At 45.3% G+C, this 70,957-nt stretch overlaps 2 protein-coding genes and 1 pseudogene across 2 annotated transcripts; 1 reads left to right on the forward strand and 2 right to left on the reverse strand.

Moving 5' to 3' along the window:
* Positions 1–8,396: 8,396 nt before the first annotated feature.
* Rmnd1 (required for meiotic nuclear division 1 homolog) lies at positions 8,397–33,023 on the reverse strand. Its single transcript, XM_051164186.1, has 11 exons — positions 32,517–33,023; positions 27,014–27,122; positions 23,565–23,640; positions 22,102–22,141; positions 20,016–20,116; positions 18,803–18,909; positions 17,100–17,164; positions 15,498–15,574; positions 14,229–14,349; positions 9,037–9,153; positions 8,397–8,767 (listed from the first exon to the last, which is right to left on the reverse strand). The coding sequence occupies exons 1-11, from the start codon at positions 33,021–33,023 to the stop codon at positions 8,735–8,737; spliced, it is 1,353 nt and encodes a 450-aa protein (XP_051020143.1). The 3' UTR covers positions 8,397–8,734.
* Positions 33,024–38,011: 4,988 nt separating this feature from the next.
* Positions 38,012–50,379, forward strand: Armt1 (acidic residue methyltransferase 1). Its single transcript, XM_051164396.1, has 5 exons — positions 38,012–38,151; positions 40,249–40,354; positions 44,303–44,547; positions 47,262–47,424; positions 49,580–50,379. The coding sequence occupies exons 1-5, from the start codon at positions 38,111–38,113 to the stop codon at positions 50,342–50,344; spliced, it is 1,320 nt and encodes a 439-aa protein (XP_051020353.1). The 5' UTR covers positions 38,012–38,110; the 3' UTR covers positions 50,345–50,379.
* Positions 50,380–61,609: 11,230 nt separating this feature from the next.
* LOC127205134 (NADH dehydrogenase [ubiquinone] 1 alpha subcomplex subunit 3-like) lies at positions 61,610–61,864 on the reverse strand (annotated as a pseudogene).
* Between the last annotated feature and the right edge of the window lie 9,093 nt (positions 61,865–70,957).

A 70,957-nucleotide genomic window follows, 5' to 3' on the forward strand; every position in this document is an offset into this window, starting at 1 on the left:
GTCAGTCTGTGAGTAATTAGTTGATTGAGTCAGTTTTTCTTTTCCTCTAAGGGCATCTAGTTTCTTAATCAACCTTAACTGTGTGAAAGAGGCTCAAAGAAGTTTAGTGATTACCTGGCCTAAGTAAGGCCTCATTCAGTCTTTATTAAAGAAATTACAATGAAGATTGGTTATCTAGTCTTCCAGTTTTCAGGCCTCTGATGTTACTTAGCTTTGTGTGATTGTGTATAATATAAATATATACAACTTGACATTTAAAGGACTTCTGCAGAGGTTTTTTTTTTTTTTTTTAAGTGTGTGTGTGTGTGTGTGTGTGTGTGTGTTTGCAAGAGTTTATGTGCATGGGTGTCTAGTACCTCTGTAGGCCAGAAGAGGGTGTTGGATTCCTTGGAATTGGAGGTCCAATCAGTTGTGACCCACCATGTGGGTACCAGAAATTTACACCATGGAGTCATCTCCAGTCCCTGTAGATTTTAAAGGATTTATTTTTAATTATGTATATATGTGTATGTGTTAGTTATTTTACTGTTGCTGTGATAAGATACCATGACCAGAACCAACTAAAGAAAGTTCATTTTGGCTTAGGGTTCCAGAGGTAGAGTTCATGATGGGGTGGGGGGAGGCTTGCCAGCAGGAGGTCAGAACAGGAAGTTGAGAGATGCATCCTAGCCACATACAGAAAGCAGAGAAAGCAAACTGGAGGTGGGGGAGTCTGAAAGCTCAGTGCTTATCCCCAGCCACATGCTTTATCTAGCAAGGCTCTTATACTAAAGGATTCAAAACTTTCCCAAATAGCACCACAGTGTGACCAACTGTTGAAGTACACGAGCCTCTGGGGACACACCACAGTATGTGTTAGGGTGTGCACATGTCCAGAAGAGGGGGAAGTATGAAGAAAGCTATCATTTTATGCTGTGAAGTCATTTATTGGTATTGAGGATTGAACCTAGGGCCTTTTGTGTATACTAACTAGACAAGTGTATGCTGCTGAGATAAGTCCCTGATCTTTTTATTTTTATTTTGAGATGGGATCTTGCTAAATTTCTTAGTCTCAGGTAGCTGGGATCACATGGTTTAGATTACCAGCCCAGCATTATGTGTGTGCTATGATGGAAACTTGTTTGTTCTCCGAGATGAAGTCTCTTCATGTAACTGGCTGTCTGCCTCTCTTGTGCAAGGGTGAAAGATGGGGTGGACCACATGCCCAGTTTTTATGTAGAAAAATTTTTTTGTTTTTGTTTGTTTGTTTTTCGAGACAGGGTTTCTCTGTGTAGCTTTGGTGGTCAGAATTTTTTTCTAAGACTGATTTTGGCTAGCATGTATGAGTGTGTCTCAGCAGCCTTCCTTCCCCAGTTCTCTTTGAGGTTTCTTTTTCTTTTTTCTTTTTGGTTGTCCCCCTCCCCACGCCCCCCTCCCCAGGGTTTCTGTGTAGCCTTGGCTGTCCTGGACTCACTTTGTAGACCAGGCTGGCCTCGAACTCACATAGATCTGCCTGCTTCTACCTCCTGAGTGCTGGGATTACAGGCGTGCGCCACTGTGCCTTGCTCTCTTAGGCTTTTCTAACAGCTGGGACACTAGGTTGTTTTGTACTTGTGCTGTTATATGACAAACTCTTTTAGAACATTTGGCTCTGTGCTACTGTGAACCATTTTTTTAGACATCAGATGGTTTCACTCAGTAACCTAGGCTGGCCTGGGACTTCTGTGAGGTCCTGTCTCTGCAGTGTTGGGATTACTGTTAGGGTCTGCCATCCTTTGCAATCTTTGTGGTTCCTGTTCCCACTTAATAAATAGTAGTCCCTCCTCCCTTCCAACATGATATGGTTCAGGTGACCTGAACACGCTTTGAAACTTGTCACAGATGTCCTTGAACTTTGAAACGTCTGATCCTGCTTCCATCTCCTGAGTGCTTGGATTACAGGTGTGGCTACCGCCACTCCCATTTTATACAGTGCTGGAAATTTAACACCTACCTGCCAGTGGCTAGACGTCTCCACCCCGTAAATGTTGGTTGCTTTGTTTTGTATTCTATTGTGTAGTCCTTAACCCCCACTGTTAAGTTTGAGTGAGCTTTTGTTAACCGCTGGTACTTAATTGCTTACAGTAAGTTTGTAGTTGAAGGGTTAAGGCTGGGAAGCCTAAGATGATTTTTTTCCTCACTAGAACTGAATAGAAAAGTGATTATTGTAGAAAACATCTAGGTATAGGTAGGAGGGGAAGGAGAGGGGTGGGAGGCTTTGTTCTTAAAGGTGCACTGGGGAGAGGCACAGTGAGACACGGAGCTGCTGTGCTAGACCAGATGACGTTGGTGTGGAAACCGACTCCTGAATCTTGGAGATGTGCAAAATGTAGTTTTAGTTGAGTGATATCTACCTTGAACTGTTTTCGTTTGTTGGTGCTAAGTTGCCATGCTAAGTGACTTCGTCCTCTGGAATGTGTGTTTCTGTGATTTCTCTAGCTGTGTGTGGTCCAATCTAGTAGCTAAGTCACACAGTCTGGTGCTGAGTGTTATAGCACAGACACTGCAGAGCATTTCTGTTGTAGCAGAATCCTCTTTGGGATGGTGCTACTGTGAAGTCCTGCTTGGTTTACTTGTTTCTGTGCTCTCTTGCTGAGCTAGGAACAGAACAAAGGCACTTCTCTGGGAGGGGTAGTGGCTGATATTTCTGAACAGGGGAGCCAGTGTTTTAAATTGTGGTTTAGGTTCTCTGGGCCGAGACGACTGAGGGGTAAAATGTTTGCTGTGCAAGCGTGAGGACCTGCGGATCCCCAGCACCTGCCTAGAAGTTGTAAGCTGCACTGCTGCTGGGTCATAAGCAGATCCTGCTGTTTCCAGGGCCAGCCAGCCTAACTTAGTAAAGCGACCATGACAGAAAAAATGTGAAGTGTTGGTCAGATGGCTCGGCATGTAAAGGTGCTTGCTGGGTAAGCCTGGTGAACTGAGTTCAGTTCCTGGAGCCCATGTAAAGGCAGAAGGAGATAACGGACCCTACAGAGTTGTCCTGTGGCCTTGATACCTACGCACACACAGATAAAAGGCAAACAGAATGGAGAATGGTGAAGATGACTCCCAGCCTCTGGCTTCAAGGGCACAGGCACAGGGAACAGGAAGGAAAAGGCTTTGCGGTTGCATCTGGTCTGGAATTGTTCTACATCTTATACGTCGTTTAATCTCCTAACCTTCAGTCTTGCAACAGGGGGATGAACTTATCAGGATTGTGTGGATTAGTACCATGTAGGGAGTGCTTATCTAGCACAGAACCTCAGGAAATGATGGTGTTCAAACAACTTCAAATCATACATTAAAATAAAGTTGATTTTTTTTTTTTTTCTTTTCATGTGCTGTTCTGCTAATTCTGAGGGGGGCAGGAGGGAGAGAGAAATAACTGCCAGGGTTACAGGACATGCCAATGCCTTCAGATGCCTGCATTTTCTTACAGATTTACCCTCTTTACACCCTAACTCTGGAACTCCCATCTCTTGGCTCTACCGAAGTTTAAAAATTTCCAGCATTTATGTAAATAAATTGTAGCCATTTCAGTGTGGCTACTTTAATTTAGCTAAGAAGGTTGAGATACATATCCACATTGGGGGAGGTGGCCTCAAGTACCTTAGGCTACTCTCAGACATACTGTATATCTTTAAGTTGAAAACAAAAGATTTTTGTTCTCTGTATATGAGTGTTTTCTTATATACATGCATGTAGGCGCTCACTCACTCCCAGTGTGTACTTGGCTGCTCAGCGGCCAAAGGCTGCTGCTGTGGTGCTGGGAACTGAACCTGGGTCCTCTGACAGAGCAGCCAATGTTCTTAGCCCTGATCCATCTCTCCCGCCTTGAGCTTCTGATGACCCTATTGCACTTTGCAAGTGCTGAGATTACAGATTTGTAAAGGCTTTGCCTGGTTTAAAATTAGTTTTATTTTCCTGGGCCAGAGATTGAACTTTGGGCCTTGTGGGAAAGCAGTGTTATCATTAAGCTACACCCTAGGCCACAAACTTTGATTAAGAATTTAGGTTTATTAATTTTAGGTGTATGAATGCTTTGCCTGCGTGTATGTATGTGTACCACTTGTGTGCCTATTGCCTTTTGGGGTCAGAAGAGCACTGGGTGTTTGGATCTATCTAACTTGGGTCCTCTGCAAAAGCAACAACTGCTTTTAGCTGCTGGGCTATCACACCAGCCCTATGTATTTGTTTTAAAGATTTATTTATTTATTTATTTTGGTTTCTGCAAAAGCAACAGATTCTTCTTCTTCTTTTTTTTTTTTTTTTTTTGGGAGACAGTGTTTCTCTGTGGCTCTGGCTGTCCTGGACTCACTTTGTAGACCATGCTGGCCTCGAACTCAGAGATCCGCCTGCCTCTGCCTCCTGAGTGCTGGGATTAAAGGCATGTGCCACCACGGCCTGCTCAACCCAGGATTTTTAAATGATGAAATTTACAATGAAAACTGCTACATGCTTTTATCAACCTAGCTGTTCGTCTTGTTTTCTGAGACAGTCTCCTATAGCATGGGCTGGCCTTTTTTTTTTTTTTTTAAGGTATAGGTAAAATTTATTACTGACACATGAGAAGTCCCAATTGTCGATGTGTCAGGGTCCCTCAGCACTCGGGAGGTGAAGGACCGCATGGGCTGGTCTTAAACTCATAAAGGTAGGAATGACTGGAGCTCCTGCCTTCAGCTCAGTGCCAAGATGGTAGGCATTGCCGCCACGGCTGTTTGCTGTGAAGGCAGGAGTTTTATGTGTGTTAGGCAAGCACTCTACATTGCTGTATCCATGGCCCCACAATCAAGACTGCTTTGAGAGGCAGGTGGACTGGGAGTTCAAGACCAGCCTGGTCTACAAATAGTCCAGGAGAGCCAAGGGTAACACAGAGACCCTTGTCTTTAAAAACAAAACCAAAAATTGGCATCTTTCCCTTTCCAAGCTGTTTAAAGAGTGAAATGGTGGCGTATGAGCTTGTCCCGTCAACTCCTAGTATCTCTTGCCTTCATTGCCAGGAAGCTTTGCAGAGCAGGCCTTCCACCTCGCAGCTTTCCCGGAGTGTCTTAGGGTTAGCAGTAACAGATGAGACTGTTTGACGCTGGTGCTCATGTAAGAGTAGGCGAGCGTGTGCTTAAACACTAGCCTCAGGAGGGGCGCGCGGGTGGCGGGGCACAGGCCTGGGGACCTAGCAGGAAGAGCAGCATCTGAGCTGTAGTCTGAGGTTCTGCTTCAGGACATTGGGGCAAAGCGAGCAGTCAGCAGTGTTGGCTGTGTGCGCGTGCACCTGGTCAAAGGACGGTACTGCAGAAAAGCAGTGCTTCAAATGGCAGGACAAATAGTTAAAATAATGTGGTTAAATGGTTTGTTTAAATGATAAGGCCTGACATGAGATTTTGTGTATAAGTAGTAATCTCTGCTGATTGCTGTGGCTGCCCAGAAAAACATACATACGTGAGATTCATGGGACCTCATGGTCAATGCAGAAAAGCGCTTTATTTTTGCGCTTGCCCTAAAGACCTCATCCATTTTAAATGACATAGTGTTTTTGATAATCCTGCAAGAACCATCTGTTATCATCAACCATGTTAAGACTCAGCATCAGTTAATTAAAAAGATTCAAAGGGGCTCTTTGGTCGCTAGCGCTGATCCCCAACATGGGCAAAAATATAAAAAAGTGTCCTGTGGGTTTAGAGATGTGGCTCAGTTGGCAGGCCTCAGCGTGCACAAACTACAGTGGCACATGTGGCTGTGTAGTTTGAAAACAGCTTATGATACACAATGCTTTATTGAAGAAGGGCAGAAGAGGGTCCTGAAATTGGTTTCTATTTAATCTCAGAATCGGAAAGTTTTTAAAAAGTGATTTTATGGGCTGGATGGCTCAGAGGTTAAGAGCACTGACTGCTCTTCCAGAGGTCCTGAGTTCAATTCTCATCATGCCTTCTTCTGGCCTGCAGGTGTACATGCAGACAGCACACTGGATACATAATAATACATCTTTTAAAAATGATGTATGCATATTAAGTATTTTGCCTGCCTGGTTCCTGCAGAGGCCAGAAGATGGCATAGGGTCTCTTGGAACTGGAATTCACACCCTTAGGTGCTCTTAACTGTTGGACCATTTTTCTGGGCCTAGAATGAGATTTCTATCCATGAATTATACTCACAGTCATAACTTCATGCATTATTACACTAACCTCCTAGCAGCTTTTAGAAATACTTTTCCTTCCTTTTTTTGAGACAAGGTGGCCTATACTGTTAAAATAGCTGGTCTTACACCTGGCTAAAATTACTTATACATTGTTTTTCTCAGTGCCAGCTGTTAAACCCACGGTTTTACAGATGCTAGGAAGTACACAACTACTGAGACCTTAAGAAACCCACTTTAGGGAGGTGGAAAGAAGATGGCTCAGAGGTTTAAGAGCACTGGCTGCTCTTCCAGAGGTCTGAGTTCAATTCCCAGCAACCACATGGTGGATCTCAGCATTCTATAATGAGATCTGATGCCCTCTTCTGGCCTACAGGCAGAACACTACACATACATATATACGTGATAAATAAATCTTAAAAGAAAACAAAACCCCGAAACCAAACCTACTTGGGGGATGAGAAGGCAAGAGTCCAGAGAGGTCTACTGACTTGCCCTAGTGGGTGGACACATCTGTTTGTGTCAAGCATTGAACTCTCATGAATGATAACAAATTTGATTCTGTCCTAGAGATGGCTTTATTTTTTGTTTTTGTTCCTGAGAGCTGCTGATACCAACGCAGTAATTATTTGCTTTTGTTTCTTGCTCTGTAAACCAGACCAGCCTCTGCCTCCCGAGTGCTGGGATTAAAGACATGCGCCACCACGCCTGGCTAGATTTTCTTTATGAGAATATATTAGACACAATAATGTGTTCTGCTGTGACAGTTTGAATAGCTAAAGAATTTGTTTTGCTTTATAACTAAACATTTTAAATGCTTAGTTGAAAATATAATTTTTAATCATACATGCTGATAATCTGTCAATATTCCCCTTATACTGCCACCTTTAAGCTATATATAACTGAGTATAATACCTTGATAAATTTGTGTTCACCATGATCCATTGAAATACAGAAAAACTATTGAAATTCTGCATTATGCTTTTCTTTTGCTACTGCTTTTGTATTACATTCTCTGCTTAAAACATTATACTAATAAATGTTTTTGAAACTCTTTTCAATTTCTGAGTGTTTTGTTTTTTAAACATGTATATGTGTTAAAATTTGTCAGCTTTCAGGCACCATAGCTTTTCTAGCCTATTAAAATTGTTACAGTCTTTCTGCTTAGGTGATAGTGCCTGTCATCCACTAGGATTCCAGTCAACTTTAGGAGCTGCATCTCTAGCAGGTAATTTAATGGCTTTGGTTCAAGGGGGCAGTCTCGCCAGGGTAACTATCCTGATGGCCCAATAGAGGGTGGCTGAGAAATGCTATGGTTTGTAACTTCATGGCAGGCCTGTGACAGGCTAATGATATCTCCATGCTCCCTGTTCCTTGGGAAACTTGGGTTCCCTTGGGTTTGGGCTGTCAGCTGGGGCACAGCTGCTGGAAAGACAGGCCAGGTACTCAGCAGTATTAGCAAACAGTGCATCAGCAAGGTTATACAGTTAACCAAGGTCCAAAAAACCCACTGTTTTAGTGCAGAGTGTTGGGTGAGTGCACACACATAGGAAAAGTGTGCTCTTGGCAGACTATTATAGAGTCAAGGGCGGGGGGGGGGGGGGGGGGGGGGGGGACAGAGAGAGCTATCCTTAAATAAGGTCATAGAAGTAAATAGCCTCATTTTTTTTTTTTTTTTTAATGTTTGTGGTGTGAATGGTGCATGAGTTATACATGTAATAAAGTGTGCTTGTAGGGAGAGTGACTTTCTTGATGTTACAGGACAAAGAGAGATGCAGTATGGTTAGGCCACTTAAAATAGGAATAGAAAGTGTATGTCAAAATAATGTCTTTTTAAAAAAATATTTATTTATTGTATATACAGGGATCTGGCTGCATGCATGCCTGCAGGCCAGAAGAGGGCATTAGATCACATTGTAGATGGTTGTGAGCCACCATATGGTTGCTGGGAACTGAACTCAGGATCTTTGGAAGAACAGCGGAATGGTCAGTGCTCTTAACCTCTGAGCCATCTCTCCAGCCCAAAATAATGTCTCTTAACACAAGTGTTTGTAAGGCTCTCAAGCCAGGGCCTTGCTTCCTAGGGTTAAGAGCAGTGTCCACAAAGTCTTGGCTTAATTAGTGTTATTGCTAAGATACTCTGTATGGTCAGGTTGTTTGATGCTCTTTAAACTGATGAAACCTTTCTTTTTTGAACTCTATGTTGACTTACAAACCATATTGATAATTGGCAACAGTATATTTAAGAGAAGAAAATGCAAAGATAATTGTGACAGCTTGTTTTATTCTGAGACAGAATCCTGCTGTGTTATAGTTGGCCTCAAACTTGGACAGGCCCCTGCCTCTGCTTTCCAAGTGGTGGGATTGGTGGGCACCAAAGTCTCAGCTGGGTTTCCTTATGTAGCCAAGACTAGGCTGGAACTCATGAACTTCTGCGGCAGTGTCCAGCTTTCTGGGATTACAGGTGTGTGGCCCATGCCCATGACAGTTGCTTGATTTAAAGGATTAAAGATTGATTGCATAATGAGTAACCCAGTAGTGAATACAGATTTTTGGGTTGCAGAACTTGAATTATCTCCTCCAGTGGTTCTTTCACTCTCAACATCAGAAAAAGACTCTTCCCAGCTCGAACATAACCTTAGGAAAATAAAGAAAGTTAATTTCATGGTGAAACAAATGAATTTCACTTCCTAAGAAAAAAGGGTTTTTACTTGGCTTTCAATCCCTGGTGGGTCTACATTGTGTCAAGCTGATAAAACTTAACCACAGCAACTAAGGAGATGACTTTTCCAAGGCTGCTGTTAATGAAGAGTCCCTGAGGAAGCACTGCCTTTCTCACAGGGCAAACTGCAGGTTGGAGGCACAGGCTGATGAGCACATTTGCAACCCACAGAGCTGCTGCTGACCTCGATGGTGATGAGGATGACTATCATCCACTCCAGGCGGAGCGCCCGCTTCTCATTCAGGTGATTCCGCATTAGGTCTGTTAGTTCCATGCAGTGTTGAAGTTTTTCATTCATGACCTGCAAGAAAACAACCTTAGTGTTTGTATTAAAACGAATGCAGATTATAGACATACCAGGTCATCAAACTCTTGCTGTTTAGTACTCAGAGACAATTAGCTGTTAGCAAGCAGTGTTTAGTGACTCTATCCAGAAACAGTTTGTAATGCAACTTTGTTTTATTGTGTATGTTTCTGAATATATGCGTGTGTTAAATGCCTGTGGGGGCCCGACGGCATCAACACCCCTTAGAGCTTGTGTTGAGCATTTGTGATCTGTGTGGGTGCTGGGATCTGTTACTTATTTTGTATATATGAGTGCTCTATATGCATGCACACTTGCAGGCCAGAGAGCACCAGATCACATTGTAGATGGTTTTGAGCCATCATGTGGTTGCTGGAAATTGAACTCAGGACCTCTGGAAGATCAGACAGTGCTCTTAACCACTAAGCCATCTCTCCAGTCCCAGTTGTGGCTTTTTTTTTTTTTTTTTAAAAGACAGGCTTCTCTGTAACCCCAGTTCTGGCTGTCCTGGACTCAACTGTGTAAACCAGGCTGCCTCCTTAGTGCAACACCACTGCCCGGCCGCACTGTAGCAGAAAGCCCTCTCTCCAGCACTCATTTATCCATTTTCAGACAGAGTCTCATGTATGCGAGGGTGGCCTCCTAGAGTGCTGATATTCCGTGAAACACCATACCTGTTTATACGCAGTGCTGGGAACTGAATTTGGGGCTTTGTGCTTGGTAGGCAAACACTAACATACCAGTTATATTTCCTGGCCTCTTTGTATTGCAGTTTCAAAGACTACTTTGCATACTAATCCAAGACTGATGGAAGTCTTAAAAATAGGATTCCCTAGTATTTAATTACAGTACATGTAGCCTGAAACTCACCACTAGGTGGCACCACTAATAGCTGAACTGGCTGTATTATGGGTTATGATGCCTTGAACAAGCTGGGTGTGTAAGTATGTTACAATAGTCCGATTTTAAAAGCTGGATGTGAGTGCAGCTATACACCTCCTCAGTACTGTATAAAATTAGGGTACATTACTGGTAGTGCAGGTTTGGCCAACACGAGCTGCAATTGAGGCGTGGACTGGAGCATCTTATAGCATGTCATACTCGGCACAAGACACTTGACGGCTTTACCGGTGAGGGCCAACACAGAACTGCTTGACGGGCATTCTGTAGTTTCTAATCTATGGGTGTCTAGGACTGCACTGTGTTCCCTCTTTTGTCCTGTTACTGACTTTTTAGTCTTCGCCTCTTTTTTTATTTTATTTTTTTAAAGATTTACTAGGAATTGAACTCACGACTTCTTGGAAGAGCAGTCAGTGCTCTTAACCTCTGAGGCATCTCTCCAGGCCATAGTCTTGGCTTTTGATATGTTCATCTGTAAGACAGCCCTCTATTTCACCTGTGACCACAGGACAGAAAGCATGTTCTCTCTTGGCTTTACTGCTTCAAAACCAATTTGTGCAATGTTATTAATTTTTTTTTTTTTTTGGAGACAGGGTCTTACGTAGCCCAGGTTAGCTTTAAACTTGCTTGGTCGTCAAGGCTGGCCTCAAACTGATCCTCCCTCCAGAGTGCTGGGATTACAGGAGTAAGCCACTTTGTGTTACCATAACCCTTACAATCTGAGAGTCTCGTGGGGACTGGAGCAGGCTCACCAATGAGTGCTTATTGCTCTTGCAGAGCACAACCTAAGCTGCTCCTCAGCTCTCCTAGGAGGCAGCTCACAATGGCCTGTAACTCCAGTTCCAGGGGTTCTGACACCCTCTTCTGGGCTCTGGACACCTCCACACGGGTATTGTAATAAAGCTAAGATAGGCATACATAAAAAGTAAACTTTAGTGGTGAGTACCATCAAAACCTAGGTCATGTAGCAAAGGCAGCCAGACCTCTGAGGTCAAGACCAACATGGTCTAATAGCAAGTTCTAGGCCAGCTAGAGCCACATAGATCTGCCTTTAAAAGAAAGTCTCCTGGTGATTAAAACTTAAATTTTCTTACTAAGCCAAGCATTTGTCTCAGGCTAAAGCAGTTTCAAAATCAGGAGAATATGTTTCTTTTAAAAACTGACGCCTGTTTTAATGTACAAATACAGTAGCAGATGTCCTGGAGTTTTCCCACTAGTGAATAACTGGCTTAAGGGCTGTCTAAGCACTACGGAGGGGGGATGTACATGAATGTACAGCTAAAAGTTGCCAAGTGAAAGTGAGAATGGGAGGTTAAGACAGGTGCTTGTGCAGTAGGCTACCATACAGACACAGTCCTGAGCTCGTGGCTGTCTCCCACAGGCCTGTTGTAGGAGGAGACGCTTAACTCTTGGTGGCAGTCACATCACATCTCATCTTGACACTCATAACAACACTCAAAGCCTGCACACTGAGAGACAGCCCAAAGAAGGCAGCTGGAATACTTGAACACAGCTGCACCTACATTTCCACACTGTCCGTTGCAGTGTGTTGCCCCACCTGCAAAGCAGACTCCCTAGTCTTAGGGAATTACTGTTACACCCTTCCTTTTGAGACAAGGTGTGTGGCACTGTAGCTGAGGGTGACCTTGAACCCCTGGTCTCCTGTTTTCACAAGTGCTGGGACTATGGGCGTGTACTACCACTCCCAGTGTAGACTGTTGGAGGTGGACCACAGGGCTCTGCCATGGATACTAGGAAGCTCTGCACCAACTGAGCTACACCTCCAGCATCTGAGTAGTTTGTCTTCCTAGAGCTTAACCTTCAGATTTGCTTATGCATATAATGTGTACCATGGGGGTATCTGGGGGATACTGATGGCTGTGTGCCACCATGTGGGGGCTAAATCCTTAATTGGTAGTGTGAGGGTAACGTAGGTCAATGTTTACAAAGTAGGCTGCTAGAACTCCACTTTCTCAAAACCATTCTGATAGGCAGATTTCTAAGATCCCATCTAAATGGTCCCTCGGAGTATAGGAGGGCCTTCTGACCTGAGAACACTGCAAAAGTGAGCTGCTCATGCCTGTAAGTAAGCTGTAAAACACTGCCTCATGTCTCGTTCGCCCTAGTACTCTTTGCTGACACCCATTCTCTCTTACCATGCATACAATAGTTGATGCTTTGAGCAGAAATTTCTGTGGTGAGGAATGGAGACCTTAGTCAAACAGCCTTGAGGGACTGAATCTAGCAAAGTGGACAGGAAGTGGATCTTTCCCTGCGATTCTCAGACTTGCCTGCAGCCTTTGAGGGGCCCTGAGCTGGGAGACAGAGCTGCTAGTTTTAGTTTAGCAGATGGCAGCACCGGAGAGGCCTCCTTTGCACAGAGCTTTAGTCTCCCTCACATCCTCACCATCAGCCTGTGACCTAGCCAGCCAGGAAAGCCGTACTTCTTTCATCTGTCCAGACAACCTGGGTTAACAAATGTCTCAGACATCTGCCATATTAAAGTACATTGACTGGGGAGGAGGAGGAGGAGACGGAACGACTCCTCCAGTACCAGTCTGAGCAAGCTAACAGTGACATGGTTTGGGATAGTCATCTTTTCCTGACATGTGGTAGGTATTTCTACCTTCTGCATTAGGAGACACAGAGGAACACCAAGATGAATGACAGCTGTGGGTACCTTTGATGGGGTTATTATGCAAAGGACAAGTGCCTGGGTTGGAGAAAAGGATATAGTCACAGCATTGTGAGTTGTGCACAGAGGGATTTTGAAATGTCATTTGCTTGATGGGACATGAGATGACTGAGAAGTGATTGGAAGTCACATTGAAGAGAGGGTGGACCAGGAAGCAGATGACACACTACTGTAGGCAACAAAGGAAACTGGGGACTTAAAAATGATGGCACAGTGGTTAGCCACCACCCACTCCATTAGTGTTTGCTTCAGGCACAGTGCTGACTGGGGGAACGGTGGGCTACAATCCTCACCCCAAGGGATCTCACACCTGGCTTCTACACATGTAGCCACTGCACAGGTACCTAGACATGTGGCAATACACATACAGGCACATGGATACATACGCATAAATAGAAATCATAAAAGGTGAACAGCCGTAGAGGAAGACTGAAGTCACCCTCTAGCCTCCTCAAGGCATGCGCACAAGCAGATCCCACACATCACATCTAACACATAGAGGGAGAATCATGCTTAGCTACCTGGGAGGCTGAGGCAAGAGGATTCCCAAGTTCAAAGCCATCCTGGCAATATAGTGTGAGTCACCCGAAAAACAAATGAGACATTAAAGACAAAGACCATGGAAGTCTCAGAACTGAACCTTTGACAGAGAAAGCAGAGAAGTGAGGGCAAATGTGGTGGCTCATGTTTGCAATCCCAGGACTAGGGCTAAGGCAGGAGGATCAGAGTTTAAGGCCAGCCTGGGCCAAAACGTGATACTTTGTATAGAAAACCCCTCTTGTAACAATTCATTACAGTTCACACACTTGGCTGGGACAGTGTCTTTAGTCCAGACTGGTTTTGAGCTCAAAAGCAACCCCTCTGCCTCTGTCTCCCTTAAAAAAGACCAGGGGCTGGAGAGACAGCTCAGAGGTTAAGAGCATGATCTGCTCTCCCAAAGGTCCCCGCAACCACATGGCGGCTCACAACCATCCGTGATTAGACCTTGTGTCCTCCTCTGGCATACAGGCCTACTTAACAGGCAGAACACTGTATACGTAATAAATAAATCTTAAAAAAAAAAGACTAAAGTGACAGGAGAGAGGTCAAGGGGAGGAGACGCTGGCCAGAAGTCAAAAAGTTGAGCATACTTAGCTGAAAATTTTAGTCACAGGAATTATAGAAGAGAATGTGTCATTGTGTGCCCCCACCCCAGCCTAGGGTTTCTATGTATAGCCCTGGCTTTCCTGGAATCAAGGAGCAGCCTGCTTCTGCCTCTCGAGTGCTGGGATTACAGGCACGCATCACATAGCCCTGCCTTTTTTTTCTTTAAAAATGCATGCCTTGCCGGGCATGGTGGGACACACCTTTAATCCCAGCAGAGGTAGGTGGATCGCTGTGAGTTCGAGGCCAGCCTGGTCTACAAAGCAAGTTCAGGACAGCCAGGGCTACACAGAAATCTTGTCTCAAAAAACAAAACAAAAAAATAAATGCACACCTTAACTCGTCGTGCAATGCTGAGAAACTGGCAGGTCTTGTCATAGAGCTCCTCCAGGTTCGCTCTGTCCCAGTAGAAGTCGGGAGTGATCAAGAAGTCTGAACTCAAGTTTATGCGGTGCCTAAAAAAGAAAAGTACAGTTTAGCTTTCTATTTATGGTGAGTTAAAAATCAATTTCTACTATATTCTTATTTTCATGGTGCAATATGAGAAGTTTTGAGTGTCACTCTTCAAAAAAACACTTGAGGCATACATACCAGTGCATCCCCACCCCAGGAAGAAATGACCCTCTATGCCCCTTCAATTATGTAAACACAAGACAGGCAGAAATACAGGGTCTCTTTTCAGCTGGGCTGTGGAGGCTAGCTTGGTACTGAGATCTCCAGTCTCTGGGAGAGCAACAAGACTCTTAGTTGCTTTCTAGTCCTATTCTTCATTTTCTAAAGAATTATCAATGTGCTTGTGTATGTTGTGTGTTTGTGTATGTTGTGTGTGTGATGGAAAAGCATCTGGAGAGAGGACAGGTCTATGGATTGCCTCTGGGTTCCTGGGACCAAACTCAGGTTGGTAGGTTTGCTGTCAACCAGTGAGCCACCTGCTGGCTGAAGTAACACCTATTGCACTTTCCTTTTAAAGACTCAAACATCAAGGTAAGGAAAGTCAGGGTATTTATATTAATCCTACATAGATCTAACTTGTGAGTTTGGGTATTATAGTTTATCAGAGTCTGCTTGTATCGGCTAGAAAATTTCCCCTACTTCTTAGAGAACACAGAACAGGTGCCTCTGTTGCTGGATGCTCTTTGTGAATGAACATGAACATCCCTGAGAAACACAGATGCTGAAACACTGGACCACTCTGCTGCTGGATGATCTAAGCAGGTGGGAAGACAGTTCTCAGGAAAACACAGACAAGGAGCTTTGGACAATTTTTCCAGGAGGAAACCAGATACTGCTGCCTGGTGAGACCTCTGCAACCAGAATGCATCACTCTACAGACAGGAAAGTCACCACACTAAAGTGACAGCAGCTTCCTCCTTCCCTGTGCCACTGTACAGTGTCAGCCTCAGGAAATACGGGTGACACTTCTGTAACTACACACTATGTGCCATGTGACAGGCTTAATGTGAGTGAGTTCTGCTCTTCTGTACCCAGTAGAGTTCTAGACACAGTCCCAACGGAGCTTGCCTGCTCCTCACAGCAGTTTCCCCTGCTTGTCATAAATGTTTTGTCTTAAAGGAAATACTCCATTTAGAAAAGAACATTTTACCTGAGGGCAAAGAGCTCACCCATTTTCTGCATAACTTCTTTATGGGACAGTTTAACTTTCTTTCCAGCCTTTAATGCCTGTTTGGGAAAAACAAAACAAAAACTACATATACAACATGTCCTTGTCTGTGGGGGTGTACATTTGTGGATCCAATGAATCATTGTCAGAAAATGTTAAGATCTGCACCTCTGTTGAGCAGGCATACTCTTTATTATTCTGCATACGTCTCAGCAAACACTTGACATTTAGACGAAGATGACCATGCACCTCCCAGGTTGGGAGGACTCCTGGAGCTTTCAGTTCTCCAGACCCCAGGGGAGCACGTACATCTGTCTAATAAACAATGTCAGTTTACCTACCAAGTTCTCAAGGGACACTTCATCTCATAGGAGTAAGTTAGATGACTGTGCCCAGATGGAATGTCTGACTCATCTCAAGAGTTCAGAACTTTACACTCAGGTTTTCCATTCCTTCTGTATCATCTGGATTGTAAATGGCCTCCTGTGGCCACCTGGCCAAGGCTTTATCAACTGTGTCACTGTTAAAAAGTGGTTAAAACTTTTAGAGGTGAAGCAGATAGGAGGACATTAGGCCACTGGTTAGCCTTAGGGGCCACGGGACCCTAATCCCTCCCTCCTTGCTGCTCCCTGGCTGCCATGAAGTGAGGAGCGTGTCCCACCAGGTGCTCCTGGCCACAAGGCCCAGCCTCACCAAGACTTAAACCAATGCACCTGCCCCATGACAGAATGAACCTTCCAAAATGTGCACAAAATACCCCTTTCCTCCTAAAATGCTGGGTGTCCCAGGCTTGTGTTTACACAAGAACTAATACATCCTTTTTAGTCTTTTCAATGAGAAAACACTCTTAAGAGATTGTTTTATTTTATCTGTGTGAGTGTTTACATGTATGTTTGTATGTCACATGAGTGCCTGATACCAGTGAACACCAGAATTGTGTATTAGATTCCCTGGAACTGCAGTCAGAAGCAGTTGTGAGCCACCATATGGATTCTGGGAACCAAACCCAGGCCATCTACAAGAGCAGCAGAGCAGCAAGTGCTCTTAACCACACACCCGTATCTACACCCCACTTCCCACTTCTTATCTTAACTGAAAAGCGGGGTCTCCTTCCCAAGAATAATTAATCATATTATTCTGTTAAGAGTAAAAACCTAGGACACTGTGCATTACCACTGGGCTGCACAGCACCATTTTCCCTTCACTCACTCACACTGAGCACACTGCAGCCACAGCAAAGTCATCTGAAGTTTTCAAGTCGAAAACCAATGTTTTTATCCTTTCTTCATCACTCTATGTGTCACTCTAAGTGTTTTGTTTTTGTTTTTGTTTTTCCGAGACAGGGTTTCTCTGTGTAGCCTTGGCTGTCCTGGACCCACTTTGTAGACCAGGCTGGCCTCGAACTCACAGCGATCCACCTGCCTCTGCCTCCCAAGTGCTGGGATTTGGAAGTGTTTTACTATAGTCTCTGTAGCTCTTATAGTTACTATTTATATTCAAATATACATATTATGTTGAGCAATTAGTACTTTTTCCCAAGAAAGCAATTATTGATTTAGAAAAAGAAGAGCTGATATAAATTACCTCTGGAATTGACTGAATAGATTCAATAAATTTGTCTAGTGTTGCTTCCCAAATAGCCAGTTTCACTGGGGAAAAAAAAAGAGGGAAATTTTCTTTACCATCATGTTCATGTTCACGTCTACACAGAACGAATAGTGGCACGAGCCTCCGTTGCCACTTCACTGACTGTAAGAAGCAAAGGTGCAGCTGGGCATGGCTTGCATGCCTGTAGCCCTAGGAGGCTGAGACTGACTTGGATATAAAAATGACTGAGACAGGGTTTCTCTGTGTAGCCTTGGCTGACCTAGACTCACTCTGTAGACCAGGCTGGCCTTGAACTCACAGATACCCACCTGCCTCTGCCTCCCAAATGCTGGGATTAAAGGCGTGCACCACCACGCCCAGCTTGTTTTTTCCTAGTTTTTCTTTTTCTTTTTCTTTTTTTATTTATTATGTATACAGTGCTCTGCCTGAATGTACACCTACATGCCAGAAGAGGGCCTGCATTACATTATAGATGGTTGTGAGCCACCATGTTGTTGCTGCGAATTGAACTCAGGACCTCTGGAAGAGCAGTCAGTGCTCTTAACCGCTGAGCCATCTCTCCAGCCCTCCTAGTTTTTCAAGACAGTGTTTCTCTGTGTTATTTTGGCTTTGTAGACCAGGCTGGATATGAACTCACAGAGATCTACCTGCCTCTGTCTCCCAAATGCTGGGATTAAAGGTGTGTGCCACTACACCAGCTAAAAATGTTTTTACCCTATCAGTAGGACCCAGACATCAGAATGTCATATGTTTCCCACCCCCCCCCCCCCCCCCCGAGACATTTTATGTGTTACATAGAGCCCTGGCTGTCCTGGACTCTTTGTGTAGACCAGGCTGGCCTGGAACACAGAGAAATCTCCCTGCTTCTGCCTCCTGAGTGCAGGGAGTAAAGATGTGTGCTACCATGCCCAGCCTCTTACTTTTGTTTTTTTGAGACATTTTCTCTGTGTACCCTGGCTATCCTGGAACTTACTCCTGCTGCCTGAGTGCTTGGATTAAAGGCATGTGCCACCCTGGCCTAATAATTTCAATAAAGACAAAAAATCAAACCAACCAACCAAACCCCCAAAGTACTGACCCATTAAAGCTAAAGAAAAATTTTTTTAAAAAGGCAAATGTAAAGAAAGAGTGGAGTTTTCTAAGTCTGTTAGAACACAGACATATCTCCCAGAATTAGATTTTTGCTCACATCCCAGAAACCCAGAGGATGCGAATCACACCTAGTCCTCCTGGCAGTTCTGTGGGTGATGCAGGGTGAGACTTCCTGGCCTTTCCTATGCTCAGGTCTGTGAGCAAATCCGCAGCCACTCAAAGGTGTCCCACAAGGTGTGCACAGGCCTGCAACCTGATGCACAACAAGATAAGGAAGCCCGTAGGGAGCACCATGGCTTTCTCAGGGACCATGGTCTTAGTGCTGTGACTGGCTGCCAGTCACAAGGGTGGCAGTCTCTGGATTGGAGACCACTGCATTGAGCATTCGTGGGGAGGAAGAACAAAGGCCGTGCCAGGAATATGAACTACATTTGGAGAAGTGGAGCTTCATCAGCACAGCTCACAAGGAATAGCATCAGCAGAGAATGACATTAGGCTCTGTTCAGTGTTGTGAAAATAATCAGAAATCATCGTCCAGTGCGTAATGAAGCTGTGTAACATGTCATTTGCAAAGCAGATCAACTTACCCGAGAGGCAAAGAGCATTGGAGAAAGCAAATTTTTCTAGAATGGAGTCATCTAAGTCCAGTTCAGAATTTAGCTTGATCTCCCCTCTATGCAGTTTAGATTGTCCCCTGGGAGAGGAAAAGAAAAAGCATCTTTCTGGTTTTTTTCTTTTTTTGTTTTTTGAGACACAGTCTCTCTGTGTAGCTCTGGCTGTTCTGGAACTCACTCTGTAGACTAGGCTGGCCTTGAAGTCACAGATACCCGCCTGTCTCTGCCTCCCAAATGCTGAGATTGAAGTCATGCCCTGGCTTATATCTTCCAAACCTTCCAAATAGCTGCTCTTCTGAAAAGGCAAATCTTACCATCTTTCTGGAAACCACTTCAACAATTTTTATTTATAAATGCCCTCCTAACTTGTGATCCAAGTAAGTCCATTCCCAAGAATTGACCCACAAAAATAATCAAGTATAGCTTGTGTACCATGAAATGGTTTGCGCTATTTTGGCAGTGTCACACTTACGGCAATCCTCCAGCCTCACCTCCTGAGTGCTGGCTGGGGTTACAGTTTTGAGCTACTCCACCTAGACAATGAACAGCTGTTGAGCCACCACAGGGGTTCTGGGAACTGAGCCTGGTCCTCTGCAAGAGCAGCAAGAACTCTTAACCATGACTGAACTGCCCCCTCAGACCCACAGCAAATGTTACTGTCTAATGTTCATTAGTAAAACACCAGGAAGAAAAAAAACATGACCCAATAGAAAAACATAGTTATTAGCACTTCCACAGAATAGCCAGGCAAGGCCTGATAGCTGGAGCCTGTGGTCACAGCACTGAGGAGGCTCTATAGGGTCTCAGACTACAGTGAGAAAGTCACTAGGCTGCCTGCCCACACTTCTCGCCTGCCGAGCCCTCAAAGGTCTGAGTGCTTCTCCCGGATCCTCTCATTACATTTGTCATATTCAAACTCAACTGAAAGAAACATGGATTTAGTTGAAAGTGAATCCTTACCGGAAGAGCCTGATAAGCCACCCTGATGAGGGCAGGGCGTGCTATGTCGTTAATTTAGAATCAGCTTTTCATTTTGGAAATGATTTGTTGATAATGTGAGAGGTTATAAACAGATTCTGTTCTGTGTACCAGTGATTTAAAGGACCTCCATGTATTCACAGTGATATCTTCTGGGCTTCCCAGCTCTCCCCAACACCCTTCCTCTGTGTGCCAAGAAGCTGCTTACTCTATTTTTATGTAGTTCAGCTCTTCGTTCTCCCAGTGAACCAGAGCCACTTCGTAGGGCTGGGTCTCGTGTCTCTCTAGAACTTGCATCACGTGCTTCATCTAGGAGAGAAGGACACCCGTGTGCATTACACTGACTCCCTCACAGGCCACATGGGGTCATCTGCTTGGCATGGCTTTCATTATTTCAGTGGCATGTTTTCTAGACTCACTGTGACAGTAAACAAACTGATTGTGTGTTCCATCTATTTTGACATTTGGAAAGTATAAATGAATGAGCATTAATCAAGAAAATAAAAATTACAATTATCCAGCAAGCTAAAAAATAATCACTACTAACATTACAACAAATATTATATATTATACTAAACTATAAACACTATGGTTTATATTTGTTAAGTCTCTTTTTTAAAAAACTGTACAGGCATTTGCTTGTAATAGTTAAAGCGATGGGGGCTGAAGAGATGGCTCAATGGCTAAGTGCATTTGTTGCAGAAGATCTGGGTTCAGTTCTCAGGACCCACATGGTGGCTCATAGTGGCCTGTAATCCAGTTACAGAGGATGTGATGTCCTCCTCTGAGTCCCCTGGGTACCCAACATTCACACGGTGCATATACACACATACAGGCGAAATGGTCAGACACATATAGATTTTTTTTTTACATATAAATTTTTAAAAAGCTAAGGCAACATAAAGGTGTAGAATATGCTCCCTAATCCTCATGTTGAAGCAGCCATGATTAAACCTGGTGAATCTCCTCCTATACTCGTTTCTGCGGAGCTAAAGCCAGACCCCACATGCATCTACATGCTTTCTATGAGCAGACATGTATTTTATTTTGGCTTTCCTATGACTAGGATTATACTTTACATATGGACACCTTCACTGCTATTGTTAAAGGAGGATGTGCACGTTACACACACTGAATGCTCATCTTTGGGAGATGATTTCTACTCTGCCGTCTGAGGGCATCACCCTGCTGTGAAGTATTTCTTGAAGCACTGCTAAGAGCCAAGGCTACGGCTCACAGCGGCAGGGTGCAGCGTGACTGCTGGCAGCACTGCAAAGAAGGGGACAAAGGGGAGGGGAGGGGAGGGGAAGGGAGGCAGGCATGTATGTTAAGGATTCTGTCAAGTATTCTACCTGCTCTCCAAAATAGCCTTCCCTCTAGGATCTGAACATTCATGAGTGCTCATAAACGGAGGCCGGTTACCAGCCTCTGCGGTCTGCAGTGTCAGCCCACCACTCGGTTACGCCGACTTTGTGCTCCGCCTTCCCTCCCCCACGGTGTCTCTATCGCCTTCCTTTTAGTGATTCCTCATGGCTACCTCTAAGGATCAGGGTCTCAGGTGAGCAGAGAAGGGCATGGCTTCTTTCATGCAACCTCAGACAGACTGGCCTCCACTTCTCAAGTGCTGGGATTACAGCCATGTGTCACCATGATGTTCTTTTCTTTTTGGAAGCAGGTTTTATAACTCAGATACTGGCTTCTATCTCACAACCCTCCTTCCTCTGCCTCCTGAGTTCTGCGATGACAAACAGTATATTGATTGCACTTATGAGTAACTTTATTTGCCCCCTTGGCTGTCCTGGACTTGCTTTTGTAGACCAGGCTGGCCTTCAACTCACAGCCATCTGCCTGCCTCTGCCTCCCGAGTGCTGGGACTACAGGCCTGCGCCACCATGCCCAGCTATGAGCGATTCTTTTAAGTCACCTGGATCATATGTGGAACATTTGAGAAGAATCAAAAGCCAGTGTGTTTTGTAAGATGAAAGGAATGGGGCAAATACTGTGTGATGCACAGAGGAGCAGCTGTGTGTTAGTGTGTCCCTGTGGCTCCAGGCTTCAGCCTGCTGAACGCTACAGAGAGTTTTTTGGTTTTGTTTTTTAATTTGTTTGTTTGTTTTGAGACAGGGTTTCTCTGTGTTGCCTGGCTGTCCTGGACTTGCTTTGTAGACCAGGCTGGCCTCGAACTCACAGAGATCCACCGGCCTCTGTCACCCGAGTGCATTGCCATGCCCGGCTGTGCCAGTTTATTCTTAGAACACTATAGCTGTACATTAGTTATACTCTACTCTACTTACAGTTTTGTCTCTTACGTTCCAGAACACAGCAGCTCCTTCCCTGGTTCAAGAACACGAGAGTCAACCTCGGCAAAGGGAGAAGACATTCTTTTTAGATTATTTTATTTTGCCTCTGTGTGTACTGTGTGAGTGCCTGGTGTCCACAAAGGTCAGGTCAGAGTGACAGATTTCTTGGAACTAGAGTTACCGATAGTTGTGAGCCATCTATATATGTGCTGAGAATTGAACCTGGGTCCTCTGTAAGAACAGCAAGTGCTTTTAACTGCTGAGCCATCTCTCTAAGCCTCAAGAGAACAGTCTTCAGAGTCACACCAAGAGCAGTGTGTAGGTAGCCACTACCACAGTGACTCTCAGCCTTCCTAATGCTGCGACCCTTTAATACAGGTCCTCATGCTGCGCTGACCCCAACCGTAAAATTATTTTGTTGCTACTTCATAACTGTCATGAATCATAATGTAAATCTCTGTGTTTTCTGATGGTCTTAGGTGACCCCTGTGAAGGGGTCATTTGAGACCTCCGAAGGGGTCACAACTCACAGGTTCAGAACCGCTGCTCTACAGCATACGGAGGATATAAGTGAAGAAGATTATCTGGTTGATTAAGATTGGCTTGCTACAGATGTGGAACTGTAGATGTGAGCCACATGTAGGCACAGGACTGTACACATAATAAAGAAAGAAAGAAAGAAATAAGTTAACAAATAAGAAGTCTGTCCTCAATTCCCAATTCTTTTTTTTGTTTGTTTGTTTTGTTTTTCGAGACAGGGTTTCTCTGTATAGCCTTGGCTGTCCTGGAGTCACTTTGTAGACCAGGCTAGCCCCGAACTTACTGTCGGGCTCACATCAACAACAACAAAAACCATTTTATAAGATCATCTACAGAGATGGCTCAGTGATTAAGAGAACTTATTGCTCTTCCAAAGGACCCAGATTCAGTTCCCAGCACCCACATACCTACTTACAACCGTCTGTAACTCCAGGCCCAACCTCTTCTTTTGCCCTTCTCAGATCGGCATGCACATAGTACACAGACATATATGTAGGCAGAAAACTCATATGCATAAGATAAATAAAATTTTAAAAGATTTGTGTATTTATTATATATACAGTGTTTTGCCTACATGTGTACCTACATGCAAGAAGAGGGCACCAGGTTTTATCATAGATGGTTATGAGCCACCATGTGGTTGCTGGGAACTGAACTCAGGATCTCTAGAAGAGCAGACAGTGCTCTTAATCTCTGAGCCATCTCTCCAGCCCCCCCAAAATTTTTTTTGAAAAAGATGACCTACCAGGAGATTCATAACCCTGAAAAATTCTCCAAGATGAAGTAAGAATCAGAAGACAGATTTAAACCCTAAACTCACTGGCAAAGGAAGGTCCCAGGAGAGGCACACCCCACCCTAGAGACTGTACACATATGGGTGCAAACCAACCTCCCAAAGCCACCTGCTCCTGTCTTACCTGAACAAGAATATTGTTCCGGAATCACCTTCTTTTGCAGAATTTTCTACACCCATCACCAAAATATTTGCTGCATCTGTGATTTAAAACATCAGTCAATAGCCGGTGCATGGCGGTGCATGCCTGTAATCCCAGCACTTAGGAGGAAGATCACTGAGTTCGAGGCCAACCTGGTCTACAAAGTGAACCTAGGACAGGCGGTGGTGGTGCACACCTTTAATCCCAGCTTTTGGGGGGCAGAGGCAGGCAGATCGTTGTGAATTCAAGGCTAGCTTGATCTACAAAGTGAGTCCAGGACAGTCAAGGCTACCCAGAGAAACCCTGTCTCGATAAACCAAATGCCCTCTTCTGGCACACACATGAACATGCACACAAGTGAGAATGAATCTTAGAGGGCTGGAGAGGTGGCTCAGAGTTGAGCGCACTGCTGTTCTCCCAGAGGACCCAGGTTCAGCTCTGAGCACCTGCACAGTGGCTCACAGCCATCTGTAGCTTCAGTTTCAGGGGATCCAACACTCTTCCGGACTCTGGAGGGCACTAGGCGTGCACGTGATGTACACACTTAAGTACTCTGCCTGCAGCTGCTGGGATTACAGGTGTGCACCAACACGCTTGGTTTCAGTGATGCTGGAGATCGAACCCAGGGCTGTGTGTGTATTAAGTAAACACTAACACCTGGTCTACACCCCCAGCCCCGTGAATTTTAAACTGTGTAAAGTCTGGACAAAAGAGAACACACAGAGAAAGCAAGTGCGACAGTGTACGAACCTAGCTAATTTCCAGGTGAGTCATGAGTTCTACGCTATACTCACTTGTAGCCATCTAACTTTTAATCCTTTAAACGCTGTTGAATCTATCAGTACTTGTTTTACCTATTATGCTTAGTGTAGTAATAGTTCTTGTAAGCACATATTCTATAATATAAATTACAAACAATCTATTCCAGTTAAGACATCATTACTTATTTGCACACAGTTATGTGCAATTTCTCCTTTTTCCTTTCTATGTGTTTGAGACCATGTATAGCCATAACCCAGCCTGGCCTGCCACTCAGGGCCCTCTTCAGCCGCTTGAATGCTGACATTACGGGAATAAGCCCCCACACCTACTTTCTCACATCGGGATTCCTGGTAGGATTTTGACAGGAACAAAAACTCTAAATCACTTTTTGGAGCACACACCCAACTCCCCTAGGAAGACTGTTTGCCTGTGTAGCCCAACGTACCATGACAGAGGTGAGAAGGTCCAGAGCCACACTAGTGGCAGCTCCAGTGGCAGCCAGGGCTGTTCCTGACCAAGTTTTCACCTCAGGGGTTCTGGGCAGAGCTCTGTCAACTTGTTTAGTCATTAAATACAGTCTGTTCATACAATTAATAATGAAAACATACGGCATTTCAACCCCTTATGGGTTGAAAGGCCGGTGAGTCTGCTGGGATTATAGGCATGCACTACACCACCTGGCTTTTGGTTTGTGTTTTGAGTAGGGGGTCTTTCTATGTAGCCTTGGCTGTCCTGGAACTCAAGACATAGACAAGGCTAGCCTTAAACTCCCAGAGCTGTGACCTCTGCCTCTTGAGTTTTAGCATTTAAGGCCACCAGGCCTGGGGCTAGTCTTTAAGAGCTCTTCCATTTCCTAAAATAAGAATTTCCTTATATTTGTGTTTTTACCTTTTGCCTTTAACATTGTTTACTTAAAAGCATTAGGCTAATAATTTCTTTTAAAGCCTCTCCCAGGTCCTGCCAATAATTGATAAAAGCTTTCATCAGTTATTATCATTGTTATTTGTGAGGGGTGTGTTGTGTGCAAAACGGGTTATTTTGCTTTTGTTTTTCCAAACAGGGTTTCTCTGGGTAGCTCTGGCTATCTTAGACCTTGCACTGTAGACCAGGCTAGCCTCTGAGATCTACCTCCCTCTGCCTCACAAATCCTGTGATTAAAGGTATGTGATCTCCCCCCAACTCTCACCCCTCCCCACCACCACCACCACCACCACCACCACTGGGCTGTAAAATAGCCTTTTAAAATTACAGAAAAGCCGGGCGTGGTGATGCACGCCTTTAATCGCAGTACTTGGAGGCAGAGGCAGGTGGATCACTGTGAGTTTGAGGCCAACCTGGTCTCCAAAGAGAGTCCAGGATGGCCAAGATAACATAGAGAAACCCTGTCTCGAAAAAAAAAAAATTACAGAAAAGCAGCAGTATAGAGCAATGGTTTGGCCCATGTGTTAAAGGACTGGTCCTAGTTCATTCACTGTATTGGGAGGTGAGGCCTACTGGCAGGATGTGGGATGGATGTGCACCTTTGAAAGGATTCCCGCCAGGTATGGTGGCGTACGCCTTTAATCCCAGCACTCAGGAGGCAGAGGCAGGTGGATCTCTGTGAGTTCGAGGCCAGCCTGGTCTACAGAGTGGGTCCAGGACAGCCAAGGCTACACAGAGAGACCCTGTCTCAAAAAACAAACAAAAAAACCCCCAACAACAACAACAACAACAAAACAAAACAAAACAAAAAAACCCCAAAAAACCAAAAAAAGGAAAGAAAAGGATCCCCATAGCTGGGTGTGGTTGCGCACACCTATAATCCTAGCACTTGGGAGGCTAATTGCTGTGAGTTCGAGGAGAGCCAGGGCTACATAGAGAAACCCTGTTTCAAAAAAGTAAAAGAAAAAAAAAAAAAAAAAAAAAAAAAAAAAGGATCCCCATCATCCTGTGGTAAGCAGCTAACCGTGCCACATGGTCTTCACCTGGGTGTGCCCCTCAACACAGACCTCCAAGCAGTGGGTAACTGGCCTTGGACTGACACCTCCAAACTGTGAGTTAAGATCAACCTTCCTCAGTTTACATTTACTGCAGGTATTTTTTTTTTTTTTTTTTTTTTTTTTGAGACAGGGTTTCTCTGTATAGCCTTGGCTGTCCTAGACTCCCTTTGTAGACCAGGATGGCCTCGAACTCACAAAGATCCACCTGCCTCTGCCTCCCGAGTGCTGGGATTACAGGTGTGCGCCACGACGCCTGGATTTATTGCAGGTATTTTATACAGCAACCCAAAGCTAGTACACATATCCTCTGATCTTCTCAAACGGCAGTGGGCCTAGAAAGATTAAAACAGCATATTCATCTTAATCCATGCCATCTGAATAAAGACCTGTGAGACCATTTTTCTTTTCTTCTATCTTCTGCGTCATCCCCACCCCCAGGCTGGGCTTCACCATGTACTTCTGGCTGTCCTGGAACTCACTGTGTAAACCAGGCTGGCCTTGAACTCACTGAGAGTCACTGAGTACTGAAGGTTGGGATCAAAGGCATCTGCCACCATGCCTGGCTGAGACTATTTTCATAATACAAATCAATGGGAAACAAATTGGGTCAAATGTACACTGGAAACACCATCACAGGAAAGTCATTTTCTAACACACAGCCGACTTGGCTCTGGGTTCAGGGTGCCATACCTCTAGGCAGGCTTGTCACTTCCACATAGCCACAGGAGACCAGCTCTTGAGACAGACTTCCCAGGTGATATTCATCTGCTGTTGCAAATGCTGTGCACTGCATCAGGTCCTGGATTGGGGATGAACACAGGCCTGAGGTTATTCAAGCACTTGCAATGGCAGCTGGATTCCGCTAGGGGACGCTCCTCTGCAAAGCCGGCACTTGGAAGTTGTTTCAGCGCCTCAGAAGTGCACCTAAAGATTCACTGATGATGACGAGGACTGAGCGACATGGAGGCAAGCTTCAGCTGAGGTAGAAGAGCACCTGCTTCTGCTATCCTAAAAGGTGGACTGGGCAGCCTTGAATGTGAAGCTGTACCTCACAAGCAGCAGGTTTAAACAGACCGAATAAGGGCACCGTGTGGAAACCTGGCTGAAAGACATTTCAGTTCTCCAGCACTCAGTCCCTCTGTCGCTCTGTCCATATCAGCATTAGCAGCTAATGCCACCTTACTGTCACTAGCTTTGCACGAGCAGGTATCCCTCGATCCACAAAGGATGCAGTGTTTTCCCTGGTCTATAGTAACTAAAGTGGTCTGTGCTCTGCTGTACAGCACAGGTCTGAGCAGAGTATAAACCATGCACACTCACGTGCGTGCGTTAACACACGAGAAGCAATGCGCAGTGCTTTCTCAGCGAGTGGCATGGCAAGCCATTTGGAAGTTCTCATGTCAATTTAGTTGGCTCAAATCAGTGTTTTAGCTTTATGACTTATTTGTGTGCATGTGTGTGCCTGCATGAGTTGTTTTGGTACACCCTGTTTGTGCAGGTTCCCACGGAGGTCAGATGGTGTAGATTGGTGCTCTGGGGCTGTAGTCACAGGCACTTGTGAGCCACCTGGGGTGGGGACTGAAGCTGGGTCCTTTGCTTTAACAGGAAGCACTCTTAATTGCGGAGCATCTCTCCAGCATCCAAACTAGCTTTTCAGATGAATTAAATAGGGTGAGAATGGGCACGCCTAGCACATATCTGATGGTCTGATACCCAGCACTATATAACAAAGCTAACAATCAGGAAATACTGCAGAACACTATGCCTAAGATCAAATGTTACATGGCTTTCTGTCATACACATCCGCCTATGCATTGATATCAGTCACTATGCATGTAAAATAACTTCCTTCCTTCCGAGACGTGGTTTCTCTTTGGCCTGTTCCGCCGGGACTCACTTTGTAGACCAGGCAGGTCTAGAACTCAGAGATCCATCTGCTTCTGCCTCCCAAGTTCTGGGACTAAAGGAGTGCACCACCTGGCTGTAAAACAATTTATTAGAAATAAAGCCAAAAGTTTGAAAACTAGGACCAGGCATGGTGGTGGACACCTTTACTCCGAGCACTCGGGAGGCAGAGGCAGGTGGATCTCTGTGAGTTCAAGGCCAGCCTGGTCTACAAAGCGAGGCTAGGACGGATAGGGCTGTTACACAGAGAAACCCTGTCTCAAGAAACAAACAAACAAGTTTGAAAACTGTTAGCTTCACAGCTGATGTCATAAAACACAAAAAGAGGCCTGAGACGTAAATTGGGGGACACACTACATTAACAGAGTGCTCACTTTATTGAACGGTCCAGGATTTACTAGAACAGCTGTCGGCCTGCCTGCCTGCCCTTGCCAGCTGCCAGGCTCTCCACCATGCTCTGGCCTTCCCAGTGTGGACTCTGGTGGCGCATGGTTAAGAACAACTTTGTTCCTCTCGCTCCTCTTGCCTCACTCTGAACTTCTCAAAGAGTGGATTCCGCCAGCCTTCCCTCTCCCGGCTCAGTACATTCTGTCCTGCTTCCTGAGCAGCAAAAAGGGTAAGTGGAGGAAGACGTCAATGTCCATACAGAATTCAATGCCAAACCAAGGGACTAGCCACTCAGCCGTGCTGCGAGCAGCCCAGTGGGAGCAGCTGAGCCAGGCTGAGAGGGCACAGCAGGTGTGATTCTGAGCACTGACATGGTGCTCACAACTGTCTGTCATTCCAGAAGAAACCAAGGCAGATAAGCTGCAGTTAGTGAAGAATGTGGGGATAAACAATACGCCGCCCCCGCCCCCCCAACTGATAACTAGATCCCACATCACACATCAGAAAACATGGTATGCTGGCATCGATGGGTGAGAATGGCAGCAGGCAGCAGGCAGCAGGCAGGCATGGTATGCACATGAGGGGCTCCGAAGAGTCTGGCCTGATGAGAACAGAGCTTCAGATGGCTGAAAGGAGTCCTTTCAGGATGCAGCAGGCAGGCTCCTCTCAGTGAGGCGGGGAACATTTCCTGAAGCTTGCTGGGCAGAATCAAGGCAGCAACAGTGTGTCTGAACGATTCCAGTGACGGCAGCTACAGGCGTGCTTTGGGCTAGAGTGGGAACCACAGAGGCACAGAATGGAGACTGGACATAAAACTGACTGCAAGCTGACTCTAGTTTAGTATGTCTTTTTGTTTGTTTGTTTTTGTTTTTGTAGACAGGGTTTCTATGTGTAGCCTTGCCTATCCTGGACTCCCTTTGTAGACCAGGTTGGCCTCGAAATCAGTGATCTACTGCCTCTGCCTCCTGAGTGCTAGGACTGAAGGGGTGTGCTGACACACCCGGCTAGCATGTCTTCCTTTTCTTCTCTTTCCTTCCTGTCTATGTTTGAGACAAGATCTCTCTATGGAGCCTTCTTGGAACTCTCTATGCAGACCAGGCTGGCTGCAAACTCCAAGATTTTACTGCCTCTGCTTCCTGAGTACAGGGAGTTGAAGGGTTTCTCTGTGTAGCCTTGGCTGTCCTGGACTCGCTTTGTAGACCAGGCTGGCCTCGAACTCACAGAGATCCACCTGCCTCTGCCTCCTGAGTGCTGGGATTACAGGCCTGTCCCTGTCTCACTGGATGTCAGTGAAAAGGCCGGGAAGCGACCGTCCCTGCCTCTTTTGCCTGCTTGCGTATGTTGATGGCCTATCCTCTCTGTGATAAAATGAAACTTTGGACTCTCAAAGGATAAGATGTGGCATGTTACTCAATCACTATTTTTATAAGAAAATGTAGGGGCTGGAGAGATGGCTCAGAGGTTAAGAACACTGACTGTTTTTCCAGAGGTCCTGAGTTCAATTCCCAGCAACCACATGGTGGCTCACAACCATCTATAATGTGATCTGATGCCCTCTTCTGGCCTGAAGGTGTACATGCAGGCAGAACACTGTGTACATAATAGTAAAAAAAATAAATCTTAGAAAAGAAAGAAAATGTATTCTAAGCTCGGGTGAGGACTACATCTGCACACACAATGCTTTTCCTTAGCCTCAACCTTTGCTGTAAGCTTCCCTCCCTCCATGTTGGAGAGCCTGCATTTTCTGAGGACTTGCTTGTGCTTTCCTCAGAATGCAGCAGCTCAGGTGCACGTGACTTGCCTATACCCCTGTATGTACAGTTGTGGACTGCTTCTTTTAACAAACACATCACACGGTTTAGAAGGTTACATTTAGAAAGTTACATTCTGACATCCTGTTGAGTATTATTTCACTGAAGCTCATTTGGTAAGGGGAAAGCCCATGAAGTGGGCTGCGTGTCTGTTCTGTATTGGGTTTTTGCCTGTTAATGGTAACAGTGGTTTGTAAGCAGCTTTCATGCTCATGCAGTCTCTAGTTTTTACAGTCTATCTTTATTTTCAGGTGCTATTAAATTTACATATGTTGAGGTGTATTTCAGGTTTGGGGAAGGGAACTTGTTCCTAAATAGACGACCAAAGCCTCCTAAAACAGTTAATGGATTAGGCCTCACATTTACACCTTTCTGTTTTAAAATGTAAAACAAAACAAACCCACTGCATTGCAACACACAGTTTTGTTCCTTTGGCCATACGAGACACGGTCCAGTAGATGGGGATAAGCAAGCTATCCTGCTTCCTGTTCTGAGACCGTCCCTGCTGCAGCATCGTTACTGTGCAGCCGCACTGCAGCTCCTGTCTTACTGACACCGGGACAGAAGAAATTCCTATGGGGCCTCATGCTCAGCTCCCGGTGGAGCTGAAGTCAGTGTGTTTAAGTCCCCAGTGCTGCAGGACGCTGGAGCATCACGTGGGCCTCTGCTTTCCTGTTCCTGGCACACACCCTGCATCCTTTCGAGTTTCTAGTGTGACAGGAATGCTGCTTATTCTACTGAGGAAACTCTTGGGCTCTGGGTGGACTCAGGCTAGGGACTGGATGCTGGGAACACAAACTCTGGCTCAAAGCTCCCGAGCTTCAGCCCTTCCTCTCCAGAGGCAGGAAGAAAGGCTGGAGGGTGAGTTCACTTGCAGACCTTCTCAAGGCTCCGGGAGAAGGCTCTTTCTGCAAACACTTCCATCTGTTACAGTCTAAGTAGAGGCAGCACAGGAGCGAAGCCCGCCTCATATCAGCCATTCATTAACCCCTTTTCCACGGCCCAATGACCACGCATGCTCCCTTGGCACTTGTTTTTTTTTTTTTTTCAGAACCAAGGTTTTTCTATTTAGCATTGGCTGGGCAAGCCTGCAACGTACACCAGGCTGGATCTGAACTCAGAGTGCTAGGAAAGGCCTGGGCTCAGCTATCACTTTTTTTCTTTTGAAACCGGGTCTCACTATATAGTCCAGGCTGGCCTCAAATGTGATCTTCCTGTCTGTCTTCTGGGTGTCAACAGCTCAGCAAAAGCAAGCCCCATACAGATTAAACACGCTCAGCCGGGCGTGGTGGTGTATGCCTGTAATTCCAGCACCCGGGAGGCAGAGGCAGGAGGATTACTGTGAGTTCGAGGCCAGCCTGGTCTACAAAGCGAGTCCAGGACAGCCAAGGCTACACAGAGAAACCCTGTCTCGAAAACCAAAAAAGCCAAAACAAAACAAAACAAAAACCTCAAAACCAACAACAAGAACAAAAGGAAAAAAAAAAAAAAAAAAAAAGAACTGAATTCTGCCGGGCACTTTCACACGTACTCTGGTGCCTCACATTTGACCATGTCCCCTGGAGGGGGAGACCTGGTGGCACTCAGAGGAAGGATAGCAGGCTACCAAGAAGAGACTTGATACCCCATGAGCATATACAGGGGGAGGAAGTCCCCCTTAGTCACAGTTTTAGGGGAGGGTAGTAAGGGGAAGATGGGAGGGAGGGAGGAATGGGAGGATACAAGGGATGGGATAACAATTGAGATGTAACAAGAATAAATTAATAAAACAAAATTAAAAAAAAAAAAAAGAATTCTGCCGGGCATGGTGATGCACACCTTTAATCCCAGCACTCAGAGGCAGAGGCTGGTGGATCGATGTGAGGCCTGGTCTACAAAATGAGTCCAGGACAGCCAAGGTTACACAGAGACTCTGTCTCGAAAACAAAACAAAACAAAACAAAACAAAACAAAAGAAACAACTCAGAATTCTGAGCTAGCTGCCCAGTTCTCTTACGTCAGCACCGAGGCTATGGTGCAACATACACTGGTTTAGAGGGCACACAGGGCAAATGAATCCACTTAAGGGCCACAGAACTAGTAGGCTTTACCTCATTCACAGACAGGTCTGGAAGGTTGGTCCTGGACGGCTGCCTGGTCCTGGATGCTTTTAGCGGCCTCTTGATCTGCGGGAGGTCTTGTTTTGGCACAAGTGTTTCAGTTGACACAGACGAGTAAAGCCTTTTTATTGTTTCTATAAACCACCGAGAACACAAGAAGTTTGGTTTGTGGGTCATGGTCCTGTGAGTCCCAAAGGGGCACGTGGTTGACAGGTGTGCCTGTCCATCCTGACAATAGACGGCATTTAGTGGAAAGAGTCTGCTTGTGTTTGCTTCTGTCAGGCTCATTTCCAGGAACTTTGCCTTCTTCAAACTGTCAGTGGTTAGACTAGGAAGGAATGAGTTTACACGCCGCTGTACTGTCAGGGCGGCCCGGCATGCTGTGCGCTCAAGTGTTGTAAGTGGTCTTAATGTAAGCTGAGTAAGTTTCTGGCACTGGCGAGCTTTTGCTGATGCGCCGTGCAAACCCGCCAGGGTTTGGAGAAGTCTGGCTGGCATGACCACATCTCAGGCTGAAAGAAAAGAATTAAAAAGTCAGGTTGGGCTTTAAAAACATGTTTAAGGGCTGGAGAGATGGCTTGGAGGTTAAGAGCACTGACTATTCATCCAGAGGTCCTGAGTTCAATTCCCAGCAACCACATGGTGGCTCACAACCATCTGTAGTGTGATATGATGCCCCCTTCTGGCCTACAGTGTACATGCAGACAGAGCACTGTACATATGGTAATAAATATTAAAAAAAAACATGTTTAAATATACTTATATTCCCCTAGGAAATGTTTTCTAGCAAAAATCTGTACAATATGGGCTGGAGAGACGGCAGAGCAGTTAACAGCATTTGTTTCCTTTCTCTTTGTTTTCTGAGACACAGTCTCACCCTATGCAGCCTTGGCTGGCCTGCAACTTACTATATAGACCAGGCTAGCCTCAAACTCATAAAGATCTGCTTGCCTCTGATTTCTGAGAGCTATGACTAAAGTCTTGTGTTACCCACACCAGGTCCAGCATTTGTTTTTGCACAGGACCCAGGTTCAAGTTCCAGGGAATCTGATGCCCTCTTCTGACATGCATGTGGTACACAAACATTCATGCCAGAAAAAGACTCAAAAAACTGTGAAACAGCTGGGCGTGGTGGCACACTCCCAGCACTTGGGAGGCAGTGGCAGGAAGATCTCTGTGAGTTCAAGGCTAGCCTGGTCTAAAAAGCAGTCCAGGACAGCCAGGACTACAAGAAAAACCCTGTCTCAAAAACCAAAACAAAACAAAAAAACAAAAACAACAACAAAATTGTGAAACAGAAATATCATAACCTAATCTACCTGATCATATATAGACATTTATAATACACACACACACACACACACACACACACACACACACCCCTGAGGCTACAGTTTGGCGGTAGAGCGCTTACTTAGGATAAACAAGGCCCTGGTTTTCCCAGTCCTTCAAACACACACTTTCGCTTTTTCCATTTAGTTATTCTTTGGCCTCTTTCTGGAAGATTACAAAATTATACACCTACAGAGTCCAAGATAGCCAGGGCTATTACACAGAGAAACCCTGTCTTGAAGAAAACAAAAACAAAAACAAAATAAAACAACAACACATATATATTGTTTTATATATATATATACACATATGCATACACACACACATATATACACACACATATACACACTTGTGATGGAACGTCTTCGTCACTTTGCAAGAATATTAAATATTTAAACACAAAAATATCAAATAATTTTTTAAAAGCTGCGATGGCTCATGTCTTTAGTCCCAGAACTTGGGAGACAAGAGGTGGGTGAATTCAAGGCTAGCCTGATCTACATAGTGAGTTCCAAGACGGTAAGAGGTACACATGGAGACCTACTCTCAAAAACAAAACCAATCGACCAAAGAAACAAACAAACAGGAAAACCCCCAACCAAACCAACATAGATGCATACACACACCAACCTGTACTTACACATTCCTTTATTCAACCTTTCAAATTAAAATATCAACTAGCGGAGGCCACAGGTACATCCAAGGCTAAGTATCTCCTTTGGAGAAGACAGGCCTTTCCTACTGTTCATCACAATGTCATGGAAGAGCCTCCACCAAGGAGCTGAGCACAAGACACTGAGCAAACAGAAAGAGCTCACTCACTCACACAGGAAAGGCCCGCACAAAGACTAAAGAAGCTTCCATCTTTCTCTTTCTTTTTTTTTGGGGGGGGGGAGGGAGGAGGGCTGTTCTAGGCTTTGTAGATCAGTTTGAGGCTGGCCTCAAACTCACAGAGATCCACCTGCCTCTGCCTCCCAAGTGCTGGAATTAAAGGTGTGTGCTACCACGCTGGCTAAACCATTTTTTGTTGTTTTTATTTTGAGACAGGAGCTCTCTACACAGCCTTGGCTGTCCTTGAACTCACTATGTAGTCCACGCTGGCCTGAAACTCACAGAGATATGCCTGCCTCTGCGTTCTGGAGTGCTGGGATTAAAGGCCTGTGCCAATGCACCTGGCTATCAATATTAAGGTGTTTTTTTGTTTTTGTTTTTCCAGAGAGGGTTTCTCTATGTGGCAGGGTCAGGCAAGCTTACACACAGCCTATAAGAAATGGGCTGTTATGTATGATTTCCCCCTCTACTTACAATATAAAACAGCTTGTTCTTTTAAGAGCAAGTCTATAGTAAGCAATAACAATTCTTAAAAATTAAGTGCCAGTGCTGGGCATGGTGGCGCACACCTTTAATCTCAGCACTCTGGAGGGAGAGGCAGGCGGATCTCACTGTGAGTTCAAGGCCAGCCTGGTCTACAAAGCGAATCCAGGATAGCCAAGGCTAACACAGAGAGATCCTCATCTCAAAAAACAAAACAACAACAAAAAAAAAGATTAGGTGCCAAAGATACAAGCATCAACCAGAGACTTCAGAGTTCACGAAGTTCACCAGCCAAAGAGACAGAATACGGCATACAAAATGCTATACACTCTTGACAAGGGAGCATCTGGGGGGAGAGGAGTGTGGCACACTCAGAGGCAACATTTGCAGCAGCTCGTGAAAGGGCAGAGAGATCAGCAAAGCCAACAGGCGAGACACACAGCATTATTTATCTGACAAACAGGCTGCAACTTGAGCAGAGGGAGAAGGGAGCTGCCGGAGATGAGAGTGAGGTGTGTGTCTCTGCTGGTGATGCTGGTGACGCGAGGGAAGAACGGAGGAAGACTCAGCCACGCTGTTTCCGTATCTTCCATATTCTAAATGCTCTATTCATTGCTCAGGGCTGCAAAGACCGCTGAGTGGGCACACATGCCTGCTAAACCTAATGGCCTAAATTCAGCCTTGAAAGCTACATGGTAGGAGAGCACTGGTTCATGTGGTTGCTCTCTATATGCTATGGCATGTGAACTCAGCACACCTCCACCCCACGAAAATACTGCCTCCCCCCCCCACAGGGTTTCTCTGTGTAGCCTTGACTGTTCTGGACTCCCTTTGTGGACCAGAGTGGCCTTGAACTCACAGCAAACTGCCTGCCTCTGCCTCCCAAGTGCTGGGATTAAAGGCGTGCACCACCACCACCCAGCACTAATTTTTTATTTATTTCCCGACAAGATTTCTCTGTCTTAGCCTTGGCTGTCCTGGACTCACTTTGTAGACCAGGTTGGCCTCGAACTCACAGAGATCTGCCTGCCTCAGCCTCCCTGAGTGCTGGGATTAGAGGCGCGTGCTACCCTGTAGCACACATTTATCTCTCAATCACTCAGAGCACCAAAAAAATGTAACGTGCTCAAAACTGAGCATCTGAACTCTGCCACAAAAACCACTGCAGCCATACCCTCCACCACTCAAGTGCCAATCATATGCTCACATTGGCTTACACCCTAAACCTGGAAGTTGCTTTAACTTTTCTCTGCAGTCTCCATGCCCAATTTGTCAGTAAATGCCACTGGCCCTTTTTGACCAGTTCTCACCAGGAATACTTCTACCACCAGTCCCAAGTTTGTCTTTCCCGCTGATCATATATATTATAATAGCCCTTTACCTGTTAGGATGGCTGACCTTTCTCTGAGTAGCTTTGGAAACCTCTAAGATGGCCTTCAGAGCTTTTATTTATTTATTTATTTTTACGGCCTTCAGTACCACTGTGGCTCCCTCCCTTGCCTCTTGCTCCATCCACGTCTTCCTCAATGACTTCATGTAATTCCTATAACCACCGCCCATCCATTCTCTCTCCACTTTCTACTTCCTCCTCACATGTAGTATCACGGACATACCGTGTATTCTTAGTGTATTAACTCATACAAGGGTTAAGAACTGAGTTCTTATCATGTGCCAGGCATTACGCAATAGCTCCTAATACAGCTGGAAACGGTCAAATATCCCTTATACTGGGAGTTGCAATCAGTAAATGCAGCGGGTCCGTGTAATACATATTATTACACTGTGACAATGCTAATCAGAAATAATGAAGATTTTTGTTTCTTCTCCAAAACAAGTTTTTGTATCTGTTCCCTTGTGTTCAGTGATAGTATTGTCCTAGGACGTAGGCATCAGATTTTTAAAATGAAACACAAGGCAGCTACCGTTCTCGGGCGCTTATCTTTAAGAATAATATACCTATGGGCGTAAAGGCAGCACTAATTGCACTGTTTTACATAAAAGACATTAAGTTGGGAGGCGGATACGGGAGACTTAAGTTTGAGGGGAGGGCTGAGGGTGGTGGTGGACATGATCAAAACACATGGTATACATGTATGAGATTAAGAATACTGCCGGGAATAGTGGCGCAGGCCTTTAATGCCAGCACTCACAGAGGCAGAGGCAGGCGGATCGTTAGGAGTTAGAAGCAAAGCGAGTCCTGGACAGCCAAGGCTACACAGAGAAACCCTGTCTTTGAAAAACCGAGAGAGAGTACTGCCAATTTTAAAAGCGGCTGTATCCAGGTTAGGTTCAAAGGGCAAATGGTGCAGACCTTCCGGAGCCCGTCTTCGAGTTCCTAAGTTCAAGGTGATTTCATGCATCCTGCAGCTATCACTATGCCCAGCTTCCCACGAGAGGTCAGGCGTGTTTGTCCTAGGTGCTTCCGACTCCCCGCTAACACCTGCGGCCCTGGCCGAAGCCCACACCTCCTCACCGGCCTCTCGGGCTAGGGAAGCGCGAAGCACTGACCTGTGCGTGGAGAGGAGGACCACGGCGCCCACGCACGCACACGAACCTGCCGCGGGACTCTTTGCGGAAACCCACTCCGCTCCACCCCGCTGCGGCGCAGGCGCACTGCGAGCCCTAGGCCGGGTGGCTGGGACACGTGATCGCCAGAACACGTGACCGCTCCGCGATTTCCTCCCCCCCCTCCACTTCCCCCCTCCCGCTGGACCGCCCAGCGCCTCCGGTGCTCTTCGGCTTCCGCTCGCGTAGCCGGAAGGCTCTTGCATGCCGTGCTCTGTCCCTGGCCTGGACACCAAATAAAGTTTCTGAATTCAAAAACGCTTTTTTCCTTTTATTATTTATTTATATATATATATTTAAAGCCCCAACTCTCCTTTTCTAGACGACGGTTGAGTTCCGAGCGACGCCGGCGTGTGGCGCGTGGTGCCGGCGAGATGGCCGAGTCCCCGGAGTTTCTCACCGCTCAGGACGTGGGGTACGTCTTGCTTTTTTTTCCTGTGCACTTCTGAGTAAAAGACAGGTTTGCTGGGGAAGCTGTGGGCGGATGGTGGTGGTGGTGGGGGCGCCTGATTCTGAGGCTGAGACTTGGGTGGGAGGGAGCCGCCGGCACATATTCCCAGCGCTCGAGAAGCTGAGGCAGGAGGACTGCTGCGAGTTAAGGCCAGCTTGTGGTAATAGTGGGTTCGAGCCCACCCAGGGAAACATTAGGGACAGCGCTGCGGGGGCTAAAAATTAGGACTCATACCTACTGAGATGTTTGTATTCCTGATATGGGTCAAACTAACACTCTTAGAAATTTTAAAAATATCTTAAGTTTGTGTGCGTGCCCATGCCGCTATACGCGGCAGAGAGGTCAGACAACAGCTCTATGGAGTTGGTTTTCTTCTTTCACCTCAGAGTTCTCAGGTGGCCAGATTTATCAAGTGCCTTTACCCACTGAGCCATCTCTCTGGCTCCTAAAATATCACAGAAGTAGCTCACTAGTGGAAGCCTTTAATTCTCATATTTGGAATTTCCCCCATACATAACACTTCTCATGAAGCTTATGTTAGGTACAATAGAGTATAACCAAAGCCACTAATAGCAAAATAGAAGAGTTATATATTGTAATTAAAGTTACTAAAGACTTAACAAATTGTTGACTGCTGGAATTTTCCCACTTGCAATGTTTTTAAACTGGTCAAGTGCCCTTGTGAGCAAACCTGTGGATAAAGAGGAATTACGGTATGCTTGGCTTTGAAGATCTAGTTGTAAGTAAAAGCAAAAATAGTATAATATCTATTTGTCTTGGTTAAATAGCCAATCTTTTTTTTTTTTTTTTTAATTTGTTTTTTTTTTTTTTTTTTTTTTTTTTTTTTTTGACACAGCTATTGAGTTCTATAGTAGAGAATGTTCTTGAACTCCAGATACTCCTGCCTCAAGTGATAGCATCACAGAGGCAAGCCATCACACCAGGCTCCACCATTGAATTTCAAATACTTCATTTATTTAGTTTTTTTGTTGTTGTTGTTTGTTTTTTGTTTTGGTTTTTCGAGACAGGGTTTTTCTGTATAACACCTCTGGCTGGAACTCCCTCTATAGCCCAGCCTGACCTTGAACTCACGGAGATCCACCTGCCTCTGCCTCCCAAGTGCTGGGATTAAAGGTGGGCACCACCACTGCCCAGCCTTATTTTGGTTTTTTGAGACACGGTTTCTTTGTGTAGCCCTAGATGTTCTGGAATTCACTTTGTAGAGCAGGCTGGCCTTGAACTCTTGAGATCATCCTGCCTCTGCCTCCTGGATTAAAGGTGTGTGCCACCACACCTGCCAGTAAACCTATGTGTGTGGGGAGGGTGGCTCTTACATGTGACATCACCTAGTAGTGGAGGTCAGAGGACAATTTGAGTAGGGAGTTGCCTTCCTCCTTCATGTGGGTTCTGGAGATGGAGCTCAGGTGGTCATACGTGATGGCCGAGCGTCTTCTCCTACTGAGCCATCTCAGCAGCCTTTGGAATAGTTTCAGGATACCGAGATGTAGCCTTCATGGTGCTATCATTACACTGGGTTTCTCCCTGTAGTCCTGGAACTCACTCTGAAGACAGCGTGGCCTTGAACTCATAGAGATCAACCTGCCTCTGCCCCAGTGCTGGGATTAACGGCGCTATCTTTATTTTCTTATGAAAAACTACATCCGGGTGTGGTAGCGTACACTTTTAATCCCAGCACTCGGGAGGCAGAGGCAGGCGGGTCGCTAAGTTCGAGGCCAGCCTGGCCTACAAAGTGAGTCCAGGACAGCCAAGGGCTACATAGAGAAACTCTGTCTTGAAAAACCAAAAAAGATAGAAAGATAGACAGACAGACTATGCCACTCTGTTTTGTCCTGTGCTGGAGCTTCATCTGCAAGAGAGTGCTCTACCTCGGAGCTATAGTCCCCGTCCATATTCCTGTATAAAGCAAATAGAACTGCTTTACCTTTAGCAGTTGTATGCAAAGGAATTTCCATCCAATTGAAATGTTCCAGAAGCTAAAACTGGGCACGACTTCTAATGTTAAAGCTTCTGAGTGATGTTTCATATACTACTCTTTCCTAGGTCCTTTGCCTATCTTTCCATGAAGGACAGAACACCACAGATCTTAACCAAGGCTATTGATACATTGCACCGGCATAAAAGTGAATTTTTTGAAAAACATGGAGAGGTAAGAATTATGTCTTAGCTTGAATTTTGTGTTAATTCTTTACAAGAATAACAATATTTGTATAAGGGTTCAGCTCTCAGGGAAAGATTTGTATCCGTGGCTGGGTGCCTTTAATCATAGCACTTGGGAGGGCAGAGGCAGGTGGACCTCTGCGTTTGAGGCCAGCCTGGTCTACAAAGTGAATACCAGGACAGCCAGGGCTAACCAGAGAAACCCTGTCTCAAAGAAAACCCAAACCCGAACCAAAACCAAAATAATACTGGTGTCTGGCACAGATCCTTACCTGCTTTTCTGTGTGCTAAGGTAGTGCCGCAGCGTCTGGTTTGAGAGTGCTGCGTGCAAACATAGTCTCACAGGCCTACTGGTCTTCTTGCCTTGTTTTCTGTTGTTAGTGATGATGCTGGTGGCTTCTCTGAAGGGCCTTTTAGGGTCAGACCACCTGTGTTACAGCACTTGTATTACTGAGTTGAGCTCTTGAGTCCCTCAAGGGCAAAGCTCACCGTGCCATTAAATACATGAAAGATGAGGTGCGCTAAGACTTTAAAAGCCACTTGCCTGCTTAAGTTAGACAGGGGGTTGGGGAGAATCGGAGTAATTGTCCTTATAATCTTTGGATTGTGCAGTGGGCTGCAGAAGGCTGTGCACACTACGCCTGTGCCTTCTTTTCTTTTGAGACAAGGTGGAATACGGAGGTCACTCAGTGTAATACTGAAATCTCCCAGATCGAGAGACCCCAAAAAGACCACCAGGACTCGATACCGATGAAATAAACACAGGGTCCTGTATTATGGGGCTCAGAGCTTCGGATCACAACCCTTCCTGAGGCAGCAGGATAGGAGAGTGACCCCGAGCCTCAAGAGCTTCAAGGGAAGTGGGGGTTGTGGCTCCCAGGAGTGTTGATCTTCAGGCAGGTTGGGTGGAGGCTGGGTCTGGAGGCAAAGGCTTTTTTATCTCAGGAACATTGGGATCTAATTGTATGTAATCGCTCTGGTGGAGTTTCTGGGGACTGCTGGCAGGTGTCATTCCCAGAACACAGGGAGAAGGGTCACCTAGGGGGCAAGTTCTCACACAGACCATTATTAATTGCAGAGTATATATTACATATAGAATATGGCATTGATTTTGCCCTTACAAAGGTTTAGAGTGTCTAAAGATTTTGAATGCTTGAATTACAGGTGTGGGCCGCCACATACAGATTGTACACGAGAGTCAACACAAGGCTGTGCCCTGCCCTTCTCTACCCTCCTCCCCCCCCCCCCCCCACCCCACCCCCATCCTCTCCTTTTCACCCAGGGCTTCCGCATGGTAGGCATGTTCTTTACCAACTGAGCTGCATGCCACGTCCTATATACATGTTGAAATAGATTTAGAGCAGTGCTTAGTGGAATTATTTTTGGTTTGGTTTGGTTTGGTTTTTTGAGACGGGGCTTCTTTTTTTGTAGCCCTGGCTGTTCTGGAACTCACTTGGTAGACGAGGCTGGCCTCAAACTCACAAGCGATCCACTTGCCTCTGGAGTGCTGAGACTGAAGGCATGTGCCACCACTTCCTGGCTGTAGTGATTTTTTTTCTTTTTTATCTTTTTTTAAAGATTTATTTATTATGTATACAGTGTGTATTAGATCACATTATAGATGGTTGTGAGCCACCATGTGGTTGCTGGGAGTTGAACTCAGGACCTCTGGAAGAGCAGTCAGTGCTCTTAACCACTGAGCCATCTCTCCAGCCCTAGTGATTTTTTTCTTTCTCCTCAAGATAGGGTTTTTCTGTGTTGCCTTGGCTATCCTACACTCGCTTTGTGGACCAGGCTGGCCTCGAAGTCACAGAGATCTGCCTGCTTCTGTCTCCCAAGTGCTAAAGGCATGCATCACCGCTCTCTGGCTGTAGTGATTCTTTGTTGGGATATTTTGACTGTAAAGAATTATATTCCTTTCTTTTTAAAAACATTTATTTACTTCTTTTATGTGTATGTGTATTCATGTGTATGGGAGTTTGATCTCTATGTATGTCTGTGTACCACATACATGCAGTGATTGTGGAGGTCAGAAGAGAGCATCAGATCCCCAGGAACTGGAGTTACAGAGGATTTTGTGTGTGTGAGGGAACCGAACCCAGGTCTTCAGCCAGAACAATGAGTGCTAACACCTGAGCCACCTCTCCAGCCCTGTGATTGTGTTTATTCCTGAACAAACTCTGCTATAGTACAACCCTGTCCCGTTTCACTGTGCTGGGGGCAGGCCATTCTTAAAACAGGGGTCTGAATAGTGACAGCTCTTGGTGGCCTTCCTGTCGCCTCTTAAGGGCTCCCATACATTTAGCCTCTCCTTTGGCTCTATGAGCAATACCATGTCCTCAAGGGAACCATGTCCGCCATGTGGTTCTCCAAAGCCCACCCCCCTAGACTACATACGTGGGTAGATGTTGAGTCTCTTGGGGATGGCACCAGGCCTTACTTATCTGTCTCTGACTTTGGACACAGTGTCTGGCACACACAAGACTGAAAGTGTTTGAACTGGAGCGAAACAAGATAAGAAACAGGTATTGATGCAGATATTTATTCTTGGCTCTTACAAGAAGATGCTACGTACAACTGTCCAAGTCTCAGCTGGGGCCCGGGTGTGATGGTGCATGGGTTTAATCCCTGTGCTTGAGAGGCAGACATCGGTGGATCTGTGAGTTCAAGGCTAGTCTGGGCGACATTGTGAATTCCACGTCAGCCAGCACTATACACTGCTGTCTCCAAGCAGACAGACAAAATCTCAATTATAGCTTATCCTTATGACAGGGGTTTCTCCGTGTAGCCCTGGCTGTCCTGGACTTTGTAGACCCGGTTGGCCTCAAACTCACAGGGATCCATCTCCCTCTGCCTCCCTGAGTGCTAGGGTTAAAGGCATGTGCTACCATGCCCAGTGTATGTATAAGTCGTCCTTAAATAATCAGTTCAAATGAAAGACCTTAGAGCAGAGACTTGGAATGGGAGTGCTTGGAGGGACGGCTCACTAATACGAGCACTTGCTCCATAAGCCTGAGGCCTGGGGTTTGCATCCCAACAGCCTCATAGCAAGCCTGGTGTCCTGCAAAACCCTGTAATCCCAACTCTGGCCGGGCATGTGCTTAGGATGCCAGTCCTGGGTTCAGTCTCCTGTGTACCACAGACACTCAAAAATGTGCGCATTAGGGTGTGGGAGTAGTATGGTTGAGTGCTTGCCAAGCATGCATAAAGTACTGGGTTCCGGTCTAAGCAGAGGGGGAAGAGAATAAGGGTAGACTGGCAAGGTGATGGGATTGAAACACAGTAGAGACTTCCCTAATAGACACCCTAGGTTGAGCTTGACGATCGTTTCCTCCTCCATGTAACCCAGACTGGCCTCACGCTCTATCCAGCCCATGCTAAAAGTGCTGGGATTACAGGAGCACCCCTCCCTGCCTCAGCTGTGTCTTGTTTTCACAAGGCTTGTATCGCTCAGATGTGGCGTTAAGGCACTGTATCGTGATCACATCGAGTGTCTCCTCTGATGAGTACAGGGTCGTGATGTCTGCCACTAACTGGGGACTTAGGAGGGAGCAAGGATACAGACTGGAGAGCTGCCGGGAGGAACTCAGGAAGTCAGGCTTCCTTCTAGTCACACCACTGGAAGGTGTGCGAGTGGAAAAGTACAAGGGGACTGGTAGTGGGCCCCTTCCATCTGCTTTGGCCAGCCTCCTGAAAATGCAGAGGCCAGGACTTAGAAAACAAGAAAGAAAGGTCATTAAGGCATGCTGAGGCTAAGATAAGATCTGTGTAAAAAAAGAAAAAAGGTCTGTGTAATGCTTGTGCAACGTGTAGGTTTAAAACACTATTTTTCTTTCTTCACTTTAGGTCTATAAAGCTATGCTACCCTGAAGGAATATGCACACATGTGTACACCCACAAACACAGCCAAGATTTTTGTCCTTTTGTCCTTTCACAGGAGGGTGTTGAAGCTGAAAAGAAAGCCATTTCTCTTCTTTCTAAGTTACGGAATGAACTGCAGACAGATAAAGCGATTGTCCCCCTGGTTGATAAATGCGATGACACCGACATATGGAATCAACACCTGGAATATCAGCGGAGTCTTTTAAATGACAGCACTGGGGAGCTGCGCTGGTTCTTCTCCCCCTGGCTGTTTGCAGAGTGCTACATGTATCGGAGGATTCACGAAGCCATGGTCCAGAGGCAAGTTTACATCTAGTAGATCATGAGTGCTTATGTAAGTGACGGTTGTCAGGGGCTGGCAAGATGGCTCAGCAGGTAAGGGGCTTGCTGCCAAGATAGAAGGACACGCATAGGAGAGACCTGAATGCTGAAAGTTGTCCTTTGATCTGACCATCCTAGGCGTACATGTCGTGTGTGCGCCCTCGATAAATAAATAAATGTAATTCAGCAGTGAGTAACAATACTGTTGGACATTTCCACAAATTACTGAGTAATATGACCTTACTACAGACTGTGTGTGGGGGGGAGGGGCACACACGCCGTGCGCGCACATGGAGATCGGAGGACAGCTTTCACAGACACCAGTTCTCTTGTTATATCTTCTCACCCAGCCTTACAGATTCTTACAAGAAGACTTCTGCAGTAAAAACAAATTGAGCTTACTGAAGAATAAAATGTTAATTTGAAATGATTGCATAAATTTGAGATGGAGCTGCACGTCTTTAATCACAACACTTGAGGGCCAGAGGCAGGCACATCTCTGAGTTCGAGGCCAGCCTGGTCTACATAATGAGTTCCAGGTCAGCCACGGGGACACAGTGATGCCCTGCCTCTAAAAAAAAAAAAAGAAAAAGAAAAAAGAAACAAAGGAACAAAGCAAGCAAATGCTTTGTAACAAGCGTGCTTAGTTACTTTTCACATTGTGGCTGAGGTAGGCGTGCGGACCGTGGGCAGCTGGTCACATTGGCAGTCAGGGCAGTGTGAGAGCTGGAGCCTAGCTCGGCTCTCCTTTTTGTGCAGCCCTGGGAATGGTGCAGCCCACGTTTAGAATGGGTCTAGGCCTGATCTCATCCCAAGGCCCTGCTCAGGGATTTGCCTCCAAGCTGCTTCTGCATCCTTAAGTGGGCAATCCATGTAAACCACTACAAATGATGTATCAGAGCTCATTCTGTCAGAGAAGGACTCCTAGTTTTAAAGATCTATTGATTTGTATGCGTATATATGCACTACTATTTGCATGTGTATACACTACTTACACATATGTGTGTGTGTATACACTACTTGCATATGTGTGTGTGTATGTGTGCATGTGCTCTGTTTGTGTGCAGGTGCCCGCAGAGGCTTGACAGTGTCAGATACCTGGGAACTGGAGTTATAGGAGCTTGTAAGTCACCTTGTGTGCTGGGAACAGAACCTGGGTGTTCTGGAAGAATAGTGCTCGTAACTACTTAACTATTTCTCTAGCCCTGGTAATTTGTTTTTAATGGCTAGATTAGAGAAAAATATAAACGTCATATATTCCAAACAAACCCCTTTCATAAATTGTTTTGTTTTCAAGACAGGGTTTTTCTGTTCTGGGTAGTCTTGGCTGTCCTAGACTTGCTTTGTAGACCAGGGTGGCCTTGAACTCCCACAGTGCTGGGATTGCAGTCATGTGCCACCGCACCCAACAAACACTCCTTACGGTTTTATTTGGGTTTTTTGTTTTGTTTTGTTTTTGGTTTTTTGAGACAGGGTTTCTCTGTGTAGCCTTGGCTGGCCTGGACCTGCTTTGTAGACTAGCCTGGCCTCGAACTCACAGCGATCCACCTGCCTCTGCCTCCCGAGTGCTGGGATTATAGGCGTGGGCCACCATGCTCTCCTTAAGTTTTTTAATCACAATGTTTTTATTCAGCTTGATTGTGGTCTATTCTGCTGACATTTTTTGAGTGACTTTTGCTTGTTGCCAAGAGAGCCACACGGTCCCTTGACAGGGTGTTTAATAGTATGCCACAGGTTCTGAAGAAAGCTCCCAAAGAGGAGTTGCAAAGTGCTTGTCGCAGTGACTGTGCCCTGGAGTAGAGGTGTGTCTTCTCACACTGGTGCTGTGGCTTTGGCCTGTAATCCCTGCACTCCCAAAATTGAGGTCTAGGCCAGTCTGGGCTACAGAGTGAGAACGTGTCCCCAAAACAAAATCAAACAAGCAAAACTTATACATTGTTTTTATCCTGACTGCAAACACAGTTAATCAGGATATCTTTTCAAGTCCTTAATGGCTGTCATATTAGCACTTAATCTTGTTAGTTATTTTTTCAAGTAACTTCTTGTGAAGCTGATAAAGCCATAACACAAACCAGTAATCTGAGAGTAAAATTTGAGAGCCTCCAAGTCTGTGCATGGATGATCCATTTGTCATTCTGCTGGTACTTAGAAGAGGATTGATCGTGTTTTCCTCAAGTACTCTCTTGGTGATCACTGTGGTATTCAGAGGTTGTGTTTACTATCCATTGTATCAGGAGCCCTTCATGTGGGGTATGGAAGGAGGTGACCTTGTAGTCTTGTCTCCCCGCTCCCATTTGTCTCTGGTGGGTAAATGATTATGAACACAGTCACTATATAACTACTAGTTGGTTTCAGTAAAATCGTTTATTTGAGTTTCAGTTTTGCTTTTTTTTTTTTTTTTTTTTTTTTTTTTTTTTTTTGAGAGAGGGTCTCACTATGTGGCCCTGGTTGCCCTGGAATGCACATCAGGCTAGCTTGAACTCAAAGGGAGCCCCCTGCCTCTGCCTCTGGTGTACCAGGATTAAAGGCGTGCACCACCAGCTCAGGAGATTGATGTCTGGTCTCTGTCACTGCAGTTCCTGATGCTTTCTTCCAGTTAGGGAACTGTGGTCACCTAAGCAAGGGGTTGTTTGTTTTTGTAAAAGGTAAGGACTCACTTAATGGTTTTGGGTGTTTTTTTCCTCTCGCCTCAGTCCACCAATCCATGACTTTGATGTATTTAAAGAAAGCAAAGACTCGAACTTCTTTGAGTCCCAGGAATCCATCGACGCTCTGTGTCTGCATTTGCAGCAGCTGAGACCAGTCAGAGAGCTCAGTGAGAAGCAGCTGAAGGAGGAGTTTCTCAGACTTCTGCAGGTAAACACTGCTGCCTCGTCCGAAGGACGTTTATAGCCAGTCTTCAAGTAGTATATACAAATATATATTATTTTATATTACACAAAAAAATGGCCACCTGTGCTGCCCAAAATCCGTAGTTTGGCTTGCTTGCTTTCTCTCTTTCTCTCTTTCTTTCTCTTTCTTTCTTTCTTTCTTTCTTTCTTTCTTTCTTTCTTTCTTTCTTTCTTTCTTTCTTTCTTTCTTTCTTTCACGTTTTGAGACAGAGTCATACTCTGCCGCCCAAACTGGCCTGTAATTGTAGTGTGGGCTGACCTCAAAACTCACAGCAGTCCTTCTGCCTTAGCCTCGTACATGCTGGGATTACAGGGGAGTCACCGTTCTCAGCCTAACACTTGTGCTGGTGACCTGAGGTAGGCTGAAGGGCGTGTGCAGGCCAGAAGACACCACTGCAGCTGGAGACCACTCCTGAGCCTTGCAAGCTGTAGGAAAGGGTGCCTTGGGCAGATTATTGACTTTTTATTTTTCCTTTTATTTATGAGGTGCATGCTTGCCATGGTGCACATGTAGAGGCTCTTCTTTTACCATGTGGGGTATAGGGCCTGCACCCAGGTCATCAGGCTTGGTGGCAAAAGCAGAGCCATCTTGTCAGCCTCACCTTAGATTTGTTTGTTTGTTTGTTTGTTTTTATTTTTCAAGACAGGGTTTCTCTGTGTAGTCTTGGCTGCCCTGGACTTGCTTTGTAGACCAGACTGGCCTCAACCTCACAGTGATTCACCTGCCTCTGCCTCCTGAGTGCTGGGAGGGATCCACCACCACTGCCCGGCTGCCACTTTAGCTTTTTTGTTTGTTTGGTTGGTTTTTTGAGACAGGGTTTCTCTGTGTAGACCAGGCTGGCCTTGGACTTGCAGAGGTCCACCTTCTCTGCCTCCTGAGTGCTGGGGTTATAGACTCCCACTTTAGATTTTTTTCCCCCACTTTAGATTTTATTTAACCCTTCTGCCTTTAAAAAAAATCTGGAGAGATGGCTCACCTATTGTGCCACTGTTTTTCTATTGTTGAAAATGATAGCTGAGTGTGGTGGTGTACACCTTTAATCCCAGCAATTGAAGGCAGAGGCGTGTGGATTGCAGTGAGTTCAAGGCTAGCCAGGACTGTATAGTGAAAATCAGTTTCAGAAAAAAATCCATATAAGTGAAAGTAGTGTCTCTGGGTAATACTTATTTGTGTATGAGTGGGTGAGTGTGTATGTGTGTGCCTGGAAACTAGAAAAAGAACCAGATCGCTCAGAGCTGGGGTCACGTGTTTGGGGACTCTGGGCTTGGTATGTGAGTGCTGGGGATTGAACTCGGTCCTCCTGATTACACAGCTAGTGCTCTTAGCTGCTGAGCCATCCCTGTAGTCCCTTGAGTGATTTCTTTAAACAAAGTGTTATTGGAAGACAGTCGTACATTTCCATGTTGTCTCTAGCCACTCTGCCTCTTCCCCTAGTGCTGGTTGTCACAGAGGCCATGTGGCCCGTGCTATTTTGCAGTGATCCTGGGGTTGGACTCAGGCCCTCCAGTGTGCCAGGAAAACGCGGGGACCCTGAGCTCCATTCCAGCCACTTTACAGAGTTTGAACACGGGTCTGACTTACAGTCCTGGACATGGGATTTTGTACCTTAAAAAACAGATTTACATTATTTCCTGGAAAATAGCATTGAGCACTGCTTCATGTACAGCTAAATAGCAAACAAACGGCTACACTGAGGCTATGGCTACATCACCTTCAAGGTCTTGAGATGTCTGGGGCCATGTGTTCCTCCCAAGGCTGTTTGATCAGCACAAAGAAATGCACAATTGGAGATGTGGAAGATAAAGGGACTTGGCTTTTTCTCGTGGTTTCCAGTCAGCTGTATTCCTCTCTCACAGCATGTGACAGTGTCTTTACATCTGTGTCTCTCCATTACTAATGTAGATGCTAATATTACTGTTCATATATTCACCAAGTTACCACTGTCTTACCTTATTAAATATGATGTCATGTGACTATATTCTGTGTTAGAGTAGATTTGCTGGGCATCTTAAGAATTTTATAGATACAGGGTGAATATTTTGGGTGGCTTCCTGTACAGTGGCGTTTCTGTTTGTTATGTAAAAGAGTAATGGCCTTTTTCTTTTCTTTTTTTCTTCAGATTTCCCTCTGGGGGAATAAGTGTGATTTGTCTCTGTCAGGGGGAGAAAGTAGTTCTCAGAAGACCAATGTTATAAATTCTTTGGAAGACTTAAAGCCATTCATTTTGATAAATGATACAGAATTTCTTTGGGCATTGCTCAGTAAATGCAAGAAAACAGCAGCACCACCAGTAGTCAGAGTAGACATTGTTCTGGATAATTCTGGATTTGAGCTTCTTACAGACTTAGTCCTCGCAGACTTCTTGTTATCCTCTGAGCTAGCTACTGAGATTCATTTTCACGGGAAAACTATTCCATGGTTTGTGTCTGATGTCACTGTGCGTGACTTTAGTTGGATAGTTGACCATGTGAAGGACAGTAATCAGAAGGCCACATCCGCCTGTGGGGCTGCCTGGGACAACTATGTTAAGTCAGGGAGATGGATTTACCACGATCATATATTTTGGACTCTGCCTCACCCATACTGTGTGATGCCCCAGGTCGCCCCTGACCTGTATGCTGAACTGCAGAAGGCATGCCTTGTTTTATTCAAGGGGGATTTGAACTACAGGAAACTGATGAGTGACAGAAAATGGGAGTTTACCTTTCCATTCCATCAGGCCCTGAGTGGCTTCCACCCTGCACCCCTGTGCAGCATAAGAACCTTAAAGTGTGAGCTTCAGGTTGGCCTGCAGCCTGGCCAGGCTGAGCAGCTCACAGCTTCAGATCCCGGCTGGCTGACCACCGGCAGGTATGGAATCTTCCAATATGATGGTCCACGTTGACTCTGCGCATGAGTTCCTGGCTGGATAGGCCCAGAAAAAGAACGCATGGATTCAAGTCCTGGCTTCTCATCAGCAGGGGAGCCCCGTTGCCAAGTTAAGTGTATTCTTTCAAGTGGTTTTAATGAACTCATTTTTAATTTCAAAGAATGCAAAATATAAGGGAATTCTTGTTTTTAAGTTACTTAACCCTAGGGCTTTTTTTTCTTTCTTAATGAGAATGATTATTTAATATGCTAAGAAGCCTACGTATTATTTAACTTAGTTTTGGCTCTTGACTTATGGCCCAGTGAACACATGCCTTGTACACACTCTGCAGGGAGGCATGTCTGTGCTGCTTGAACACAGAGACAGAATTACCTCAGTCCTGAACCACACAGCCTGCTCTCTTGCACGCATCTAAGTTTTAAAAGTTTCTTGCATGGATTTGTATTTTGATTGACCTTTGACATGGGTCAAAGCACAAACTGAACATCGCGAAACAAACGGTACAGTAGCTTTTCCATCCTCCTTAGATTTCCTGGTTGATGTCGCCACCACGGTGGCGTCCTGATGAGCAGAGTGGCAGAAGGACAAGTCAGACCGGAGGATCCGCTCTGCATGGGTCTAGATCCTGCCACTCTGGCCTCAGGCTTCTGTCACACCGTGGATAGTCCTTCGCTTCAAATGTCACAGTCTGCACATTCTTGTAGTTTGTTTAGAAACAAATTGGAAATAAAACCTGGAACTGTTTTCTTGTACTGGAATTAAAAAATTGCATTTTACTGAGAAATCTGACTGGTTTTTATTTTCTTTTGGGACAACTGAAGAGTAGATGAAAAATGAGACCTGCACGATACACACTGTATTTTAACTGTTACCTGGCGTTGTTTGAGACAATGCGATGTGAGTGTGGTTGTTCCCTGCTCTTTTTTTTTTTTTTCCTTTCTTTCTTTCTTTTTTTTTTTAGACAGGGTTCCTCTGTATAGCTTTGGCTGTCCTGGACTTGCTTTGTAGACCAGGCTGGCCTTGAACTCACAGTGATCCACCTGCCTCTGCCTCCCGAGTGCTGGGATTAAAAGCGTGCACCACCATGCCCGGCACTGACCCTGTTCTTGTTCAGTCTTGCAGATCTTTCAGGATATTTAAAGCCATCTGGGATGTGCTGCTTCCACATTCACATGTCTGTTTGAAGCAGTAAATGGCTGAAATGCTCGGGAGATGGTGACTGTGCAGAACCTGCATTTAGAACATGGGTGTGTGCGGATTGCCCCATGGTGAGTACCATACACCGCACACATTGCAGAGCACTGTTGTGGCAGCCCCCTGCCCTGTGGTTGGTTAAGAACTTGGCATTGTAGTGTTTTTGAAAGTGGGTCAGCCTCACCCCTGCAAGGGGGAGCAAGAAGCAAGTCAGCAAGCAAAGGGGCCACCTGAGAGAGGATCCCGGGCGCTTAGCAGGAGGCTGCCTTCCTGTGTGTTTGCCACTTGGTTAGTTTCATTGTTTGTTGGGGACAGGGTCCCTATGTGGCCCTGGTTGTCCTGGAACTTACTCTAGAGCAGGCTGGCCTCAAACTCAGATCTGCCTGCCTCTGCTTCCGTAGTGTTGGTTCTACAGTATGTGCCACCATTCCTGGCGAGGTCTAGAACTTACCTGTAATACAGGCTCGTCTCAAATTCATTGTCCTATGGCCCCAGCCTTCCAGGTGCTCGGATTGCAGGTATGTGCTGATATCCCCACTCACCATTTGATTTTTAAAAAAGAGGTTTATTGACATAATCCAATATGAGTCATTTGAAGTATGCAGTATTTTAGTATACTCACAACCTTGTGTACACGTCTTTACAACTGACTTCAGAATATTTGTCACCACTGATAACTACTAATCTTTTTGCTTTTGTGTATGTAATTACATATTCTGGGCATTTAATATTGATGGAATAATAAAGGGGCCTTTTGTGATTGGCGGCTTCTTTTAAAGGACCCTAAGTTGTAGCGTGTCACCTCCCTTTTGACAGTTGAATAGCACTCCATTATATAGATGATATCACATTTATCTGTTTGTTTGTTTCTCCCTTGTTCTATTTTAATGTGCTTGTTTTAAGATAGAGTCTTACATTGCCCAAGTTGGCCTTGAATTTGCTATGTAGCCAATGATGCAAATTAGTGATCTCTGAGCTTCCACCTTCCAAATTCTGGGGTTACAGTCATGGGCTGGCTTAGGCTTTCCATTTTCTCACACAGGAGTGCTGTTGCTATGACTACTGATGCACAGATGCTGGTGTTTCATGTTTTCAGGTCTTCTGGCTACAGACCTAAGTAGAAGTGCTGGAGCTGGAACATATAGTGGCTTGAATGCCTTGATTGGCAGCTGCTTCGTATTTCCTTCACAGTGCATCAGGGCTCTGGTTGCCCCACATCCTTGTTAGCACTCGGCATATCCATGGTACTAGGCTTTGATCAAATTATGGGCTTACTATTTTTTTTTTTTTAAGATTTATTTATTATTTATACAGTACCTGCCTGCACATGTGCCTGCACGCCACAAGAGGGCACCAGATCTCATGGATGGCTGAGCCACCATGTGGTTGCTGGGAATTGAACTGAGGACCTCTGGAAGAGCAGTCAGTGCTCTTAGCCTCTGAGCCATCTCTCCAGCCCTAGGCTTACGGTTTTTGTAACTTATTTGGGTCATAAGTTAGAGGTGAGTCTCAACTATAGGTAACGTTCCAGGTCAGCCCTCACTAAGAAGTGAGACCCTGTCTCAAAAAATTGGGCCAGAAAAGTCTCTTCCTAGATAAAAGATAGGTAAATTATTTTCCGCCAGTCTCCAGGTTATCCTTTTTACTTTTTTTTTTTTTTTTTTTTAAGGATTGTATAGCTCAGCTTGGCTTGGCATTGGCTGAGCCGTAGCTCGGGGCTATGGCCTCAAACTTTCACTCCTCTCGCTTCATCCTCTAGAGTACTGAAATTACAATCCATCTGTCTGTCTGTCTGTCTGTCCATCTGTCTGTCTGCTATTATAAATACACATACCAAGTTGACCTGTACGTGGAGACACACACACACACAGGGGGGGGTGGAGAGAGGACTAAGAAAGGATTGAAGATTCTCTAGAGTTTAGAAACTCCTGAAGACTGAGGAAAAGTTTAAGGAGCAAGGAAAAAAATCTGTAGTTGACCGAACTGGACAGAAACTGGCACCAGGTATGTGAGGAATTGCTGAGATGGACCTGACCGTGATGGTCTGAGGGTGCTGGGTGTACTGGAGAAGCTTCTGGAATGATGAGCTAGAAGTGCTCAGAGCTTAATGAGCTGTTGTGGGAACATCAAATTGAAGATAAGACCAGAAAAGTCAGGCCAGGCGTGGTGGTGCGCACCTTTAACCCCCCCCTGAGGAGGCAGAGGCACCTAACAATGCATGAGCTAACAGGAGCCGGTCAGGCACAGTTCCTCAGGCAGTGGAGCCCTCTGCCCGAGACTGAGGAGCATTCTGAAGCTGACAGGCGGCAGGCACACTGACTAGTCATTCAACCACTTGTCTGACCAAAACCAGCTTAGAGAGGAAGGGTTTGTCTGGCTTTCAAGCCCCACCCATCATCAAGGCAGAGCCCAGGCAGGAACATGGAGGCAGGAACTGAAGCAGACGCCTTAGAGAAATGCTGCTTCCTGGTTCGCTCTGCTGGTGCAATCAACTTGCTTTTTTATACCACTCAGGAGCACCTGCCAAGTGGTGGTGCCACCTCCAATGGGCTGGCGCTCCCAAACCAATCAAAACAATATCCCACAGACGTGTCTGCAGGCCAACTAGATGGAGGCGACTTCTCCATTGAGGTTCTCTCTTTGCAGTATGTCAAGTTGACAACCAAGATTGGCCATCACAAGTCAAACCCCTTGTCAACTTGACACAAACACAACAGCCAATGCTAAGTCATAACCTTTCTTTGTCCCCCTAGACCTCATGTTAATATCACAGCATAAGACACAGTCTGACCTTTAAAAGTCGCACCATAGTGAAAAAGGCTTCTTGTATGAGACAGGGTCTCTCTAGACAACTCTGGCTGTCCTGGAACTCATTATGTGTACCACTGTGCTTGTTTTGTTGTTCTAGCTTTTGTTGCTTTTTGTTTTTCTTTTCTTTCTTTTTTTGTTTTTTGTTTGTTTTCAAGACAGGATTTCTTTGTGTAGCCTTGCCTGTTCTGGACTCGCTTTGTAGACCAGGCTGGCCTTGAACTCAAAGCGATCCACCTGCCTCTGCCTCCTGAGTGCTGGGATTAAAGTGAATACCACCATGCCAGGATGCTTTTTGTTTTTTCAAGACAGGGCTTCTTTGTCCAGGCTACACAGAGAAACCCTGTCTCAAAAAACCAAAACCAACCAACCAAACAAACAAAGCCTTCTTATCCCCAAAGGGAAACCCAGGGCATAAAAACAATCACATTTAAGCAAAAACCAGAGTCCAGCAGTGTGCTTACAAGTGTGCCTCGGTGTCTAACACTTGGCCGTCAGGGTCTAGGCACCAGAGGGCTTGAGCAGCCCACCTCTCTTAACTCTTCCTTCTACATGATTCAGTTTATCTAGACAGGGTTTCCTCCTGTAGCCTTAGCTGTTCTAGACTTACTTTGTAGACCAGGCTAGCCCTGCTTTTGCTTCTTGATGCATCACACGTTCTTGCACAGTGTGTTGACTATCACCTCACTCCATTTTTTAGACTTGACATGAAATAAACAAGGCAATTAGTTCATAACGAATATGCTCCTGACAGGTTGGCCAAAGCTCTTGCACATTTCCTGGGATGGCCACGGCCTGTGTCTTTTGGTGGCTTTAACTCTGCTGGAATTCAGTACAAAGTTTAGGCACAAGGGGGAGATCCATTAGCACAGCAGAGTGAGTGGCTGATTGTACATAGAGATCTCAGGGAGAAAAGCGAGTCAAACAGGCTTTTCATTCTTGACTGCAAGAAGTTTTGAGTTTTCCACTTGAAAAGTCTACAGCAGCAACTCCTAAAGTGTGTTCAAGAGGGTCAGCAGGGAGCATTCAAATGGGATGAGTCAGGGGGGTCATCCATATTTTCTGTATCCTCTAACTAAGGTGTAGTATTTCCTTCAACAGTGAGTGTATGGCACAGACCTCACCATTAGCAGTGCCCATGTCTCCTTAGATCACAGTTTCCTGAAACACCCATCCTTCAATGCCGAGTCCTTACCATGGCTCAGTCAGAACCAGAGAGCCTTTTTTTTGTGGTTGTTGATTATTTAAGTAATTTATTCAGATTACATCCTGATTGTTAGCCCCTCACTAGTATCTTCCCATTCCCCCCTCTCTCCCTTTCACCCTATTCCCCTCCCCTAGGCCTGTGATCCACCATATGATCACAGCCTATCAAGTCTCATCTGAATAACCTATTTCCCTTTTCCTCTGAGTGCCACCAGGCCTCCCCACCAAGGGGAACTGGTCAAATGGCGGGCACCAGTGTTCATGTCAGAGTCAGTTCCTGCTCTCCACACAACTGTGGAGAATGTGCTGTCCATTGGCTAGTTCTGAATAGGGGGTCTAGGTTTACTGCATGCATTGTCCTTGGTTGGTACATAGAACCATTCTTAAGTTGATTTAAAGCTTTTATACATTTTATTTGGAGGAGTCCTAATTACTCTACAAAAACAGCTAAATATAGCCAGTTTTATTTTTGCCACCTTTTATCTCCCCACTTCCTTTCTTTCCTTTTCATGAAGTTGTTGAAAGGACCAGCTTTTTGAAAATCTTTGTTTCTATGTTTTGGTGTTAAGGCTAGAAACCCAGGTTTTGCTCACACAAGGCACAGAATGTGCCAGTGAGCCAAGTCTCCAGCCCCTCCCACTTTCAGGCATCAAGGAGATGAATTTTAGTGTGATTTTTCTATCTAAAATCTCAATATAAATGCTTTCCTCAGTGCCTTCAAACGAATCCTTAAAATAAAAGATTCTTTTTAAAGATTTGTTTATGTATACAGTGTAACACCTGCAGGCCACAAGAGGGCACCAGATCTCAGTAGAGATGGTTGTAAGCCACCATGTTTCTGGGAATTAAACTCAGGGCCTTTGGAAGAGCAGCCAGTGCTCTTAACCTCTGAGCCCTCCAGCCCAAATGAAAGATCTTTATGTACAAATATAGACTACGTCATTAGGGTGTTTAACCTTGCATGGCCTGGAGCTCTCTGTGTAGCTCTGGATGGCTTTAAGATTGCAGCAGTATACCTGTCTCTGTCTCCCAAGTACTAGGATTAAAGGTGTGTGCTACTAAACCTAGCCTAAGATTTGTTTATTTAACTGAAAAAGCCAAGCATGATGGTAAATTTCTGTCACCTTTTCATTTGGGAGGCTGGAGCAGGAGGATAGCCATGACTGGGCCACATAGCAAGATCTTGTCTAAAAAAAGAAAAAAAGAAAAAAGTGAAAAGGAGTCCCCACATAGGGGTCTGTCTCTCTCTTTCTCCCCCACCCCCCTCTCTCTTTTGGTTTTTCAAGACATGGTTTCTCTGTGTAGCCTTGACCTGGACTCACTTTGTAGACCAGGCAGGGCCTTGAACTCACAGTGATCCACCTGCCTCTGCCTCCCGAGTGCTGGGATTAAAGGTGTGCACTACCATGCCCAGCCCCATAGTCTGTATTTTCTTTCTTTCTTTCTTTCTTTCTTTCTTTCTTTTTTTTTTTTAAGATTTATTTATTATGTATACAGCATTCTGCCTACATACCAGAAGAGGGCACCAGATCTCGTTATAGATGGTTGTGAGCCACCATGTGGTTGCTGGGAGTTGAACTCATGACCTTTGGGAGAGCAGGTAGTGCTCTTAACCTCTGAGCCATCGCTCCAGCCCCATAGTCTGTATTTTCAATGAGTAAATATACTCATGATCGCAATGTGAGGCAGGGTTCTGAATGTAAGCTATACTATGAGTTCCAAATACATTGTAGCCTCCCAAGTTCCACGGTCCAGATCCATGGTGGGCAGGCAGAGGCTGTTTCTTGGCGAAGGCAGTTAGCGTCGCATGGCACATTCGAGTTCTGAAATTTTTACCATGGGCTGAGCACCGCACAAGATGAAAGCTACCTTCTCTGGGATCATCAGTGCAGAAAGCACCAACACGAGCAACTCCGACAACAAGAAGACACGTCTCATGTTTCAGGCCACAAGCAGCTGGGAGCCAGAGAGTAAGAAAAAGGAGGTGACCTAGGGGGAGCAGATGGACGCAGTTTGACAAAGGTGATCTCGCTCAGTCTTCTATCCAAAGGGCTGCTAGTAAAATCTGTTTTTGCTTTCTTGGCAAAATCCAAATGTTTGCTCACATAAATGATCACAGTTCTGGCCTTGACTTTGACAACATCACGAACAAAATGTTTAAAATGAAATGTGACAGAGGAGACCCTATTCTGTTGTCCTCTCTCCGGTTGTCAAGCAGAATCTTGGCTTGAGCTGCTCACGCCTCCGTTACTGTGGTCTTGGAAAAGAAACTTGATTGTTATCACGATGGGCTCTGACTCAGAGTTGAGCACTTGGGCAAGGATTCAAGTCCCATCCTGCTGCTAATTAACAGTGCCCTTTCAGACAGATCATAGAGTCTAAGTGTTCAATCGGTTTGTGTCATGCACGAATGGAACAATGCTATTTACCCTTTTTGTTTGAAAGTTGATGCTTTTTGAAATTCTGCATCCCTTTTCCCTCTTGGTGCCATTTTTCTTTCTTCTGTGAGGCGGCATGATGGTTGGTGTTGCTCACGTCTCAGAAGTTAGGGCCTTAGGAGACATGTGGGCAGGTCTGTCGAGGATTATCTTGATTACTTTAGTTGGCGTCGGAAGAGCAGCCAGCCCATTTACGGACTGTTTACTGTTCTAGTCGCCAGTAGGACCTGGGAGAATGAGACGGACTAACGTCTTATGCAATAGCCAACTTTATTCAGAGCTTCAGAAGAGTCACATGAGTAAAGTGTACGATCCCAAGGACAAGCTGCATGTGGCAAAACCACGTTCTTCCATAGAGGTGTATAAACAATTAACACTAGTCAGATGTAATGAATAATCTAAAGTAAACTCACTCCTGTCTGATACACCTGGGAGGGGCATGGAAGCACAACCCAAGAACAGTTCTGTGTTTTTGAAGAAACTGAGGTCTCAGGATCCTTCCTTCCTTCCTTTCTTTCTTTTTGGTTTTTCGAAACAAGGTTTCTCTGTGTAGCCCTGGCTGTCCTGGATTCACTTAGTAGACCAGGCTGGCCTCCAACCCACAGTGATCCACCTGCCTCTGCCTCCCTGAGTGCTAGGATTAAAGAAAGGCATGCGCCACCATGCCTGGCTTTGTCTTGGTTTCTTCAGGGAGAAAGGTTACAACAGCGCACCATTCTGCATTGGTGCAGACATGTCGGTGATTGGCTGCTATGCCTGCCTCCTCCACCGTGGTGAACTATAGTAGAGTGGTGAGCTGTTGTCACCTTTTTCCTTAATTTGCCTTCTCAGAACATTTTATCACAGCAACAGGAAAATAAACTGAGACACATCCATGCCAGGCAGCTTAGAAGGATCTGGTACAAAGTGGTCTGGAAGCTTAGCAATTGGAGAAATTTAAAATGGCTCGGTAAGTCATTAGCTGGGCAAGGTGGTGTACACATCTTTAGCCCCAGTACTCAGGAGGGAGAGGTAGGAGGCCAAAGAGAGAGAGAGAAAGAGAGAGACAGAGACAGAGAAGAGAGAGAGACAGAAACAAACAGAGAAGAGAGAGAGAGAGACAGAGAGAGGAGAGACAGAGACAGAGAGAGGACAGAGACAGACACAGAGAATTCAAGGCCAGCCTTGTCTACAAAGCAGATTTTGTGATAACCAGGGGTACACAGTGAAAACCCTATCTGAAACAAAGATAAATCATGAGGGAGTAATTTGAAATTTCTCTTTCCGTCCTTTGAAGGTTTCCACACATAGAAGTAGTGTTTTTTCTCTATTTTACGAACAAGAGAACACACTCAGAGAATACAAAAATTGTTTTTAATGTGACATTTAAAATTGGGTTTAGAGTGTAGTTCTGTGAAGTTCAACTTACGGACATGTAAACACCACCGTAATAATGATGCAAAACAGGCCGGGTATGGCGCACACCTTTAGTCCCAGCATTCAGGGAGGCAGAGGCAGGTGGATTTCTGTAAGTTTGAGGCCAGCATGACCTACAAAGTGAGTCCAGGACAGCCAAGGCTACACAGAGAGACCTTGGAGAGAGAGACAGACAGACAGACAGAGAAGAGACAGAGACAGAGAGACAGAGACACAGAGAGAAGAGAGAGACAGGAAAGAGAGAGACAGAGACAGGAGAGAGAGGAGACAGAGACAGAGGAGAGAGACAGACACAGAGAAAAGACAGAGACAGAGGGAGACACAGAGAAGAGAGACATAGACAGAAGAAAGAGACAAAGAGGAGAGAGAGACAGACACAGAGAGAAGAGAGACACAGAGAGAGACAGAGACACACACACAGAGAGAGAGGCAATACAGTTCCATAACTCCTGGCTTGCTGTGCGCTGGTTTACAGTGCCCGGCTCCTACTTCTACTTCTCCTTTTTGGTCTCCCATCTATCATTTCAAGTGCTCTCCACAAATGTTTTTGTAGCCCTGGTTGGCCTGGAACTCTCTAAGTAGATCAGGGTGGCTTTGAACTCACGGGCTGTCCTTCTGCCTCCATCTCCCAAGCACTGGGATTACAGGCACGATGCCACCATGCCCAGTATGGCTTTGTCCTTTTCAGACTGTCTCACATAAACGGAACCAGACACTATAGGCCTTTGAATGGCTTCTTCTACTCAGCATAAAATCTTCTTAACATACTCTGATTGATGAGATAGCCAGACATTGCTAAGAAGTCACATAGCCTCCAGGAGCACAGGCCTGCCTCTCCAGGCACTGGGCAATCCCAGTTAGAGTCACGCAGCCATACACAGAATTCCTCTAGAAGCCTTTAAAAGAGCCTGTGATCTCCTCCTGGGGTGGGAGTGGGGGCACCGCCATTTTGGATGGATGGCGACCCCGCATGCAGGCTGTTTTTGCAGAATTAACGCTCTTGGTCTTTACATACTGTTTGAGTCTAGGGTCCTTCCTTCAGTGATTTCGGACCCTTCCGTTGATATAACTGTACCGTTTAAGGCGTGCTCCCTAGGATTCCTGGGATTTCCTTACAAGGTCAAGGGGCCAGACACAGAGCTGAAGGCACATCTCCAAGTCGCACATCAACCAAGGCAGCCACAATACAGTCTGCTTTTTCTGTTTGATTCCCTGTGACATTTCATCAGGGTAAAGTGCTGAACGTTGTTACATGGTCAAACACTTTCTGTGTGAGGAATGAAGCCTTCTCCCACGGACAGAATCTACCTCCGGCTTCACAGCAAACTGGGCAGAGAATCTAGCCCTAGGTGGAGACATGTCATTGCCTTTTCCCCTAAGAATTAATCCAGGCACAGTCCCCTGCTTCTGGTTTAGGAGTCCCATATGAAGAACAAGCTGCACAGCTGTAGAGGGCCTAGGTCTGTCCCTAACATGCTCTCTGGCAGTTCAGTCTCTGTGATTCTGTAAGGTTTTTTTTTTTTTTCTTTCTTTCTTTCTTTTTTTTTTTTTTTTTTTTTCGAGACAGGGTCTCTCTGTGTAGCCTTGACTGTCCTGGACTCACTTTGTAGACCACGCTGGCCTCGAACTCACAGTGATCCGCCTGCCTCTGCCTCCCGAGTGCTGGGACTAAAGGCCTCTCCTTTTCTGAGGAGAAGGGGAGGAGAGGTGAATTGTGGGAAAGTGAGGTGAGAGAGAGGGGCTGGGAGAAGAGGAGGGAGGGGAAGCTGCCATCAGGATGTACAGTACATAAATAGCTTAATTAAAGAAAAGAATTAAGGGCTGGAGAGATGGCTCAGAGGTTAAGAGCACTGGCTGCTCTTCCAGAGGTCCTGAGTTCAATTCCCAGCAACCACATGGTGGCTCACGACCATCTACAGTGAGATCTGGTGCCCTTTTCTGGTGTGCAGGCACACATACAGGCAGAACACTGTATATGTCATAAATAAATATGTAATTAATAAAAAGAATTAGCTACAGAGCTGTGGTGGCACACACCTTTAATTCCAGCACCCTGTGAGGTCAGCTTCTTAAGTCAGCCCACTTTTCTGAACGAGTCACATAAGCATAACCTCTGTTCTCTTATTTTATTGGTTTTGTTTCATTTTTCTTTTTTTTTTCCCCCCACATTTTTATTGGAGGGCAGCAGGGAAGGGGCCTTTTCGATCAACAAGAGTAGTCACAGGTTTTTCAGCCATCCCAAGCTTGGGCCCTGAGGGTCCTGGGGGTGGCTGGGGATATCAGGCATGTTCCCATCATCTCACACAGGCACTGGGTAGTTGTAGGGTGTAGCCTGGTTTATTATTTATGCATACTTGGTGTAGGGGCTGATCATGAGCATAATTATAGCGAGGCCCCAGACAGAGAAGGACACCACCAGCACTGGCTCCTTCACCCAGGCATTCTTGAGGAAGGTGAAGATTCTTCTGGCCATCTTGGTGTTGGAGGCAACCTTGCTTCATTTTCCGAGACAGGGTTTCTCTGTGTAGCCTTGGCTGTCCTGGACTTGCTTTGTAGACCAGGCTGGCCTCGAACTCACAATGATCCATCTGCCTCTGCCTCCCCCGAGTCTTCTTTCTCTTTTTCAAGCATGCTTTATTCGACACTTTGGACTTCCTCAAGATTTCTCTAACGCCTGTCCCCCACTCTTTCTGCCATGTGTCTTACCTCCATTGCTGAACACATCAGCCTAACTCAAACAGCATGGTTTTCTCTCGTCTCTTTTCCATCTTCCTCTTTGGGACAGTTGCTAAGATTTATAGCTTGCATGCGTGCTCTGGGTTTTTCTTTTTAAGCTGTAGTAAAGTTTTCCTTCAGCTTTCTTCTGAGTCTGTTCTTAATTTTTCTTTTTAAGTGAGCCTAAGAGCCCTTTCAAAGGGGACCTCAATTTCTCTGCTAACATGAAGCGGTCCCACTGGAACCCTAAAACATTTCTGGGAACAGCATGTCATTGTTCTGTCTTCCCTTAAAAGAGTTAAGGTGAATGCTAGCACTTTCAGACTCGGTTCACAAAGGCTATCTAAAACCTTGGAAAATGCAACTGCACATAATGGGGGTCAATGCATCTGTTTTTGTTTGTTTTTTTGAGACAAGGTTTCTCTGTGTAGCCTTGGCTGTCCTGGACCCACTTGGTAGAGCAGGCTGGCCTGGAACTCACAGCGATCTGCTTGCCTATGCTGGAATTAAAGCCATGTGCCACCATGCCTGGCTCAAATGAACCTCTTTTTAAAACTGTATTATTTTATGTATATGAGGGCTTTTCCTGCAGGTACCTGTGAAGTGTGTGTGTGTGTACACGTACAGGCCCTGCAGAGGCCAGAAAAGGGTATTAGATCTCCTGGAACTAGAGTTACAGAACGTTAGCTGCATTGTGGATGCTGGGAACTGAACCCAGGTCTACTGCAAAAGCACCCAGTGTTCCTTTTTGTTGTTTGTTTTTTGAGACAGGGTTCCTCTGTGTAGCCCTAGATGTCCTGGAACTCGCTCTATAGACCAGGCTGGCCTCAAACTCAAATCTATCTACCTGCCTCTGCCTCCCAAGTGTTGGGATTAAAGGTATGCACCCTGCTGCAGCCAGTGTTCTTAACCACTGTGCCATTTCTCTAACCCCTAGTATATATTTTACTGCTTTTCTTTTTTCGCTCCCTCCCTCCCTTCTTCCTTCCCTCCCTCCCTTCCTCTTTCTTTCTTTCTTTCTTTCTTTCTTTCTTTCTTTCTTTCTTTCTTTCTTTCTTCCCCTTTTAAGTAACCTTTCATGTGTGCATGTGCCATGGCATGCATGTGGACAAACCCTGGCTGTCATTTTTTTCTCCTCCCATGTGAGTTCTGGGGAATGCGCTTACATCCTCACACTTAGCAGTATGCACCTTTACCCATGGAGCCATCTCATATGCCCCCATTTTCTTTGTTTTCAGTGACAGTATGCCTTAGCTGCTATAATGGCCACAACTGAGCAGCTTGATGGAATAGAAATGAGCCTTACCCAGTGAAACGAAGTTGCATAGACCTTATTGCTACGCAAACAGTTACACATGTATTTGGGGAAAGTAAGGAGTAAGACATGTTAATGTATGTTTAACTGCAATCAGCTAAAGGCCAAGAAGAAAAAGTCCAAGTCAAGGGAATGGCATTATGTAAATTTCGTTTTGTAAAGTGACTAATTGAAACTGTAAGTTCATGGTAAACATTTTTATTTCTGATATGGATTAAAATGGGCTATATAAGCTACAGGGTAAAAAAGAAAGAAAGAAAGAAAGAAAGAAAGAAAGAAATTATTCTTACAAAGTTTGCTTGTCTGGGGTATATGTGTATAATTTCTAGCTTGTGAAGTCAGGGCGGAGGCTGTGGAGGAATCCGGAGTCATGAAGAAGACCAGGGAAGGGAGGCAGTCATGACCACAGGGGGATGTTTGTCTGGGCTCAGCTTAGAAGTCCTGTTTTGCCCACATCCCTAAGGTCGGATTTCAAGGTCACACCTAACTCCGTTTTGTGACTAGCAAGCCAATTGGCCATATTATGGCTGTGGTAGAAAAATGAAACCATAAATCTGTGGCCTGCTTTCTGTTTCTGCCTTGGGTCAAGTTAAGCTCCTTTTCCTGTTTTGTGACTGAGCGTGAATACTTGGGTGTGTAAGGACTGAGTCAGAGATCTCTGTGCTCATAGGAGGTCTGTCTGGCTGTCCTGAGGCTCCAGACTCTGGGTGAGGGAAGCGCTTTTCTCTGTCTGTCTCTGACAGGCTTGAGTGTAATATCCACTTCCCTGGAAGCCATTTTCTAACCTGTCATCAAACTATTACTGGTAACATAAAAATCAAAATGGCCATAGAATGGGCAAAAAGAGCAAAGCTTTCTTTCGAGTTAGTGGTTTTACCAACAGGACTAAATTGTCACACGGAGATGATGTTGGAAACTGAATTTGCCAGAGGGAACAATTTTTCAGACTCTGAAAATACCTTGGAAAGTTTGAGAAACACCAGGTTGGCTGGCTTGCCTCTTGGCCTGGGCATTCCAGTGTGCTTGCGAAATCTACCACCATCCTGATTTGTGCTGGATTTGCCTTCGTCCACCTTATGCCTATCAAAGAACTCTAAACATTACCTCCGTTTTCTCCAGGATCACCTTCCCTGGGTGAGAAGCTGGGTCCAGCTTACTTGAGCTATGTTCTCCATTTGAAAATCTTGTCTGTGCCCAAATTTTTTTTTTTAAAAAAAAAAGTCTTTGCTTAAAAAATAAGCAAAACCAAAAAGCTTCCTAGATCATATTTTTAAATCTCTTAATTACTGTGAAGTTTGCTTTATAATTCATTTAGCAACGTTGCAATAAGGTATTATATTTTTCCTTTCTAAATCTCATTGTTTCTCAATAATCTGAATTTAAGAGGGCAGCATTAAACACTTCCCATACTTTTTTATTTTTTATTTTTTGAGACAGGGTTTCTCTGTGTAGCCTTTGCTGTCCTAGACTCGCTTTGTAGACCAGGCTGGCCTCGAACTCACAGAGATCCGCCTGCCTCTGCCTCCTGAGGGCTGGGATTAAAGGCGTGTGCCACCACACCCGGCCCCATTCTCTTTCTAACTCGTCGGCTTCTGACGAACGTGTATATGGAGCTGACTAGCTTATCAAGTGAAATAAAAGAGCTTGGTGCTTTGAATTCAGCACTTTGTATCTAGGACGGAACTTCTAGAGCTGTGTCAAGAAACCCTGGCAAGGCTCCTGGGCTGGCTCATTTGAAAAAGGACCATCTGATTACCAAGTTTCCTGTGTCTTGCTTCCTTCTCTTTTCTCTTTTGTAAGAGTTTTATTGACCAAGTAAATTCATGACTGGTAATGCAAATTTATAAATAGATTTAATTGAGATCAACCTATGAATCAGCAGAAGATAGGATCTCTCACAAAAAATTAGACCAATTTATTATTTGTATTTTTGGGGGAGGGGGCAGGCGGGGAGATGAAAGAGAGTCATTTTATGGATGCAGGCATGTGGTTGGCTAGCCTACAATTGCTTATAAAACCTGGTCTCGTGTGAATCAGAAAGATCATCAAAAGGGTTCAGAAAACCTTGGCAGGAACTTAAAATCCACACAAGAAGCTGGGAGAGAAAGCAGTGTGAGTGAGGACGTTTCCTCTTTTGATTAAAAAAAAAAACAAAAAACAAAAAAAAAAAACCCAAAACAAACAAACAATGAAAAAAAAAAGAGCACTGCTTTTTCTGTTGTTTGAAAGTTGGCACAATTTTAAAAGCAGTCCAGAATGTGTCTAAAATGGGGTCAGGAATACCCCACATTTCTCTCAACTCCACTTAGAGCCATGAGATTTTTCTAGAACAATAATGACTTTTGAAAGATCCAGAATTAGCCAGGTGTCTTGGCACATGCCTTTAATCCCAGCACTTGGGAGGCAGAGGCAGGCGGATCACTGTGAGTTCGAGGCCAGCCTGGTCTACAAAGTGAGTCCAGGACAGCCAAGGCTACACAGAGAAACCCTGTCTCAAAAACCAAAACAAAAACAAAAAAAAAAGAAAGAAAGAAAGAAAGAAAGATCCAGAATTTGAGCAGAATTGGAGTTTCTGCTTCATGTAGAAGCCATGCTTGCTTTGGAAACTCGATTTTAACCAAGTGTTTGGTCAATTATCTTCATGTTTTGAGGAACTTTTAGCTTTGTCTCATTGAGAATTCCAACTTGTGGTGGCAAGAAGAGCCCTGGGTGAGGAGTGGCTCAGCGGGTAAAGAGATGCTTTGCTGAGCAAGCGTGGTGACCCAGGTTTGATCCTGGGAACTCACGTAAAGGAGGAAGGAGAGAACTGGCTTTAGAGAGTTGTTCCCTGACCCCACACACGCACTGTGGCATGCAGGCCACACTCCACAATGGCAATGTTGTTAGTAACACACCAGCCTTAATCGCTCTTCAATGCTGTCTCACAGTGATCTTGAGTAACTTCAGGAAGGTTGCGGTAAGTCTGCTGTTAACTTCCTGTTTTTGGACAAAAAAAACCTCCAGAAACATTTTACAAATGGGCCAAGATCCTAGGGAAGACAAGTTTGTGGGCACAGGAAGTCACAGAGTTGTCCTCTGGCCTCCAATGTGTGCACTGTGACATGTACCCACATACCACACATCTACACAAACTAGGGCAACATAGATGGGCTCTGTGCCATTGAAATAACAACAACAAGAACAATAATAAATCTAAAGCATAGTTAAGGGTCATTAAAAATTATCATTGGACAATTTCTTTTTGGTTTTTCGAGACAGGGTTTCTCTGTGTAGCCTTGGCTGTCCTAGACTCGCTTTGTAGACCAGGCTGGCCTCGAACTCACAGAGATCTGCCTACCTCTGCCTTCCAAGTGCTGGGATTAAAGGTGTGCACCACCACGCCTGGCCATTGGACAATTTCATGCATGCATATAATGTATTTTTATTATATTTACCCCACATAACCTTTTTTCTCCTTTCTTTTTCTTTCTCATTTTGAGACAGGGTTTTTCTGTGTAGCCCTGACTGTCCTGAAACTTTCTCTGTAGACCGGGCTGGCCTCAAACTCAGAGATCCACCTGCCTCTGCCTCCTAGGTACTGAGACTAAAGGTGTGCGACATCACCACCCAGCACTCCCCCTTCTCATGTCTCTCGATCCCTTACTCTTCCCAGCCTGTTTCCCTCCTATGTATGTATGTATGTATGTATGTATGTATGTATGTATGTATGTATGTATGCATATCTGTATGTGTATATGTATTATTTTTATGATCTACTGAGTTTAATTAAGGATGCTGGGCAAGGACATGGGTGTAGTGCTATTGCTTGGATCATGACCATCTTACCAGTAGCTCCACCCTTGAAGAAAAATGACCCTTTCATCCCCTAGCAACTATAACTGTCAATAGCTCTCAGGGATCAGTGATGCCTGGTGAGTCCCTCCCCGTCCATGCCTGGATGTTGATGAGCTCCACCTAGCACAGGTCTGCTGCAGAGAACAGGTGCCAGGAGTTTATGAGGGCAATGGCCATGCCATGCCCAGATGATGACAGCATTTCGCAGCACCCCTCTCATCATCTGGCTCTCCAATTCTTTAATTCTTTCTGCCCCCTCTTCCAGATGTGCTACAGCTGTCCAGTTTAGAGTCAGACATTCAACAGTCAACTGTGAGGCTCTCTTAACTTCTGACCAGTGGAAAGTAGAAGCTTCTGTGGTCAAGGCTGAGGGTGGCTCTAATCTACGATGTGGCTCTGAGCTCAGACCCGCAGAGCTGGAAGTGAAGGTCCCTCCGGCTCTAGCAGGCTCTGCTTGGTGCTGTGTTGAGAGTAGAGCCTCGACCGTTCAAAACCAAATGCCTGCATATTATTTCAGATGACAAACAGAGCTACCAAAGGGACAAGGCATTGGTGGCTGTGGTCCACAGCCTTCCCTGCCTCCAGTTCCCAGTTCCTGTTGTGGAGCTTCTGTTGTCCCATGGTGACCTCATTCTTTCTTTAAATACAATGAGGTAGTTAATTAGGTTAGGTTCTCTTTTGGCTCAGGAAAGACTGTGGTTTAAAAGGCATTCTGCATATCTTTGCTGTGGCTTAAGTGTATTTTTTATTAAAAAGAAATAGAAACATTTAAATCACTTTGTATGTGTGTGTGTGTGTGTATGTATGTATGTATGTATGTATGTATGTATGTATGTATGTGTGAATGTGGGCTCCTGCCTGCTATGAAAGTATATAAAGGTCAAAGGGCAACTTTTAGGAGTTGGTGCTCTGAATCTCTGGGTCATCTCTCCAGCCTCCCACAGCAAACGCTTTTAACTGTCAAGCCCTGTTTTGTTCTGAGCCATGGCATCATGTAGCCCAGGCTACCTAAATAGCCATGGGTGGCTTTGATCTTCATGAGTCCACTTCCCAAATGCTGGTGTTACCTGTATGTATCTCCACGCCCATCTGGATGTCTTCCTTGAGAAGTGAGGTGTTCTCAACTCCTTTCTAAACAGTCTTGTTTTCCCAAAGCAAAGAAAATGCTTTAAAACATTTATACTTGTGCATTTAGCTAAAATAATTTAAGCCTACAATCTTCCAAAGTTGTTGGTCAGGTAGAATATACTCTGCCTGCTGGACACGGTGGTGTACTTCTGTGATCCCAGCACTCAGGGAGTTAGAGGCAGGTGGATCTTTATAAGTTCGAGGCCAACCTGGTCTATAAAGTGAATCCAGGACATCCAAAGCTACACAGAGAAACCTTGTCTTGAAAAACCAAAACCAGGCCTGGGGAGATAGCTCAGCAGTTAAGAGTACTGTCTGCTCTTCCAGAAGTCCTGAGTTTGATTTCCAGCAACCACAAGGTGCCTCACAACCTTGGGATCTTGTGCCCTCTTCTGGCATGCAGGTGTACATGCCGACAGAGCATTCATATACATTAAATAAATAAATCTTTAAAAACAAAAAAAAGCTGTATGGTGGTGGTGCACGCCTTTAATTCCAGCAGTCTGGAAGGCAGAGGTGGGCAGATCTCTGAGTTTGAGGCCAGCCTGGTCTACAGAGCAAGTCTAGGATCAAAAAAAAATTTTTTTTACTCTGCTTTTTCAGTTCTTACTGGGAGAATCCTCTACTCTGTGCTGAAGGATGATAGTGCTAACAGCTAACACTAAGCTTGTCCCGCATTCTTCAGGTTAGTTACTCTGCACATGTCAAACAGTGTCACCCTTAGATCAGCCGCACAGCTTGTCACCAGCACCTCTACGTCACAGGTAACACAACAGGCTTAAAGAGATTGAGGAATCTGCCCAAGATCTTAAGACTAGAACATAGCAGGATCAGCATTTGAGGCCAGACAAGTTGGCTCCAGGGTCTGTCCTCTCTGGTGATCTGAGGGCCTCCATGTCCAGGGGTAAAGTTGAGGACTGTATATTTTCTTGAGGAATAAGATATTCTAACTTTATGGGTATTTTTCACATACGTGAGAAAAGAACTAGCGATCACTTATAATCCGACTTCCGTGAAGGGTTAATTGCTGATTGCCAACTTAGTTAAAGCCGAGAGGGTGCTTTATTCATCATCATTTTTCATTGAGCCATCTATTATTTTTAGCCATGAAGAAGAAGAAGAAGAAGAGCTAGGCTTTTGTCTGGGAAAAATCTGCCAACGCTGTAGAGCAGTCTCGATTTCTCAGTGACATATCTATTGAGGACTTTTACTTCTGGCTGTCTTCCTCTCTCATCATCCTTAGTGACATCAACATCCAACCTGGTGACCTGTCCAACATCTTGGCCATTCAGTTCCTTGATTACCTAAGTGAGCTTCCCCTGCTCCCCTTCCATTTTTCAACTCCGCTGCCTGTTTCCATGGTTACAGCCTAGCCCAGGAACTGCACCATCTCTGGTTTTGAGCATCTCTGACCAGAACCCACTGTCCTCTATTATTTGCTAGAATTGCCCCCTTGCTGCTGAGAGTTTTGGCCTCCTCACACCTTTCATTCATCCGTCCTATCCTTTCGTTATTACTCTGTAGCTCTCAGGTGCTTTCGTTTTTTTCCCACCTTCACTGCCTTTACTATCCTGCTTATATTCCATAGCCATTATTAGGACGACTCTCTTGCAAATACAATAAGCGCCCCATTCTTCTCTCCATCTTGATGACCTGGTTTAACCTTGAGCCCAGTTGAAGGTAAATGTGTTCCGTTTTCTTAAACAATTGGAGTAGAAGAGGAAAAAACAATATACAGTAGAGATCACTGGTTTCATTCTAAACCGTGACCATAAACTTCAGGTGTTCCCTCAATGCTACTAGGAAGTCTTACTATTTCCCTCTACAGTGTTCCCAAATGCTAGTCATGCCCCTGTCACCTAGAGGACATTTTTGTGTCTGAATACTTATTTTTTTCTTTTTCTTTTTTTTTTTTCAAGACAGGGTTTCTCTGTGTAGCCTTGGCTGTCCTGGACTCACTTTGTAGACCAGGCTGGCCTCGAACCCACAAAGACTCACCTGCCTCTGTCTCCAAAGTGCTGGAATTAAAGGCGTGCACCACCACTCTGAATCCTTCTTAATGCAATGATTACTGCACAATCTACCTTAAATTGATTCTGGTTGGAAATGTAAAGCTGGGTGTGGCCACGCACACCTATGGCTTCTGCACCAAGGCAGGAGGATTACTTCGAGTCTGAGGGCAGTCTGGTCTATGGCATGAGTTCCAGCCCAGCCAAGGATACGTAGTGAGATCTTGTCTCAAAATGAAAACAAAAGAAATAAAAGGAGATGTAACTATATTTCAAATTTTGTTCTAGAGTACAGGAGCCATGTAGGTCCTTGTGCACAAATAGACACCGAGGAAACAAGGAATGTTAAACGCACAGAGTTGTCTCTTCAAAGGGAGAGCTGTATAAGCTGTTTTCCTCCAACAAAGCTGGGAGCGGATGTGATTAATAGCCTGGTGACCTTTGTGCTATCTGTATGGCCAGGCCACGTCAGTTCCCCAGACTCTTCTTATGAGCTTGCTTCTCTTGAGCCTGCTTCCTCAGTTAATCTATAGACCCTATCTTTACAGATGATGTCACTCGCACT

This window comes from Acomys russatus, chromosome 21, assembly GCF_903995435.1.
Source record: "Acomys russatus chromosome 21, mAcoRus1.1, whole genome shotgun sequence".
Classification (NCBI taxonomy): domain Eukaryota; kingdom Metazoa; phylum Chordata; class Mammalia; order Rodentia; family Muridae; genus Acomys; species Acomys russatus.

Bases quoted from the DNA above. Each gene is read 5' to 3' on its own strand.
- Rmnd1 (XM_051164186.1), bottom strand. From the start codon at position 33,023: ATGCCAGCCAGACTTCTCCAAACCCTGGCGGGTTTGCACGGCGCATCA. The intron at 17,165-18,802 runs GTAAGTTGATCT...TTTTTTCCCCAG, and splicing joins CAATGCTCTTTGCCTCTCGG to TGAAACTGGCTATTTGGGAA. The intron at 8,768-9,036 runs GTCAGCAGCAGC...TATTTTCCTAAG, and splicing joins TCATCCTCATCACCATCGAG to GTTATGTTCGAGCTGGGAAG.
- Armt1 (XM_051164396.1), top strand. From the start codon at position 38,111: ATGGCCGAGTCCCCGGAGTTTCTCACCGCTCAGGACGTGGG. The intron at 44,548-47,261 runs GCAAGTTTACAT...CTCTCGCCTCAG, and splicing joins CACGAAGCCATGGTCCAGAG to TCCACCAATCCATGACTTTG. The intron at 47,425-49,579 runs GTAAACACTGCT...TTTTTTCTTCAG, and splicing joins AGTTTCTCAGACTTCTGCAG to ATTTCCCTCTGGGGGAATAA.